The sequence below is a fragment of the Dama dama genome, chromosome 14 (genome assembly GCF_033118175.1).
Source record: "Dama dama isolate Ldn47 chromosome 14, ASM3311817v1, whole genome shotgun sequence".
Taxonomy (NCBI): domain Eukaryota; kingdom Metazoa; phylum Chordata; class Mammalia; order Artiodactyla; family Cervidae; genus Dama; species Dama dama.
In genome coordinates, this window is record NC_083694.1 from 25,658,795 (window position 1) to 25,716,575 (window position 57,781).

Genomic DNA, 57,781 nt, shown 5'->3' on the forward strand with positions numbered 1-57,781 from the left:
AACTCCACATAGTTATTGCCACCCAGCTGTGCATGCTTAGTGCTAAGTCATGTCTGACTCTTCGCAACTTACAGACTGTAGCCTGCCAGGTTCCTCTGTTCATGGGATTGTCCAGGCAAGAATACTGGAATGGGTTGCCATTTCCTTCTCCAGGGTATCTTCCTGACCCAGGGATGGAACTCGGCTCTCCTGCACTGCAGTCAGACTCTTTACCATCTTAGCTTGCCACCAAGATTACATGCAAAGATTATAATGTCATGGACAACAGCTGCCTGAGCTGACAAGATCCCATGCCCCTCCATGAGACACCACATGCCCCCACACTTAGCACCCCTCACCACTCTATCTGTAGCCAGCACACACTCTAGCATGTTCCTACCTGCAGATGAAGGTCTTTCCTTACCTAAATCAATCAATCATGTCTGGAAGAGGTGACTGCTTCTTCAAATCACAGATGCCTGTGGTAGGTTATTGAGTCATGAAGACTCAAGAAAATATAATGCCTCCAAAGGAGGCAAACAACAAATGAGTAACCAGTCCTCAAGAAATGAAGATTCATATGTTGCCTGACAAAGAATTTAGAATAATTATCCTAAAGAAGTCCACAGAGGACTTCCCTGGTTGTCTGATGGTTAAGACTCGCCACTTCCAATGCAGGGTTCAACTCCTGGTTGGGCAACTAAGATCCACATGCTGCATGGTACAGCCAAAAAAGAAGAAAAATAATAAAGAAGCTCAGAGAGCTATGAGAAAACATTTAGCAAAATCAGGAAAACAACACAAGAACTGAATGAAGAGTTTAAGATAGAAAATAAGAAAGAACCAAAGAGAAAGTATGACACTGAAGAATACAATGACTGAACTAAAAAAAAAAGAAAAAAAAAAAAGTAGTGGGAAATTTCAACTACAGAATTGATCAGGCAGAAGACAGTATCAATGAACTCTAGGACAGATCAAATGAAATCATTCAATCAGAAGAGAAAAAAGAATAAAAAGGAATGAAGAAAGCTTCTGAGACTTAGAGGATACCATCAGGTGAGACCATATTTGCATCCTGGGAGTCCCAGAAGAAGAAGAGAGAAAGGACAGAAAGCTATTTAAAGAAATGGTGGCTGAGAACTTCCCAAATCTGGGGAGAGACATGGACATCCAGGTTCATGAGGATCAAATTTCTCCAATCAGTTTTGACCCCCTGAAACTTCACTGAGGCATATTATAATAAAACTATCAACAATCAAAGAAAAACAGAGAATCTTGAAAGCAGCTGGAGAAAAGAAGTTCATCACACACAAGGGGGACTCCCATAAGGTCATCAGGGCACTTCTCAGCACAAACCTTGCAGGCCAGGAAAGTGGGTGGGATGATGTATTCGATGCTGAAAAAAAAATAATAACCTGTCTAGTTATATCTACAGTTCTGTTTCACTTTGTAAAGTTGTAAGTAAATAATCAAGCTCTATGAAAGATAAAAATTGTACTATTTCAGTCATTTTACTGAAGACTGCCTGTGAGCAATCTCATTTAATCTTCAGAAAGAACCCCATTATTATCCTCATTTATCCATATATTCAGAAGTGAGGTGTGGAGACTTTAAATAACTTACATGTGATCACAAGACTGTAATTATCTGAGACAGGATTAAACTCGGCAGCTTGACTCCAGAGGCCATGCATTCAGCCATTTAGAGCTGGTTTCAAACACAGGCCTGTCTGAGCCTGCAACCTTCAGTCCTACACTATCTAGATTTTTTTCTTGGGATGTGGAAAGAAGGGATCCTTTAGGCCTGAATGGGATTTTGGAGATAGTTTCAAAGCTTGATAATTTTGCTGGAGCCTTATTCTACATACCTTTTCTTGCTGGAAATTAAATAATTGATCTTAGGGCAAAATCATGACTTTTTCAGTAAAAACTTTGGCTACATCTTTAAGTCATACTTATTTGAAAGGGCCACAATGTAAGTTAATACCAGCATGAATACATTTTGAATGATTTGTTGCCAGAATCAGAGGACTGAGCTTCATTTGTTCATGTGTGCTCCAAGATGTGAACATAGCAGATTGATGATCACCAGGATCCTTTTACTGGAAGGATAAGAAACAGTATTGGAAAAAAATCAAGGATTTTCACAAATTTATGCTGGAATCTCAGAGAAGAAGTAAGGCTCAAAGAATAGTTTATATTGCATTAGCTATAAATCTCACTAGCAGGAATGAAATGTATACAGTGTTTATGATAAAACGCTTGTTGTTAGGAGCTGTCCTTTTGGGCACCTATTGGTGCAATCCAAACTTCTTGTGTCCATCAGTCCTGTGGACAGAATGACAGAGCAATACTTTATTCTGACAAGTTCTCTCTGTTCCTGCTCGTTACAGTATCTGAGGCAGAAACTTCAAATGTAGTTTGTATTGCTGCCTGACTTGGGTGCTAGAACACATTGTCAGATATTTCTCTGTTATCTTTTAGTTCCTGAAGAAAGATGCCTTCTTTTCTCCCTGATTCTTATCATTTATTTTTGTTTATTTATTTTTGTTGGCCATGTCATGAGGCATGTGTGATCTTAGTTCCCCATGCAGGGATTGAACTTGCACCGTCTGCATTGGAACGGTGGAGTCTTAGCCACTAGACCACCAGGGAAGTCCCAGAAAGATGCTTTATTTGAGACATCTATTTAAATGTTATTACTATTTTATTCTCCTTCAAGAATTCAGTCTATTTTTAAAAACATCAAACAACACCACCACCACCAAACAAAAACAGCCACCCGAGAATACTTTACCCAGAGAGTGACATCAGCAAGATGCCAAAGTAAGTAGTTTCTAACTTTGGTCCCCCTCACAGAAAGAGCAGTTAGTAACTATATACAGACAAGAAGGCTTTGTGAAGATCTCACAGCTCAGAGTGAGGCTAACTCACCCTATTGGGTCACAAAAAGGTCATTAGAAGGGCTTAAGAGCAGAAGTTTCACTTCGACTGCATAGCCCCTCCCTTGCTCCTGCTGCTGCTAAGTCACTTCAGTCGTGTCCGACTCTGTGTGACCCCATAGATGGCAGCCCACCAGGCTCCTCCATCCCTGGGATTCTCCAGGCAAGAACACTGGAGTGGGTTGCCATTTCCTTGTCCAATGCATGAAAGTGAAAAGTGAAAGTGAAGTCGCTCAGTCGTGTCTGACTCCTAGCAACCACATGGACTGCAGCCTACGGGGCTCCTCCAGCCATGGGATTTTCCAGGCAAGAGTACTGGAGTGGGGTGCCATTGCCTTCTCCCTTAGCCCACACTAAAAGAGTCTCCCAGGGTCTCCAGTTACTCCAGTGGGACAGTAAAGAGCCCAAAGTGACCATCCAGCTTCCCCAGAATTCCAGGACACTTCTTGGGGGGGCCCACTTAGTGCCCCAGGTATCGCTGGGGGGATCAGTTAGAAACAGAGAAGGGGAGGCAGGGCTCAGAGTGATGAATGTTTGGATCTTGGCAGACTGTTTCTGCTACCAGAAGCACCTGAGTAGGGATTCCCACCAGTGGTTAGGCTCACCTGCAAAGCCAAGCTGGGAGAGCTTAGCTGGCAGTCTGCTTGATTTGGGTCTCCAGCCAGCAGGCTGACCATCCCAGGGAGCCCATTCTGGAGCGCTGCCTGGATACGGAGGCAAGTCATCAACTTATCCCACCTGCTGAGATTAGCCTCCAGCCCTGCCAAATGAGGATGTCTGGCTAGTCAGTGGGCAACTGTGAAGCATATCGTACCAGGACAGGAAATAAGTCAGCAGCCCCAACCAGCTGCTGAGAAAGGCAGAAGGAGGGGACCAATTCCTCAAATGCACAGATGCCAACATAAGTATATAGTGATCACCAAGAATCAGGTAACCATGACACCATCGAAGTAGACGAATGTGATCTAATAACTGACCCTAAGGAAAGGAAGATATATGAACAGCCTGTTAATGAATTCAGAATAATCCTTTTAAAGAAATTCAGTGAATTACAAGAAAATACAGATAGACGACTAAGCTAGATTAGGAAAGCAATGCATACACAAAATGAAAAGTTCAACAAAGGAATAGAAACCTTTAAAGAAAACCCACAGAAATACTAGAGCTGAAAAATAGTGAAAGAACTGAAGAATTCAATAGGGATCTTTGTTAGCAGATGCAACCAGAAGAGGATTCCTGAGAAGAGGAATCAATGAACTTCATGGCAGATCATTTGAAATTATCCAGAGGAACAAAAAGAAAAAGGAAAAGGAAAAAGTGTGAGAAAACATACATGAATTATATGATAGTATCAATAAAAATAAATCTATGCATTATTTGAGTCACAGAAAGAGATGAGAGGGAGGTATCACCTCACACCTGTTAGAATTGCTATTATCAAAAAGACAAGATAGGTATTGCTGAGGAATCAGAGAAAACACTTGTGAATTCTTGGTGGGAATGCAAACTGGTACAGTCATTATGAACAATGGTATGGAGGTTCCTAAAAAATTAAAAGTATAGCTACCATATGATCTAGCAATCCCACTTCTTAGTTTATATCCAAAGAAAATAAGATCATATCCCAAAGACATATCTGCACCCTTCTGTTCACAGCAGCATTATTCATAGTAGCCAAGATGTGGAAGCAACCTATGTGTCTGTCAACAGATGAATGGATGAAGAAAACATCATATGTGTCACATTTTACATATATCACATTATACATATATATATACAATAAATATATGTGAATACACACAACGGAATATTATTTAGTCTTAAAAGAGGAAAGTCTGCCACTTATGATAGGGATGAACCTAGACGAAATTTTGCCAAGTAAAATAAGTCTGACACAGAAAGACAGATATCATACAATCTCACCATGATGTGGAATCTAAAAAGACTCAACCCATAGTGACAGAGAGTAGAATGGCAATTACTACAGTTTGGAGAGTGAGGGAAAAGGGAGATATTGATCAAAGGGTACAGACTTTTCAGTTATAAGGTAAACTTTTGCAGACCTAATGTATAGCATGGTGACTGATAAATAAAAATGTATGCTTGAAGTTTGCTTAGAGAGTAGATCTCAAGAGGTCTTACCAAACTAAAAAAAAAAAAAAAAAAAGATAACTGTGGTTGGTGATGACTACGGTAACAAGGCAGATTGTGGTAATCATTTCACAACATGTACAACGTGTCAAAATATCATGGTGTATACTTTATGCATTTATGTACAATTTGTCCAAAATAAATAAAAAACACTTTAAGTACTATTGAATTCAGGATGGAGTTTCCTGGGGTTTTGTTGTTGTTTTACTTTTTATCATTTCAACCAGCGGGATTACAGGTACATCTCTCTTTCGCTAGCAAAGAGGAAGAAACTAGCAAAGCCTGCTGTTGGTTAGCCTGCTGCCTGCTGCACTGGGAGCTGGATTCCTTTGCTGTGAGGACAGGTTCAGTGAGAGGAGAAAGGGAGGAACGATCTCTTGTCTTCTTCAAGTCAGGCACCGGATACGTTCATGTGTTACCTCATTTAATCTTCACAGCTCTGAGATAAACATTTCTAGATCTTCTCTAAAGATCTATGATTTTTATATTAGTGACCTGGAATATCAGAGAGGTTAACAACATTCTTATGGTTACACTGTTAGAATTGAGCTAGAACATAGGTTTTTTTCCCCCTTATTTTTAAACATGTTTTTTGGCAGGACAACGGTATAGCCAGAAAAGAAAGGAGTTTTATTAATGGGGAGGGCCTCACAGGCAAACTCAGACCAGAAAGTATTTATTATCTCACTTACTGTTGCAGAAAACTTCAAGCACTTTCCCACTACAGTAGTACCCAGGACATGGAAATTGAATTCACATCTCCTGCAGGGCCAGCATGGCACTGCTTTCTTCTATAGCAATTAGGTACTGCAACAAAAATAGCAAGGACAATGGCAACACAGTAGCTGAACTCTCAGTGGTTGGAGTAAAGTACCTCTGGAAGAAGAACACCAGGAAAAGTGGCAGCCTGGTTAACAGGGCAGGTCAGGACAAATGACTGGATCAGTATGGATACAAGTGACTTGTCCACATTGGCAATCCAGACAGGGACCCAGGCTGGAGAACTAGGCTGACAAAAGAAGTGGCTCCAGGCAATGGCAAAAATATCACTCCTGCTTCTCTTTTTAAAGGGCTCTGTAAGTCCATTTGCAAATGTATTTTCTAACTTTCAGAATATTATATATAAGTCACTTGCAAACAGTGATTTTGATTTCATACTTCTGTTATATTTAAGAGTATCCTCCACTTATTCTCAGGAAGATGTGACTGAATTTGAGTGGATCCAATTACACTGACAACTGCAATGTCATCTCTCACAAAACCGTGCCTTTTTGAGGTATTATTCTATCCTTCCCATTTCAGTGAGTCAATCTTTGCTTAGACACAATTTCTTGTGCAATGTGACTTGAGGTTAAATGACTTATTAGGTATGTCTTTTTAGTCCTTTGCTCAAACCGTTCCCTTTCATCTGTAATTTCCTAGCCCTTAAAATGTTTAATTTTCACCTTTAAAATCTACTGATACACACAATTATACAGATGCATCTTAAAAACATTATGCTAAGTGAAAGAAGCCTTACAGAAAAGAGTCCATACTCTATGACCCCATTTATGTGCAATTCCAGAGAAGGCAATGGCACCCCACTCCAGTACTCTTGCCTGGAAAATCCCAAGGATGGAGGAGCCTGGTGGGCTGCAGTCCATGGGGTTGCTAAGAGTCAGACATGACTGAGCAACTTCACTTTCACTTTCATGCGTTGGAGAAGGAAATGGCAACCCACTCCAGTGTTCTTGCCTGGAGAATCCCAGGGACGGGGAAGCCTGGTGGGCTGCTGTCTATGGGGTAGCACAGAGCTGGACACGACTGAAGTGACTTAGCAGCAGCAGCAGAGTAAGCAAAATTAATTTATGGTAGAAAAAATCTAAATCATTTGTCTCTGGGAGTGGGAACAGGGGTTTTGAAGGTGCATGAGGAAACTTTCTGAGGTGATGCTGATGTCATATCTTGATAAGGGTGTGGGTTACAAAGGAGTTTGCATTGTTTAAGACTTGGTGAGTGTGCCCTTTCAATGTATATAAATTTAATATATATAAATTTGCATAAGATACTGCAAATAAATGTTAGACTCTAGTTAATTATATACATGCTGAAGTATTTAAGGGGAAGTGTATTGATATCTTCACTTTACTTTGAAATACATTGAACAGTAAGACTGATAAAAAGGCTAGATAAAAGGAGGACTAGATAAAGAGGTATGTGAGGAAGCAAGTATGATAAATATTAATGGTAGTATTTAAATGATGAGATATATCAATGTTTGCTGCAAAATCCTTTTAATTTTGCTTTTTGTTTGAAATTTTTTCATACTAAAATATTGGAAGGAATCAAAGATAATTTAATCTTTGTGATTTAAAAATTGCACTTGATCTTCATTTGCAAAATCAAGATAAAAAAGATTTAAAAGGTACACACATCAGAATGGATTTCCCTGGTGGCTCAGATGGTAAAGAATCTGCCTACAATGTAGGAGACCCAGGTTTAGTCTCTGGGTCAGGAATATACCCTGGAGAAGGGGATGGCAACCCACTCCAGTATTCTTGACTGGAGAATTCCATGGACAGAGGAGCCTGGTGGGCTACAGTCCACGGGGTCATAAAGAGTCAGACATGACTGAGAGACTAAGCACAAGCACATACATCAGAGTATCATGAGACCTGAATTAAGAATCGCTCTTGTAGACGCAGAATTATATATCTTTATACTTTTCAATGAGCTTTCCAGGTGGCGCTAGTGGTAAAGAACCCACCAGCCAATGCAGGACCCGTAAGAGATGCAGGTTTGATCCCTGGGTCGGGAAGAGCCTCTGGAGTAGGGCATGGCAACCCACTCCAGGATTCTTAGCTGGAGAATCCCATGGGCCACGAAGCTTGGCAGGTTACAAGCCATGGGGTTGCAAAGAGTACAAAACAGCTGAAGCGACTTAGCATGCACCACAAGCACATCTTCCAATACTGAGCACTTTATTCCTAATTTTTAGAAAGCTAGTTTGATGGAGAAAAACAGAGCAGTGTATTACACATTCTCTAAGATAGTCCCCAGTAACCCTATCTCCTGGTATTCATATCCTGTGTGATCAATCTCCCTGCCTTGAGCGTGGGCTGGATTTACTGATTTGCTTCAACAAATAGAACAAGGTAGAGGTAGTTGAGATTATCCTGAGACTAGATTATAAAAAGACTGTGGTTTCCATCTTGGGCACTCTCTGGCTTTCTCTTTTTCAAGTCACCATGCCATGCTGTGGGAACACTCAGGCAGCTTATGGAGCGGCAGACCATGGCAAGGAAGAAAGGCATGTAGCAGCTATGTGAATAAGCCTGGAAGCAAATCTTCTGAGGCATTCCAGCAGCCATGCTACTGAGCTTGGAAGTGGATCCTCTGGCCCCAGTTGAGCCTTCAAAGGATCATAGCACCAGCTGACAGCTTAATGCAAGCTCAAGAGGAAACCTGGGTCATAACCATGCTTCTAAGCTGCTACCAAATCCTGACCCACAGAAACTGTATAAGATAATAAATATTTGTTGTTTGGGGCTTCCCGGGTAGTGCTAGGGTAAAGAACCTGCCTGCCAATGCAGGAGACAGATGCAGGTTCAATCCCTGGGTCGAAAAGATCCCCTGGCAAAGTGCATGACCACTACAGTAATCTTGCCTGGAGAATCCCACGGCAGAGGAGCTTGGAGGGCTACAGTTCATAGGATCTAAAAGAGTCAGACAGGACCGGAGTGACTTAGTGCACACCTACTGGTTGTTTTAAGCTGCTCACTTTGGGGTAATTTATTTTGCAGAAATAACTGTTTTCCTTTGCCCCTTCTCTTCTATCTCCTCTTCCTGCTCTTCTTCTATCTTTTCTGGGGGGCACCATGTCCTAAGCATTATTCTGGATGCATTTACCTATATTCACCCATTTCATTGTTACTAGACACCTTTGTGTTAGCATTATTCCTATATTAAAGGCAAAGAAGCTCAAGCTAAACAGCATGCTCAAAGGTAAGCACTTACTGTGACAGACTTTTAACCTGAGTCTTTATGATTTCAAAGCCCATGCCTTCTCCCTGGTGTCACAGAGCCCTCAGGCCCCACAGTCTGCCATCTGCATGGTTGCCCAGTACATGCCCAGTACCTGGCCGAGGGACTTCACTGGTGTGAGGACTACAGAACCTTCTTTCCTATTTAGCTCATCAGGCTGTTCAGATCTAGCTTTAAGGATTCCTATTTTTTTGAAAAGAGAGTGTTGAATGATATTCTATGCTCTATGAACAGAGCATACCAAAATACTGAAGAGGAAGAACTAGATGAATACAAAGGATAACACGCATTTATTCAGTTTCCTGCATTCCAGGAATTGTGATCATAAACATATTACAGAAAAGACTTCTTCTTTTCCAAATTCTGAGCTATCTGAAAGTTCAAATAATTGGACTTGTTTTTTCACTCTGCATGGGAAATAAAGACAGAGAAGCTTTTATTAGACTTCAGATACACATGTGCACATGCATTTTCTGTGACACATTTTCTTGGGGTCATCAAAATTCAGTCAACCTCTATCTTTCACAGTTTTAGGACAGGAAACTACAAGATTTTCTTAGTGCTTTTTGAATTACTGAAGACTTAAAACTCAGCATTCAAAAGACCAAGATCATGGCATCTGGTCCCATCACTTCATGGCAAATAGATTGGGAAAAAATGGAAACTGTGATAGGTCTTACTTTCTTGGGCTCCCAAATCTCTGCAGACAATGACTGCAACCATGAAATTAAAAGACGCTTGCTTCTTGGAAGAAAAGCTATGACCAACCTAGACAGCATATTAAAAAGCAGAGACATTACTTTGCTGACAAAGGTCTGCAGAGTCAAAGCTATGATTTTCCATTAGTCATGTATGGAAGTAAGAATTGGACCATAAAAAAGGCTGAGTGCAGAAGAATAAATGCTTTTGAACTGTGATGCTGGATAAGTTTTTTGAGAGTCCTTTGGACACCAAGGAGATCCAACCAGTCAATCCGAAAGGAAATCAGTCCTGAATATGCATTGGAAGGACTGATGCTGAAGCTGAAGCTCCAATACTTTGGCCACCTGATGTGAAAAGCTGACTCACTGGCAAATATCCTGATGCTGGAAAAGACTGACAGCAAGATGAGAAGGGGCAACAGAGGTTGGGATGGTTGGATGGTATCATCAACTCAATGGACATGAGTCTGAGCAAACTCCAGGAGATAGTGAAGGACCAGAAGCCTGGCGCTCTGTAGTCCATGGGATCGCGAAGAGTCAGACACTACTGAGCAACTGAACAAGAAAAATTAATTTTGGCATCAATCTAATGTTTTAATTTTATACACACATACATGCACACAAGCACATATATTAGAAAATGGACATATTTATATAGCTCTCAGACATGAAATCCCTCTGGAGATACAGGTTTACAATAAGAAGCATAAAATTTAGATCTTTCTTATGGTATTTGTCCCCAGGTCTGCTTTGGTTCAGACTCACTTGTAGTTTTTTTCTCTTTCATAAACTGAGCTTTTGAAGATTGATAACTATGTGTTACTCAGTTTTTGGGTTCTTCAAAAAATGTAACAACCCTCTGGAAATAAAAATAGAAGTAATACTAAAATACTTTGAAGTAGACATTTTCACCTTAGACAGGCTGAGTAAAGATAAGAAAGATATACACTTCTTACTAATGGGCTGAATGTAACATATTTAGTGTGTATATGAGGAATGAGGTCATAAAGCTTGTGAACTCTATAGTCAAACTGCCTGGGTTCAAACATGACTCCGGTATTCACCAGCTGTGGGATGCTGGTTAAGCTGTCTAACTTAGTGCTCCAGTTTTCTCAACTGTGAAATGGGAATAATTATGGAATCTACTACATTCGAGGATCAAGTAAGGTAATGCATGTAAAGTACCTCACCCTGTGCCCAGCACACAAGAACTCCACAAATGGAAGAATCATTGTAATTATTAAAATATAGAGAGAACTCAGGGAGGAGGGAATTTGTGAATGAATATCTGCTGAAGTTGAAACTTGAATATTTTGGCCACCTGATGCAGAGAGCTGTCACACTGGAAAAGATCCTGATGCTGGGAAAGATTGAGGTCAGGAGAAAAGGGCGGCAGGGGATGAGATGGTTGGATGGCATCACTGACTCAATGGACATGAGCAAACTCGGGGAGATAGTGGAGGACAGGGAGCAAGCCTGGCAGTGCTGCAGTCCATGGGGTCACAAGGAGTCAGATGTGACTTAGCAGCTGAATGACAACAATGACCATGTATCATTATTCTGTGGGGTCATCTTGGGCGTATTATCTTGGATTCTCTGACCCTCAGCTGCTTTATTTGTAAGATGAGGACAAGACTCATGAAGTAAGTACTAAATGAGTTAAAGCATGTAAAGCACTTAAAAAAGCACCTGACACATAGTCAATGTTTAATAAATTCATTCATTCACTCAACATGGACTTATTGGCGCTGAATACTCGATAGCACATGCCAGGCACTGTGCTGGGTTCTGGGGAATCCTGGAGTGAATGAAACAGTCCCTGCTCTCATTGAGGTTACAGTTAGCGAGGGGAGATGGAAGAACCCATTTAAGTGCAGGTTGTGATAAGGTCTATGGAAGTCATGAAGCAGGGTGAAGGGACAGAGAGTGAGAGCTGAGGCCACACTACTTTATAGAGAACGGTTACATTTGGGCAGAGACTGAAAGAAAAGAGGAAGTGAGCTATAAGCCTGCTTTGGGGAAAGGTGTTCTAGGCAGACGCAACAGCAACTGCAAAGGTCCTGGGGTGGGCCCTTGTTATGCACAAGAATAAGAAGGAATCAGGGGGCTGAGCCAAGAAGGTGGGGAGAGTGGTGGGAGACGTGGGCCAAGGAGTCACGGAGGCCAGATCATGCGGGACCTTGAAGGCCGCTGTTTGGAATTTGTGTTTGACTGTGAGTGAGAAAGAAAGCCATTGGAAGGTTTACAGCAGACTAGTGATTTGATCTGACTTAGGTTTGAAAAATACCACTTTATAATACAAATGAATGTGCATGCAAAACAGAAACAGACTCACAGATATAAAAAACAGTAAGTAGTAGGGGAGAACCATGGGGTAGCGAAGAGTAGGACATGACTGAGCGACTTCACTTTCACTTTCACTTTTGTGCATTGGAGAAGGAAATGGCAACCCACTCCAGTGTTCTTGCCTGGAGAATCCCAGGGATGGGGTCGCGCAGAGTCGGACATGACTGAAGTGACTTAGCAGCAGCAGCAGCAGCAGTAGGGGAAGGACAAACTAGCTGTATACGGGTATGGGATTAATGGATGCAAATTACTGTGTAGAAAACAGATAAGAAACAAAGGTAGATTGTACAGCACAGGGAAATATAGCCATTATTCAATAATAACTTTTAATGGAGTATAATCTGCAACTCTGGGAGTTGGTGATGAACAGGGAGGCCTGGTGTGCTGCAGTCCATGGGGTCTCAAAGAGTCGGACACAACTGAGCAACTGAACTGAACTGACTGCAAAAATACTAAGTCACTATGCTGTACTCCTGAAACTAACATGATATTATAAGTCAACTACATTCCAAAAAGTGTATCACTTTGAAGGGAGGCAGTTGATGGAATATAGGTTGCTCATTCTTTTTGTTATTATTATTTGTATCTCTCTTGCTAAGAGGAAGCAGGTGTCTCTCCCTCCTTCAGAATGGGTACCTGATGTCCAGATGTAAAAAATGTGACTAAACTCCCCAGAAATAGTGTTAAATGATGAGAGGGAGACCAGTATTTTTGAACTTTCTTATTTTCTTACAAAGTTGACTTTTCTTTAGAGCCTACTATAATTTTTTAGTTCTTGGTTAAGGTACTCAAGAAGAGTATGCATGGATTTTCTTTCTCAAAGAGTTGGTTCAGATTTAAATCACAGTCATCGTGTTCAGGGAAATCACTAATGGCCTTGTTGATTATGCAGTGTTTGTGGATGGCCTAACACCTACTGGTACAGAAAACTGAACTTAAATGGTACACACATGTGTGTGTGTGCCTGCAAGTGTGTGTATGCACATATGTGTGCAGATAAACATGTACACATATACACGTGTGTATTTGTGCGCATGTATTCAGATCCGGTGTCTATGTGTAAGTGCCCATGTGCATATGTATGGCTGGGTGTGTGCATGTGCTATACACATGTGCATACATGTGCTCATTGTAAGTGTGTGCATGTGTGTGCCTTGCATGGCTGGAGTGTTATACACATACTTATGCATAGTATGTTTGGTGCAAAAGAAAGAAGAGCTCATCACAATCTCAGTCCTTGATACATACGCAGTCCATTTGGGGAAATTCAATACCAAAGCGGCAGTGAAATAGCACAGACATCAACGGGCCACCTTTTATTTCACTCTACAAAATGTGTCATTATCACTGAAGGCTTGTGTTTATGAAGTCCTCAGATACTTTAAACATCATTCCAAGGATGCTGCCATAAAATATAATCTGTGTCTCCTCCACCCATAAAACCGAAGGGTGGAATTAAATCAGCTTTAAGATCTTTTCTGTCTAAAGTGCTGTAATTCAAACATACACTTTTGAAATTACAATCATCATTTAAAAATTTTTAAGAAAAACAGCTCCCAGGTGACTCAGTGGTAAAGAATCCACCTGCCAAAAAATGCGGGTTCGATCCCTGGGTGGGGAAGATCCCCCTGAGGGCATGGCAACCCTCTCCAGTATTCTTCCTTGGAAAAATTCCATGGGCAGAGAGGAGTCTGGCGGGCTATAGTTCATGAGGTCGCAAAAAGTCAGACATGACTGAGCACTCACGCTGTCATCATAGTATGAGAAAGTGGCCGTGTTGGATACCCTGGCTAGGTCTCCTCGGACCAAGCTCTATTTCAGCTTCCAAAGGGTTGTGAGGCTGCAGAGCAGAGGCGGGTGGCTCCTGAGAAGTGGCCAGAAGACTGCGAGAGGACCGAGTCTTCGGGCACTCAGCCAGCTGGGGCTTCTGCCAAGGTACATCTCCGTCATCGGCTTGCCTTCGCTCAATGACCTGCCTGCACTGCTCATTCTTTGATGCACTTGTTCATTCATTTTCTTTTCCCCCTCCATCCTATTCCCGATCCTTTCCCATTTCCTCCCTTTGCACTCACTGACTCTTTCCTCCTCCCTTTCTCTGCTGGAAGGCAGGCAAGATCAGATGCCAGATGTGCACTGGGCCTAGTAGGATAGGCACTTTCTCTGTGTGGAGCCACATCTTTCCTGTGATCTGTAACTCCTTGTTTCCACCTACAGATTACTCCTTTCTTTCCCCCCTAGTCTCTTGTTATAGATTCACAGATGCTTCATTTAACAAAAAGGAAACCTGGGCCCTGAAGGGGCTCAGTGACTCACCTAAAATCACACAGCTGCTTAAGGCATAACCACCATCCCTGAATAAAGCTTAAAAGTCACCACTTCATAGACTAAATGTCATCTTAAGGCTTCCTACCATCCAGTTAGGCAAACTCTGGAACTGCATTCAAAGTTTTCCTTGTAACTATGGAAAGAAGAAGTGAGAGGCCAGATCTAGCAATTTCTGAGCTATGGTCAGAGACCAAAATACTAGAATAATGTTGATGAATAGGCCTAATGTATTTTTATTTCAACATCTCTTTTCTTAACTATGCTAGACAATTGCAATTCTACTGGATTTCTTAGTTTCAGTCTTTAAAGTATTGATTTACCATCACTTTTAAAAGACATATTTAGTGTTTGAAGGTCTTTAGACCTTCTAACATAATAATATTCAGCAAAAATGGAAGTACCAAGGAAATTTATAAACGAAATAACTAGTAACAGTAACTTGCACAGTACTTAGTTCATTTTAAAAACTATATGAGTGATAACTGAATGAATACTCTGTTCTATGTGGATACATCTATACACATTTATGGATATTAATATGAAATTTAATTGTTAAATACACTGTTGAATCAAATTAATAACTAGTAATTGTGCATGGTGATTTTTCTGTTGGCACAGTAAGGCCCTAGTATTTCCTGCTTTCAGCTGACTAATTACAAGGCCCCACCCCCCACCACACCTCTTGCTGTCTGGCTCAGTGATTGAGCTGTTCACCAAAGGGATGTCACCTGTGAAAAGCAGATTTTGAGCCCATGTGCCCAGAGAAGACTGTGTTAATTTTAGGGTACCTGTTTATTGTTGGGAAAGGAGCAGTCATTTACTAAAAATGCTTGATCTGTTACAGAAAGAATCTGGTTTTCTGTGAGTTAGAAAAATAGTCCTAAGACAAATCCATAGCAAGCGTAGATTCAGGCAGGTCAAACAGAACAGCAGAAACCTAGCACAACAGCCATTTAGAAAGGAATGGGCTGCGAGCATTGGTTCTAAGTCTGTAACAAGGGTAATTACTTTGGCAAGTAGTTCATTTTCTGCCCCATAAAGGCCGCTGTAGATGGCTTATAAATAAATGATGGCTCATAATTCATTAAAAACAAGACAATAGGGAATGTTCTAAGGAAGTATGAGTTTTAAGGAGAACCTTCCAAATTCACGAAAGGTTACAGAGGACCAGACCAGCACAAGTCCCTCCCCAAATGTTGAAATAACCAAAAGGGGGCATTTTCCTTCACTAGGACTGAAGGAAAATTCTTTCAGTCCATCTGCTCTTGGCTTGGTGCTAGGCATTACCCTTCCTCTGCAGACATTCTTCCCCCTCAGACACAAGCAGGACACTGGACTTGGAATCAAAAGAATTAAATTCAGGTTACTCCTAGTAATCTTGGGCAAGTCACTTAACGTCCTTTGTTCTCAAACGCAAAGCTGGTAACAGTCGTATCTGAGTCACAGAGCGGTTGTAAATTCTTCTTGCCTTATTCACTCAACGAATACTTGATTGGTGATTAAAGTCCTGCCTTGTACCTGCTGCTGAGGAGGATACTAAGAATTGAACACCAAAGCCCCAATCCCTAAAGAATTCAAAGCACCCCTGTCCAGGGCCCACCTGGGTCCAAATATCTGGGAGTGCAGCCCAAGCACTGATATCATTTACAAAGTCCTCAGGTGAGCTTCGGGGCTTCCCAATGGCTGAGCAAGTGAAGAATCCGCCTGCAAGGTAGGAGAGGCAGGTTTGATCCCTGGGACAGGAAATTCTGGAGGAGGGCATGGCAACCACTCCAGTATTCTTGCCTGGGAAAACCCATGGACAGAGGATCCTGGAGGGCTATGATCCATGGGATTGCAAAGAGTTGGACATGACTGAAGTGGCTGAGCACGCACGCACAGGTGAGCTAAGGCTAAGGATTGCTGTTGTAGGCATGTTGAGAATTGTCCCAATGGAAGTAAACGGGAGGGACTTCATGGATGTGAGGTAGGTCTTGAAGGACAGGTTAAGAGTTTGCCAATAGAGGGAACCCAGTGAACAAAGGCAGGGGACATTTGGCCTTAAAGTTTGGAGTGGCTGAAGCCCAGAATGCATTTGCTCTGGTTCCGGAGATGAGATAGAGCATAAGTAAAGGCATGATGACAGAGGAATAGGAGTGCTGTGCTATCATGAAGGCAGTGGGGGACTTTCTGGGTTTTTTATATTTATATTAATGGGGTTCAGCCCATACTATCCCCAAATAGGGTTTCCCTAATAGCTCAGTGGTAAAGAACCTGCTTGCTAATGCAGTTTGATTCCTGGGTCAAGAAGATCCCCTGGAGAAGGAAATGGCAACCCACTCTAGTATTCTTGCTTGGAAAACCCCATGGACAGAGGAGCCTGGCAGGCTACAGTTCATGGTGTCGCAAAGAGTCAGACACGACTTAGTGAATTAACAACAACATCCCCAAATATGGCACCTTAGCATATTTAATATCTTAAGCTAAAGGGATATTTTTTTAATGGCAGAAGTAGGAAGGTCACTCAGACCTTTCCATCCCTCTTGCCCTTCTTTCTTAAATAGGTCATAAAACACCACAGGAGAGGTACTCTCCATGTACCAGGAGGTGAGATGACATTTTTATCACTGAGACAGGGAATTTGGGGCCAAGAAATCCATCCAAACAAGTGTTAATAAACCAACCCTTATCTTTCTAGTTACTTCACCATTTACTACCCCTAGCTTGGATCCATTTATGTTACTGATTCATTACAAAGTAATTGTTTCTGGGTCTAAAAAATATAAAAGCCTCTTGTTCTGGTCACATCTTAGATCATCATTTTCTTGTGAAAACTCCTCAGTTCAGTTCAGTTGCTCAGTTGTGTCTGACTTTTTGCAACCCCACGGACTGCAGCACACCAGGCCTCCCTGTCCATCACCAACTCCCAGAGTTTACTCAGGCTCATGTCCATTGAGTTGGTGATGCCATCCAACTATTTCATCCTCTGTCATCCCCTTCTTCCACCTTCAATCTTTCCCAGCATCAAGGTCTTTTCAAATGAGTCAGTTCTTCGCATCAGGTGGCCAAAGTATTGGACTTTCAGCTTCAGCTTCAGTCCTTCCAATGAATATTCAGGACTGATTTCCTTTAGGATGAACTGGTTGGATCCCTTTGCAGTCCAAGGGACTCTCAAGTGTCTTCTCCAACACCACAGTTCAAAAGCATCAATTCTTCAGTGCTCAGCTTTCTTTATAGTCCAACTCTCACATCCCTGCATGACTACTAGAAAACCATAGCTTTGACTCTGTGGACATTTGTTGGCAAAGTAATGTCTCTGCTTTTTAATAAGCTGTCCAGATTGGTCATGCTTTTCTTTCAAGGATCAAGTGTCTTTTAATTTCATGGCTGCAGTCACCATCTGCAATGATTTTGGAGCCCAAGAAAATAAAAACTTGCACTGTTTCCCCAATTATTTGCCATGAAGTGATGGGACCAGATGTCATGATCTTAGTTTTCTGAGTGTTGAGCTTCAGGCCAACTTTTTCACTCTCCTCTTTCACTTTCATCAAGAGACTCTTTAATTCTTCTTTGCTTTTTGCCATAAGTGAAGACTCCTATGTACATGTAAAAATTTTAAAAAATGTGTGTCCTTTTCTCCTGTAGATCTGTCTTTGTCAGTTTAATTTTCAAACCTAGACAGGGACTCTAAGAAGGTAAAGAAAAGAATTTTTGACAAAAAAGGAAAGCATTGATGAAAGCAAACATCCATTTACGATGAAAATGCTCAACTGGGATATAGAGGGAACATAGCTCAACATAAGAAAGACATTATATGACAAGCCCCACATATAGCATCATATTCAACAATGAAAGCCTGAAAGTCTTTCCTCTGAGATCAGAAACAAGACAAGGATGCCCACTCTTGGCCACTTATTCAGCATAGTACTGGAAATCTTAGCCACAGCAATCAGGCCTCAAGAAGAAATGAGACATGCAAATCACAAAGGAAGAAGTAAAAATAACTTCATTTATGGATGATGCAATTATATATATATATATATATATATATACACACACACACATATTTACACATATATTAAAATACTCAGTGAAACCACGAGGACTCCACAAAGAAACAGAACTGTTTAATTCAGTAAAGCTGGAAGATACAAGATCAATATACAAAAATTTAATGCTTCTGAGTTGGAAGAACTAATATTGCTAAAAGGTCCATGTCATTCAGAGCAATCTACAGAGTCAATGCCATCCCTATCAAAATTCCAATGGAATTTGTCACAGAAATAGAACAGAATTTTTTACAGAAGCAATTCTAAAATGTGTATGGAACCACACAATCAGTATACAAAATGAGTTACATTTCTATATGCTAACAATGAACTATCAGAATAGCCAAAGCAATCTTAGGAAATAATAAACTTGGAGGCATCATGCTCCCTGATTTCAAACTGTATTTCAAAGCTACAGTAATAAAAACACTACAAGATTAGCATAAAAGCAGACACATGGCAATGGAAAAAATAGAGAACCCAGAATTAAAACCATGTGGTCAATTAATCTATGACACAGGAATCAAGAATGTAAAAGGGGAAAGAATAATCTCTTCAATAAGTGGTATTTGGAAAACTGGACAGGACATGTAAAAGAAAGAAACTGGACCAGTATCTTAAAACACACACAAAAATGTATTAAATGGATAAAAGACTTGAATGTAAAATCCAAAGCCATAAAACTTCTAGAAGGAAGCATAGACATTATACTCTTGGGCACTCATCTTAGCAATACATACACACACACACACACACACATATATATATATATATATTTTAATCTTTCTCCTTAGGTAAGGGCAAAAAAGGCTAAAACAAATCAGTGAGACTACACCAAATTTTCCTTTGCATAGCAAAATAAACCAAAAACAAAAGGAAAAGACAAACTGTAGAATAGGAGAAAATATTTGCAAGTCATATATCTGATAAGGGGCTAACACCCACAATATTTGAAGAACTCATACCTCTCAACAGAAAAAAAGATCAAGTAAAAATGGACAGAGGAACTGGATAGACATTTTTCTAAAGAAAACATACAAATGACCAACACAGGTGCATGAAAAGGGGCTCAGCATCACTAATCATGAGGGAAATGCAAATCACAACCACAATGAGATATCACCTCACACCTGTCAGAATGGCTATTATCAAAAAGACAAGAAAGAGTAAGTGTTAGTGAAGATGTAAAGAAAAGGGAATCCTTGTGCACTGTTGGTGAGACTGTAAAATGACTGTGTGTGAAAATGAAAGTTGCTCACTTGTGTTTGACTCTCTGCGACACCATGGACTATATAGTCTATCTAATTCTTCAGGTAAGAATACTGGAGTGGGTAGTCTTTCCCTTCTCCAGGGGATCTTCCCAACCAAGGGATCGAACCCAGGTCTCCCACATTGCAGGCAGATTCTTTACCAGCTTAGTCACAAGGAAAGCCCATAAACTGGTGTAACCACTCTGAAAAACAGTATGAAAGGTCCTCAAAAATTTAAAATAGAACTACCATATGATCTAACCATTCTACACCTGTTTATTTATCTGAAGAAAACAAAATCACTATCAGGAAAAGAAATATACACTACTACATTCATTGCAGCATTGTATAAAATAGCCAAGACTTGAAAATCACCTAAGTGTTCATAGATGGATAAAGAAAATATAATAGAATATTATTCATCCATAAAAAGGAAGAAAACTTTGTCATTCGCAAAAACAAGTATGGGCATTGACAGTATTATGCTAAGTGAAATAAGTCAGACTGAGAAAGACAAATACTGTATAATATCACTTGTGTGTTGAGTATAAATAAAACCCTGGACTCAGATACAGAGAACAGATTTGTGATTGTCAAAGGTGAGAGGTGGCAGGTGGTGATTGTGAAAGGGGTGAAGGTAGTTAAAAGGTATGAGCTTCCAATTATAAGATAAATAAGTCCCAGGATGTAATATAGAGTATGGTGATTACAGTTAACAATACTGTATTGTATATCTGAAAGCTGCTAAGAAAGTAAATCCTAAAATTTCTCATGACAAAAAAAAAATTGTAACTATGTGTGGTGAAAGATGTTAATTAGACTCACTGTGGTAACCATTTCACAATGTGTGTGTGTGTGTATACATATATATATATGTGATATGATATATGTAATCATGGTTGTATGTGTGTTTGGGTTCTAAGCTGCTTCATTCATGTCTGACTCTGTGCAACCCGATGGACTATAGCCTGCCTGACTCTTCTGTCCATGGGATTTTCCAGGCAAGAATACTGGAGTGGGTTGCCTTGCCCTCCTCCAGGGCAAGGGATAGAACTTGTGTGTCTTATGTCTCTTGAACTGGCAGGCGGGTTCTTTACAACTAGCTCCACATGGGAATCCCCATTATATTGTGCACCTAAAATGAATACAATATTATTAATATAAATAAAAAAAAATTTCAGACACAGAGAACGTAAGCAGATCAAGGAAAATTTTTCCTCCTCCACAATATTTTTGGAAGGTTGATCAGACTCTAGAAAGGAGGCACAAAAGTAGAGAACCCTGTGGCAGTCATCTGGGTGATACGATATGCCAATCTGTAAATTGTCACTTGCCATCTACCTCCACTTCACAGCAAATAGATGGGGAAACAGTGGAAATAGTGACAGACTTCGTTTTTTGGGGCTCCAAAATCATGACCGATTGTGACTGAAGCCATGAAATTAAAAGACGCTTGCTCCTTGGAAGAAGGAGCAACCTAGACAGCATATTAAAAAGCAGAGACATTACTTTGCCAACAAAGGCCTGTCTAGTCAAAAGCTATGGTTTTTCCAGTAGTCATGTATGCTTGTGAGAGTTGGACTATAAAGAAAGCTGAGTGCCAAAGAATTGATGCTTTTGAACTGTGGTGTTGGATAAGACTCTTGAGAGTCCCTTGGACTGTGAGGAGATCCAACCAGTCCATCTTAAAGGAAATCAGTCCTGAATATTCATTGGAAGGACTGAAGTTGAAGCTGAAGCTGAAAGTCCAATACTTTGGCCACCTGATGCAAAGAACTGACTCATTTGAAAAGATTCTGATGCTGGGAAAGATTGAAGGCGGGAGAAGGGGATGACAGAGGATGAGATGGATGGGTGGCATCACTGACTAAATGGACATGAGTTTGAGTAAACTCTGGGAGCTGGTGATAGCCAGGGAGGCCTGGTGTGCTGCAGTCCATTGGGTTGCAAAGAGTCAGACAAAACTGAATGACTGAACTGAACTGAACTGATCTAACTCCACAAGGATTAAATCCTGTGCAGCTGCTGATTTTTAACACCTCCTGAAAGGAATTCAGGGTGGAGAGTAGAAATGAGGCACTTTTTGATCTGGGAAAACGAGCAAAACAGTTCTTCAGATGGCTAGATATTTTCAGGAGTTGATTTCATGAGCCCAATTCTTGGCTAGATATTTTCAGGAGTTGATTTCATGAGCCCAATTCTTATATTTCCTCATATCTAGAAAAGCACTAAAATCTTTCATAGTGATGACTACTCCCCATGACTAGCAGTAACCTTCATGAGATTAACCGAAGACTTCTGCAAAAAATATGTGCTTGCTTGTGCACATTCCTTGTTCAGCAAAATCACCTAATATACTGACCTTCCCACGTAGCTCTATGGAGCAGTTTCTCAGAGCTATCTGAAATGCTGTCTCCCAGGCTATAGTCATTTTGCCCCAATTATAACTTGAATCACAACTCTCACCCTGCACACTTTTTAAAAAAGTGGACCTGTATATGAAAGAGTCATATGAGTGTGAGGGATTTTTATCCCTGTTGGCCTTCCCCTGCTCTTTCCTTGTTGGGAAATACACAGAGCCCTTTGTGGGAGTGGGTCTGAAGACACAGCCATGACCCAAAGAAATCCTAAGAGTAGAAAGTTTGAGGTCACTTTGTAAGATCACAGTTAATCATTTGGCCAAAGCATCCAGCTCCAATGGCACACCTCAAGTTACTCAATAATTCCTCCATGACCTCTTGGTGTTTGTTGCCCCAAACAATCTAGCAGCAGGATTCTCTAGTCTGGAGGTTGAAGCAGATTGCCTAGATGGGGATGGACATAACAATCCTGTGTCATAGCAGCATGATTCAGATAAAGGGAGCTATTAATACTAGCTATAAAGCACTTAGAGTTATGCCTGACACATAGCTAGCACTGTGTTTTCTATTGTAGTTTTTCAAATATCAGTTCCTATATCCCTTTCTCTGTGAGCTTCATCAACACTCTGATGAATGGCCCTTCTACCGTTTACATTGCAATTATTTATCCATATGTGTCTCTCTGGAGGCTGTGAATTGCCCAAAGGCAGGACTGTTCTTATTTATTACTTGGCACTGTTCTAGGGTATGTACTCTCTGCCTGTTTATGTTATGACCATGATTTAGCTTTTATTAATTTAATAAAATAAAAACTACCAAAGCAAAAACATTTTAACATTCAGCAACAATGTCTGATTGTGTTTTAAACACTGAAATCTGCTTTTATTCATGTGTTGAAAGAGGACTTACAAAGACATTTCAACATCTTTGTTTTTTTGCTATTAAAACTTTGGCCTTAACTTATGGCTTTTTGTTGTTGTTGTTTTCAGCAAATCTTATAAAATACTTCATTTCCTAAGCACCTTGAAGTTTAATCCTTGTAAAGAACCATCTGTCTGAAAATGTCAGACATAATTTATTAATTCCTTTTTTTCGGGTATAGATAGTTACAGCTCTGCATGTCTCTTTGGGAACTGAATTGCAAATGCGATGGAGATATGGAAACAGACAAATTTCTTTCAAGGCAGAGTTAAAAGGAGTGTTTTGGAATCACTTGCAACTCTAGTAAGCGAGTGAATGCTTTGGGAGGTCTGGTACACAGTATACTTTCAGTTCACACAGACTTCAGCTGTTCCTTCTGCCTGAAAGCTCTCTTCCAGATGTCCGTCTGGCTAGCTCTCTTACTTCTTTCAAGCTGAAGGGGAGTATGTCACCCCAAATTATGCTTCACTGGCATAAGGATTATCCTGAGCTGGCAATTTTAAAGAAACAGCAGACATGGAAAAAGCTCTGAAAATTGAATAGAAGTCACATGTATAGGGGAAATGTCCATTGGTAAGTGTGTCCATCTCTGTAGCTAGAAGAGGAGAATTACTAAATCTCTAGCAATCCTTGTCAATGAAGAAGGCAGTGACTTAAATCTACAGAACAACCATATCCTTGATTACTGTGCTTTGCCTGATAACTGAGTTTCCCCATAACAGTCCCATCATCTTCTTTTGTGTTTAGCTGTAAGTGGTATTTAAGGTAATGGCTTGGGCTGTTTCAGAATTACTCAGTTTTCCTGGTTACCTACCATGTATCCAAGAGTTATACATGTTGTTAAGTTTTTGTTTTTTGTTTTTTTTTCCTCCTGTGAATTTGTCTTTTATTACAGGGAAGTATTAGTCAAGAATCTGGAAAGGTAAAGGGAAAATTATTTTTCTTTCCCTACAAAACTTTTGCTCAATCACATATTGCTTCATTCTACCTCCTTCTCCTCCTCCTCCTCTGCAGGCACTCTTAATCTTCTGTTATGACACCATGATACTTTATCACCTTCCATATTCTGTGTAATTCACCTGTCAACTGAAAGAAAAATGCTCAATGTGAAAGCTGTGAGTTAAGTTTTATTCATGGTCTTACTGAGGATTGTAGACTGGGAGACAGCCTCTCAGAGGGCTCTGATGAATTGCCCTGGAGGTAAGGGTGGTTTGCATGCAGTCAAGCATACATCTCTATAAAAATTACTGCTAATCACTAAGAACAAATATGTTGCAGAAGGGGGTCCCTCTCAGGGACGGAAAGTAGACTCTTGTCTTACACTTGGAAATGAACTGTCCAAGGAGACACATGTGCTGACAGAGCAAGAAACTTTATTGGAAAGGGGAGCCCAGGCAAAGAGCAGGAGGGTAAGGGAATCCAAGAGGACTGCTCTGCCATGTGACTCATAGTCGCAGGTTTTATGGTCATGGGATTAATTTCTAGGTTGTCTCTGGCCAATCATTCTGACTCAGAGTCCTTCCTGGTGGTGTACCCATTGTTAGTCAGATTCCAGTGAGGAGGATTCTGGGAGGACATGTAGACTAGCATCTCGTGTTTCCTTTTGACTTTTCTCAAATTCTTCCAGTTGGAGATGGCTTATTAGTTCTGTGTTCCTGACCAGGACTTCCTCTTGTAAGATAACTCATGCAAGTAGTTACTATCAGGCCTGGCCAGGGTGGGCAGTTTCAGTCAGGGTTTTCCCTAACAGAGATCTCTGGTTAGTGATTATTATGCTTTTCTATGTATGGGAAGATGCAAGAAGTGGGGTTCATTAAAATTCTTCCTGAAATGCATCTACCTGAAGACCTATTCGTCCTAAGCACAGAGCATCTTGTTATAGTCTTTGGTTTCCTCTCTCTGAAGTACTGAGTGCATTGTCAGTCAGGGACTGCAGCAGGTTAATCTTTGTAGACGTGGATGGTGAGAGAAATGCCCTTTGCTCTTCCTGTTTGCAGGTCTTGTTATGTTTGTTGTGTATCTCACTCTATTGGAATGCAAGCTCATGAGGGCTCGTCCTTTTATTAGTTTTGTTGACTGATGTAGCCCAAGTGCTTAGATCAGTTCCTGGCATATAGTAGATGCTTAATAAATATTGTGTGTATCAAATGCTGACTATACAACTATCATCAACACAACTCACTGATAAGACAAAGCTGAGTTTATTGTTTACTGCACTAAGGGAGAACACAGCCTTGACAGTAGGGTTTCTGAAGGGAAAAAAAGATTGGAATTTACCGAGGATTTGAAATTTGGTTTAAGGCAAGGCAGAGCTTCCCCTGGCTCAGCTGGTAATCCACCTGCAATGTGGGAGACCTGGGTTCTATCCCTGGGTTGGGAAGATCCCCTTGAGAAGGGAAAGGCTATCCACTCCAGTAGTCTGGCCTGGAGAATTCCCTGGACTGTATAGTACATGGGATTGCAAAGAGTCAGACACAACTGATCAACTTTCACTTTCAGTTCAGTTCAGTTCAGTCGCTCAGTCATGTCTGACTCTTTGTGACCCCATGGACTGCAGCACGCCAGGCCTCCCTGTCCATCACCAACTCTTGGAGTTTACCCAAACTTATGTCCATTGAGTCAGTGATGCCATCCAGCCATCTCATCCTCTGTCGTCCCCTTCTCCTCTTGCCCTCCATCTTTCCCAGCATCAGGGTCTTTTCAAATGAGTCAGCATCAGGTGGCCAAAGTATTGGAGTTTCAGCTTCAACATCAGTCCTTCCAATGAACACCCAGGACTGATCTCCTTTAGGATGGACTGGTTGGATCTCCTTGCAGTCCAAGGGACTCTCCAGAGTCTTTTCCAACACCACAATTCAAAAACACCAATTCTCCTGCGCTCAGCTTTCTTTATAGTCCAACTCTCACATCCACACTTGACTACCGGAAAAACCATAGCCTTGAATAGATCGACCTTTGTTGACAAAGTAATTTTAACTTTAACTTAAACTTTCACTTTAAGGCAAGGCAAGTCTTTCAACTTGGGGAAAGGGGGTCCTGATAAGTTTTAATATCTTTATCTATGTTATCCTGAAAGCATTAGGTGTCTGGATCAGGGATGATTGTTATTTGCTTACAGAAATACATTAGTTCCTCAGCCTTCATTCTTCCCTCTTCTGGGGTAAGGCAGAGACAACCAGATGGTTGGGCCTGTGTGTACAAAGGAGATTCTTACCCCACAGGAGAGGAATCCCAAACTCATAAATCTGGCTCTTTCCACAGGACAAATGCACAGCAACCTGACTCCCCTTCTGAGTGAGGGAGAGAAACTTAATCTTCCTCCTATACACAAAATCTCCCTGGGAGAAGAGGAAGTTCTCTCTTGGAATGTAAATGAAGGTCTCCAAGGGGATACATAGACAAGCCTCTTGGGGCTAACAACCCTGGAATGTCTCCAAGTCTGGGTTTTATCCTCCTTTGAAATGTAAACATGTGTCTCCAGAGAGGTAAGTCTTTCTGGAGTTCTCTGGCATTCAACTTCCCTTTAAATTCCAAGACTTGTCTTTTAACCCAGAATCCAGTAAAATTTGCTCAAAAATCCATAACTATGTAGAAATATGAAAATATTCACTTCCTGACATGGCCTTAATTAGGTTTGCATCACAAAGCAGCTTCCCAGGTGCCTCAGTAGTAAAAAATCCATCTACAAAGCGGGAGACCCGGGTTTGATCTCTGAGTCGGGAAGATCCCTCGGAGAAGAAAATGGCAACCCACTCCAGTATTCTTGCCTGGGAAATTTCAAGGACAGAGGAGCTTGTCAGTCTGCAGTCTATGGGGTCGCAAAGAGTTGGACAAGACTAAACAATGACAAAGGATCACAATATATTTTCACAGTTGTGAAAATAAATGTGTGCTCAGTCACTGAGTTGTGTCTGACTCTTTGCGACCCCATGGACTGTAGCCTGCCAGGCTCCTCTGTCTATGAGATTTTCCAGGCAAGAATGCTGGTGCAGGTTGCCATTTCCTTCTCCAGGGGACCTTCCAGACCCAGGAGTGGAACCCATGTCTCTTGTTTCTCCTGCATTGGCAGATGGGTTCTTTACCAGCTGAGCCACTGGGGAAGCCTGTGGAAATCAATGAAGATCATCCAAATGAGAAGAGGCAAAGAGTGTTTATTCAGAGCAAGGGAGCATGCCATCATCACTTATATTTGGCATAGGAGGAGAGGTCAAACTTCATAGCAGAAAAGAGGGAATGTATGTATCTCCTCATGGGGGCTATTGACATGCAGAAGTTATATGCAGGCAGACTGGATGCAAGGTATCCTATATGACTGTGTGATACATATTTGGGTTCTTGTTCAGTTAGTCCCAAGTTGGAAGTGGGCACAGAAATTTGAAAGTTGGCAATTATCAATCAAGTTCTGGCTGCTTGAGGCCAATTGTTGCAGGAGTTATTGTTTGGATGCCTGGACTGTTTGCTAGAAATAGTGATCCGACTTTTTATAAGTCTGATTTGTACATAGTAGGTTGGCCTCCTGGGTTGATTATTGTTGAAAATGAGTTGGTTTCCTGGGCTGGCTGCTACAGATTATGGGTCAGAATTGTGTTTTTATATGAGATCTGGCCATTCTCCATTTGTATATTGAGTCTCTCATGGTTTAGCATTGGTGGAAATAGCAAGGCGAAGATATTGAAGCCAGGAAATCTTAGGCCACAAACCATCTGCTGATGCTTTCTATTGAAGAACTGAGGAGCCTCTTGGGAAGTTCCTATAACAAACAATCAGGTTATTTGCTTGGGCAAGAATATCCTGGAAGAGTAAACTTGTGCTAATCAAAGTAATACAAGAGTAAAGTTATGTTAATGTAACCTGGAGGAGGGCACAGCAACCCACTACAGTATTCTTGCCTGGAGAATTCCACGGACCAAGGGGACCGGCAGGCTGCAGTCCAAGGGGTCGCAAAGAGTCGGACACAACTTAAGTGACTTAGCACACACACATGTTAATGGAGACAGTACCAAGAGAGGGGGAGATGGGTAGTTTTGGTTTTCAGTTGAATGAATTGAAGGGAAGGGATGGAAAGGAACCAAGATTCATCTAATATCACAGATGTTCCTCAGTTTTAGTTCTTTCTCCACTCCTCCCAGCCATGCAAGGTGCTGTGAGAAAAGTGAGAATATTCCTATTTTACAGAAAATGGAGATTCTGAGTTTAAATGAGTTGTTCAAAGTCACACTTAGATTGCAGTAAAGGCAGAATTCAAAGCCAGTTCTGTAGGACTCCAAAACCTCAGGCTCTTTCTAGAGCATCATGCTGCTTTCCATAAATTTAAACATTACACAAATCACCTTTTCATTGCCAAGCATATGTATGAAAGTGTAATAAGTATATCCATATGTATATTTTGGGGGAGAAAGAAAGACAGAGGGATAGACTTTAGAGGGGCACAAAGTAAGTTATTTTTGAGTATAGCTTTGGAGTGAATTTTTTAAGAGCAAGCCCAGAATCTACCTTTCATTTCAAACATTCTCTGTACTGATAGAAGGCCCTTTTAGCTACTGCATTATAATCACACATTTCTCCTTAATACATGCTTTTTCTATTTTTTTTTCCCCTTAAAAATAATTGGAAAAGTAGCCAGAGTTAACTTCAAATAATTAAATGTATGTGATTCTTGGGAATAATTTCAGATTTTGCAAAAGCTATGCAGTTTTCAAGAACTATGAAAATAAAACTTCTGGCTGTTCCTAGATTTACAGTCTTCACAGTTTGTATTCTATGCTGCTGGCATTTTTACTGAGCTGGAACACTCTCCAGAGAACATTATTTTATCTTTTAAAAGCAATTACAATTATAATTAGTGTTGTTATTACTTTCTTAGCCACGGCAGGAGAATGCAGTGATCCCAGCCCCCAGTTCATCAGTGTAAAATGCTGGGAGTACAGTAATGCTAGGCTTCCAGGAGCGGCTTCGTGTTGCCTTCTTCTGAGCTAAGCTCCAAAACTGTGGGTAGGAAAAACCTCAGTTGGAGGCAGGCGCTCGCTGAGGCAGGAGGAGGGCTTCTGGGCCCGCGGCCTGACAGGGACTTATCCCGCAGAGATCGACCCCACGCCGCGATCCCACACCCACCCACTCATCCACCTACCCACTCCCTGCGCCGCCTCCTCCCACCCTGAGCAGAGCCGCCGAGGATGATAAACACCCAGGACAGTAGTATTTTGCCTTTGAGTAACTGTCCCCAGCTCCAGTGCTGCAGGCACATTGTTCCGGGGCCTCTGTGGTGCTCCTGATGCCCCTCACCCACTGTTGAAGATCCCCGGTGGGCGAGGGGGCGGCAGGGATCCTTCTCTCTCAGCTCTAATATATAAGGACGAGAAGCTCACTGTGACCCAGGACCTCCCTGTGAATGATGGAAAGCCTCACATCGTCCACTTCCAGCATGAGGTCACCGAGGTGAAGGTCTCTTCCTGGGATGCAGTCCTGTCCAGCCAGAGCCTGTTTGTAGAAATTCCAGATGGATTATTAGCTGATGGGAGCAAAGAAGGATTGTTAGCACTGCTAGAGTTTGCTGAAGAGAAGATGAAAGTGAACTACATCTTCATCTGCTTCAGGAAGGGCCGGGAAGACAGAGCTCCACTCCTGAAGACCTTCAGCTTCTTGGGCTTTGAGATTGTGCGTCCAGGCCATCCCTGTGTCCCCTCTCGACCAGATGTGATGTTCATGGTTTACCCCCTGGACCAGAACTTGTCCGAGGAGGACTAGTGGTCAAAGAGGATGCTTTGCCCAAGAGCCACAGTGGGGGAAGCGGGGAAGTTAGGCAGCCCTGAGACAGAGGAGGGGGCTTCTTGCTGTCCAGGGAAGGACACTGAGGGGCTCAGGGTGAGGGTTGCCTGTCGTGTTCTCAGAGTTGACTCGTTGAAATTGTTTTCCATAAAGAACAGTATAAACATATTATTCACATGTAATCACCAATAGTAAATGAAGATGTTTATGAACTGGCACTAGAAGCTTTTTAAACTGCAAAAAAAAAAAAAAAAAAGAAAAACCTCAGGAAGAACTCTGTGTTTGAGAGGAACCCTTCCAAAGGAAATGCCCCCTAGAGCCCACAGTGTATTGTAATTTTATTCTCTTCTTCATTGAGAGGGGCTACCAACCATACTGATTGCTTTCACACCCTGCTGCACTTTGGAATTGCCTGGGGAGCTCTGAAAGCTCTTGATGCTCAGGATGCACACTAGAGCAATTAAATCAGAATATTTGGAGATGGGAAATAGGCATTACTATTTTTGGGATTCCAACTTGCAGAGGATTCTAAGTTGGAGAACCAGTGAATAATAGCATGTTGCAGATGGGTTTCCGAAACTCCCTGAGAATCTCTGAGGGCAACTCCAGGTAATGTCCTAGACCTGGGTGGACGATAGGGAGACAATCACGGTGGTCCTGTGCTATGAGGTGTCAGCTGCTGGTACCAGTCCTGACTCAGTGCATGCAGGGCTGGCTTGTGCCCTGGGATGTGGCTCTGCATGTGAACTGGACAAGCTGATTGACCTTGACAGTCACTCTAGACACCAGAATTTGGGGTCTAAGGACTGGTGGGGACCAGCCTATCCTGGAGGAACTGCTTCTTAGGAGCTGGTGGAGCAGTGGGCCAGCCTGAGCACTGCTTTGTAGGAGTGGGCATTACTTTGCCTCCTCGAAATCCATATGGACCAGCTTAATTGCTGAGTTGGCCCTAAGCACCATCGTCACCTCCCCCAGAACTTCTGAGCAGCCCTAGCCAGTTTCTACAGCTGGATGTCTGCAGCCTCCATGGCCATGTTCAGGAAGGGAGAACAGACAGCTCAAAGCTGAATTTTCACAACAATCTACTTAGGAGCTAGGATACACAACCACATAGTTTGCAAGGCAGCTATTTATCAGAAGCTATGCACTTCCTCAGCTGGCACACCTAGACACCTAGAACCAAGTTATACTGGCTTCCAGAGATGATTTAGAAGCACCAGCACCCCTGAACACATAAGTAGGACAGGGGGAGCCTTGTCAGAGTAGCCTGGACTTTTAGAACTCCTCTTTTATTATGGCGAATGAGAAAAATCAAGTATTTGCCTATTAGTCATATTAGGCATATTAGTCATATCCAATCTGAATAAAACAATTATTTTTAATCTTTACTGTAACAGGACGTTAAATTAAGACTTTTCCTAGTTTGTTAGTTTCAGCAGAGGCCACAAAGGTTAAGAAACAAAACAACGGGGGAAAAGTATCGCATATCCTAAGATATGATGTAACTGTTCAATCTATTGGTGAAGAACCATTTACTCCACTGTGGATAGATACTATTGGAAATTACAAAATCATGCTCTTGGATATTGCAACAATGTCAGATTGCCAAAAATGTTTCTAACACTCTCAATTTCCTCACTTAGATCTTCATAGATTTGTGGTAGTTTTAGGTAGCACTGCTGTAGACCACTTTTACAGGTCAGGGTAAGTGCCTGTGAAAATCGTTCTGTCAATCTTAGCCCACATCCCAGCCTAACGAGGTAGGAGAAAGTTGAAGAGCCTGGAGAGTAATGATTTCTTTAGAAAAGTGACGGAAGCTATAAAGGATCACTTAGAGAGCTCAGTCATGTCCCCTGGAGTATGCGGGGACTTTTATGTGATTCGTACCTAGAAAAAATATAAAGATGAGAGGTTACAGCTAGAGAGAACAGAACCATGCAGGGTGAGCTGCACTTTCCTACTGGAGAGGCAAAGATGGATGGTTCTCAGGGAAACTGGCCGTGAGCCTTCTATATCTTTGACAAAGGAGGCAAGGATATACAATGGAAAAAAGACAACCTCTTTAACAAGTGGTGCTGGGAAAACTGGTCAACCACTTGTAAAAGAATGAAACTAGAACACTTTCTAACACCATACACAAAAATAAACTCAAAATGGATTAAAGATCTAAATGTAAGACCAGAAACTATAAAACTCCTAGAGGAGAACATAGGCAAAACACTCTCTGACATAAATCAAAGCAAGATCCTCTATGACCCACCTCCCAGAATATTGGAAATAAAAGCAAAACTAAACAAATGGGACCTAATGAAACTTAAAAGCTTTTGCACTACAAAGGAAACTATAAGTAAGGTGAAAAGACAGCCCTCAGATTGGGAGAAAATAATAGCAAATGAAGAAACAGACAAAGGATTAATCTCAAAAATATACAAGCAACTCCTGCAGCTCAATTCCAGAAAAATAAATGACCCAATCAAAAAATGGGCCAAAGAACTAAACAGACACTTCTCCAAAGAAGACATACAGATGGCTAACAAACACATGAAAAGATGCTCAACATCACTCATTATTAGAGAAATGCAAATCAAAACCACAATGAGGTACCATTACACGCCAGCCAGGATGGCTGCTATCCAAAAGTCTACAAGCAATAAATGCTGGAGAGGGTGTGGAGAAAAGGGAACCCTCTTACACTGTTGGTGGGAATGCAAACTAGTACAGCCGCTATGGAAAACAGTGTGGAGATTTCTTAAAAAACTGGAAATAGAACTGCCATATGACCCAGCAATCCCACTTCTGGGCATACACACTGAGGAAACCAGATCTGAAAGAGACACGTGCACCCCAATGTTCATCGCAGCACTGTTTATAATAGCCAGGACATGGAAGCAACCTAGATGCCCATCAGCAGATGAATGGATAAGGAAGCTGTGGTACATATACACCATGGAATATTACTCAGCCATTAAAAAGAATTCATTTGAACCAGTCCTAATGAGATGGATGAAGCTGGAGCCCATTATACAGAGTGAAGTAAGCCAGAAAGATAAAGAACATTACAGCATACTGACACATGTATATGGAATTTAGAAAGGTGATAACGATAACCCTATATTCAGAACAGAAAAAGAGACACAGAAATACAGAACAGACTTTTGAACTTTGTGGGAGAATGTGAGGGTGGGATATTTCAAAAGAACAGCATGTATACTATCTATGGTGAAACAGATCACCAGCCCAGGAGGGATGCACGAGACAAGTGCTCCGGCCTGGTGCACTGGGAAGACCCAGAGGAATCGGGTGGAGAGGGAGGTGGGAGGGGGGATCGGGATTGGGAATACATGTAAATCCATGGCTGATTCATATCAATGTATGACAAAACCCACTGGAAAAAAATAATAATAATAATAAAAAAAAAAAAATTAAAAAAAAAAAAAAAAAAAAAAAGAACCAGGCCCAAGAGAGTATCCTGCTAGGTGTTAGGATTTCTCAGTGGAGAAAAGCTAGAGCTATGCCAAAGAATATAGAAACCAGAGCTGGTGGGGGCAACAATGAGTAGCTGAGGGAGCAGGCTTCAGCTGCACCAGGAGATTGCAGTTGGAGGCTCCCAGTGTCCAGTGAGCGAGTGTGTGGGGGCGGGAGGGGTGGATGGGAGAGGGGTTGGCAAGGAAGCAAATCTCATGAGACAGTGACGGGCCCCCAGTCACACAAAAGGCCCCAGCCCCAGATTACAGTACCGATAAGAAAGCACCGCATCTGTCCTCGCCACCTTGTCTCCATCCCTCCCATTCCTACCCTTCAGCAGACCTTGTGCTTGAGGTTGGACCAAACTTGGAAATGGAGAAAATACAAACCGAGTGAGTGTGGAGTCTTGATATTATCCTGGCTTAGATGTTTCAATACTAAGAAAGAGTAACTGTTTATTACTGGGAATAACCAAAATACCAATCCATTTGCTTCAGGCTGCATCTAGAGGGAAACACAGCTTAAGGCCTTGTGTGGAAGTGTATTGCGACCTCCTGATTTGGCCTCTCGTCATCCAAAAGTGGTAGCATGACCATAGAAAATGATTGGAGATCAGAGTCTGAGTGAGATTTCTGGGTTTGTGTGCTTATTCATCATTTACTAGTGAGGGGGTTCAGGTCATGCTACCCCCAAATAGGGCACCATGGCATACTCATAACTTAAGCTGAAGGAGCTTGAGAGGGTGGTAGAAGCAGGAAGGTCTCTCTGATCTCCCCCATCCTTCTTCCCTGCAGCAGGTCATGAAACCCTCATGTGAGAGGTGTCCTCCCTATGCCTGGAGGAAAGGAGTATTTATCTTGAAGATGGAGGAACACTAAGAAGAAGCCAAAAAGCTTGCTCTTCCCCCCAGTTTACCATTCTTAGCTCATACTTCTTGCTTGACTGTATCTTTCCACAACTTTTCTACTCTGTAGAAAATCTACCATAAACCCCCTCAATTTTAACTGCTTCTTGGGTCTTCACTTCCTTCTGAAGCATCCTGGGCCATGTAAAATATGCGTGATAGTTGTTTGCTTTTCTCCTATCAATCTGTCTTTCAGTTTAATGCTCAGATCTAGTTAGGGACCCTCAGAGGGTTGACAGAAACAAATTTTTCCTCCCCTATGTGAGCCTTGTGAGCCTGGCCAAGAGAAACTATGCCTCAGTTTCCCATCTGTGAAGTGGAGATAACTTGACCATCTAGAGTTGCTATGAGGATTACAGGAATCATGAATATAAAGTATTTGAAACAATCTGGGAACATCGCAATAAACATTATAATAGTCTAAAAATCACTTGCTAGAATCAGAATGCTAGAAGTGTTGATTCTGAGGCCTTTAAGCCTCACCCACCAGTGGGGAGACAAAAGCTTTGGGACACCCCAAACTGACCACTCAGCCAGATGTGTCAGGAATCAGGGCCATCCACCAGTGATCCAGTGACCCACCACCAGCTCTGGGACTCCTGGGCCTGACAATCAGACCCTAGGATCTGGCTGTTACCACCAGTGGGCTGGCAGTAGCCCCAGAACCTCTTTTTACCCACTGGTGGGTGGGCACCGGCTTCAGGATCACCAGGATCCCAACTTTGCCCACCAGTGAGCCAGGACTAGCTTCAGAGATTCCCAGCGTTCTGCAGTCAGCTGCCTGATGATCCTATCTTGCCAACCAGTGGCTGATAACCTCCACTGGACAGGACCTGGCAAGCAACTGGACAGAGGGCCAACCAAGTTAACCAGACCACCTGCAGTAGTCAGCCATTATAACAGAAGGACCCATGCAGCCTACATAGGGGGCACCCCCAAAGAGGAGTACACTGAAGTGATGCATAGGATGCCTCCTACATAGATAAACTGAACAGAATAGAGAGTCCAGAAATAAACCCACAGGTTTATGGTCAATCAATCTTGACAAAGGAGCCAAGAGTATGCAATGGAGAAAAGGTGGTCTCTTTAATAAGCAGTGCTGGGAAAACTATACAGCTGCATGTAAAAGAATAAAATTAAAACAATTTATAAACACCATACGCATAGGTAACCTCAAAGTGGATTAAAGAGCTAAATGTGAGGCCATAAACCATAAAACTCCAAGAAGAAAATACAGGCAGAACACTCTTTGACATAAATAGTGGCAATATTTTTTTTGCATCTATCTCCTAAGGTAAAGGAAACAGAAGCAAAATATACAAATGGGACCTGGTTAAACTTAAAGGTTTTTATAGCAAAGGAAATCATTGGCAAAATGGAAGGATAACCTACTGAGTGGGAGAAAATATTTGCAAACAATATAACTAATAATTTAATTTTTAGTTAATTTTCAAAATATATAAACAACTTATATAACTCAGTATGAAGAAAATAAAGAAACTGATTTAACAAATGGGCAGAACACTTGAATAGATATTTTCCCAAAGAAGACATACGGATGGCCAACTGGCACATAAAAAGATGCTCAACATCATCAATCATCAGAGAAATGAATACCAAAACTGCAATGAGATATCACCTGTTAAAATGGCTATCATCTAAAAGAATACAAATAACAAATGCTGGTGAGGATATGCAGAAATGGGAACCCCTGAACACTGTTGGTGGGTATGTAAATTGGTACAGCCACAGTGGAAAACAGTATGGAGGTTCCTTAGAAAAACTAAAAATAGAACAGTTGTATGATACAACAATTACACTCCTGGGTACATATCCAAAGTGGTTACCAGTGGGGCAAGGGAAGGGGGGGGTGGCAAGACAGAGATGGGGGATTAGGAGGTACAAATTATTACTAAATTGTACTAATAGTGCTAAAATAAGCTACAAGGGCGCATTTTACAACACAGGGAATATAACCAATGTTTTAACAATCATAACTGGTATATAATCTTTAAAAGTGGTAAGCTCTTGAAACATAAAGTAGTGTAAATCAATTATACCTCAATAAAAAGTAACAAGCAAAAATGCTCCAGTGAGCACTTCATAAACTAGTTAATGATGGAGAAAGGCAAAACTACAAGAACTATTTGATTAGTTTGTAACTTGGATGAATATTATCTGATAGTAGAGATGCTCTGAAAGCAAAAAAGCCTCTACTCCAATAAACATAATTTAAATGAGATGATTTTCATCTATAATTCTACCAAGTATTCTTCCTTGGTAGACCAGTATTGAGATTAGTTGATGGAAAACTCAGGTTTAGAATACTCCATGTGGCTGGCCTTATCACAATTACACTGAAGTACTTTTGTGACCTAATGGACTTTTGACCTAATGGGACCTAATGGGACCTAATGGACCTAATGACCTAATGGGACCTAATCCCACCAGGCTCCTCTGTCCATGGAATTTTTCAAGCGAGAATACTGGAGGGGGTTGCTGTTTCCTCCTCCAGGGGATCTTCCTGATCCAGGGATTGAAAGTCTCCTGCCTTGCAAGTGGATTCTTTATCTGCTGAGCCTTCAAGGAAGCCCCTTACTCTCTCATATTCCTTTTAAAATTCCCAGTCATTTTTGGACACATTAGAATAGAGTTCAGTTCCTTCCCAGACTGAGAGTAGTTATTGAATAAAATCTGTTTTTCACCACCTTAACCAATGTCCAGCATTGTCTGTCTTTGATAGCCTTGCATAGGCTATGTTTGATGAATATTTGACAACTCTATTGTGGAATGTGAGAATATGTTGGCAAAGGCCAATTTGGAATATCAGAATGTAAGGGTGTGTGCAGCATGCACGCATTCATTCACTTGTTTGTTTATTCATTTATTAAACATGTCCCAGGTGATGCAGGGGCCTGGTGGGCTGCCATCTATGGGGTCGCACAGAGTCTGACATGACTGAAGCGACTTAGCAGCAGCAGAAGCAGAAGCAAGTGATGCAGTGAGCCATAGCTCTTACAGAGCCACATGTCTTACAGAAACTTCACAAAGGGTTTGAAGATGAAAGAGTCCTAGAAACAAATCGTCTCCACCATAGTGTCAACATTGTTGTGTATGGAGGGGTTGATGGAAATTGGACTGGTTGACAGATTAAATTGCAAAGGTGTTTTATGGCATTAGAAAATTTAATATATTCTTAAAAGTTCGATGAAAGGTTGTAAAAACCTCATTTTAAAAATTAGTTCATGAAATAGATACCAAGTGAGAAGAGATTTTTTTTTTGCACATGATTTCTAGTTTTACAGTTTCAGAAGATTTTTTTTGTAGGGGGGGAGTTGGTTTAGTATCTGCTATTTAATGTTGTGTTGAAAACAGACTCAAGAGAACCCCATTTTTACTTTGCAGAATGAGTTGCAGATGTTTTCCTTATTTCCTTGCCCAAATATCAAGTTTCAAGAATCCCAGCCTTGTAATTATCTGCCAATACTACAGGAGGTGCTGATTATCTGCATTTGATTCACTAATTATATTGTCTCTCCTCCTTCCTCACCTAAAGGTTACATTTACATAAAAGATATTCAAGGATAATACTTTATATCTAAGTGGCTTCTGCCCTTAGCATTTAAATTATAAGCTGTAATAAAGAAGGACCAAACTGAGACATCTCAGTGATCCTGGATACAGGCTTTGATACTGTCATGAAATCATTTTTATTATGTAGCTGTAAAATTCTAATGTCTCAATTACTACATAGTATAAACCTCCACTCCCACACTTTCTGTCTTTCCACCCTGCCTTTTGTAATCCCCCTCCTTTAACGGTGAGAGATGCAAGAATTATACTCAACTTCTGTGCAGTTCCCGAACTGGACTGTGCATCAAAATCACCTGAAGGATTTACATGCACACACACATACACACACACACAACACCCTCACAGAGAGATGAATTTTGTAATTAAAAGTAAAGGCCCAGAAATTTATATTTTTAAAGCTTCTCAGGTATTTTTAAATGCAATCTACTATTGGAAAACAATAGCCTACTTAACAGTGAGGCAAGTTATGCAGCAACTATACCAAAGTGAAAGTGAAAGTTGCTCAGTTGTGTCCGACTGTTTGCGACCCCATGGACTATACAGTGCATGGGATTCTCCAGGCCAGAATACTGGACTGGGTAGCCGTTCCCTTCTCCAGGGGATCTTCACAACCCAGGGATCAAACCCAGGTCTCCCACATTGCTGGTGGATTGGGAAGTTCAAACACTGAGGCAAGTTATGCAGCAACTATTATCAGAGGAGAGGTTTAATAATTATACACAAATTGTATTCCAGAATTCAAAGACTCCTGAAAAGACAAGGTGGCTTTTTTCTTTTCAGTATGATTTATGCTACAAACTGTTGCACACACCAAGAGATATAAATACAGTGTTAAAGAAAGACACCATTTCCTAGATAGAGCGACAGTCATCATTTTAGCAAGATTTTATGTTGAACTTTCAGTTTCATTATGGGTACATCACTGCATAATTACCACTGTAGGTAACTCAATCAGTCCTACCAGGGGCCAGCTAAGGAGCTGTGTAGATGTACCTCAAGAGTATACCATTAAAGGACTACATAGTTGGATTTTTATCTACTGGCAGGAGGCTCAGGCTGACTGAGGGATGCCTCTGAAGGCATTAAATCCTAGTCCTTAGGGGAATGCCCTGAACCAGGCAGTTTATGGGGGTGCCTGAGGAAGCCTCCACAGAGAAATAGAGGTTTGGTCAGAGGGAATATGGAGAAGTGCATCTAACATCTGTGACAGTATTCACAGCCTGACTTTTTAAATTAAAACATAGTTGGTGTACACTATTACATTAGTATCAGGTAAACAACACAGTGATCCAACATTGAAATACATTCCCCAAGGACTACAGGACTACAGGACTGTAGCCTACAGGACTCCTCTGTCCATGGAATTCTCCTGGCAAGAGTACTGGAGTGGATAACCATTCCCTTCTCCAGGGGTCTTCCTGACCCAAGGATTGAATCCAGCCTCCTGCATTGCAGGCAAATTCTTTACCATCTTAGCCACCAGGGAAACCCTACATTAGAGATAATTACCATCTAATGTCACCGTGCAAAATCACTAGAATGTGACCATATTCCTTATGCTTTATATTAATCTCTGTAACATATTTATTTTATACCTTAAATATTGTACTTATCTCCTTCATCTATTCACTCAACCCTCAAACTCCTCTCATCTGGTAACCACTTTGTTCTCTATCAGTCTGTATTTGTTCTGTTTGTTTTGTTCTGAATATTCCGGTATTCATCTTTCTCTGTATGACCTATTTCATTCAGCATAATTCCTTGTAGATCTACCCATGTTGTCACAAATGGCAAGGTTTCCTTCTTTTAGATGGCTACTAATATTCCATTACATATAGATATCTGTCTCACATCTTCTTTATCCATTCATTTACTGAAAAACACTTAGGTTGCTTCCAAGACTTTGCTATATGAAAAAGGCTGCAATGAATGTAGAGATGCATGCATCTTTTCTAATTACTGTTTTTGTTTTCTTTAGGTAAATACCCAGAAGTGGAATTGCTGAACTATATGGTGGTGCAGTGGGGAAGAATCTGCCTGCCAATGTGGGAGATGCTGGAGATGTGGGTAGGATCCCTGTGTCAGGACAATCTCCTAGAGTAGGAAATTGGAACCCACTCCAGTATTTTTGCCTGGAAAATTCCAAGGACAGAGGAGCCTGGTGGGCTACAGTCCATGGGGTTGCAAAGAGTTGGACACGACTGAATGACTGAGCACACAGCACACATGGTACTCTTATTTTTAACTTTTTTTGATGAATCTCCATACTGCTTTCCATCATGGCGGCATCAATTTACATTTCCACCAAGAGTGCACAAGTGTTCTCTTTTCTCCACATCCTCACCAACACTTGCTATCTTTTGTCTTTTAGATGAAAGCCATTCTGACAAATATGGAATTGATCTCTCTCTGTGATTTTATTTGCAGTGATGTTTAGCGATATTGAGTATCTTTTCAGGTGTCTGTTGGAAATTTGCATGACTTCTTTGGAAAAATGCGTGTTTAGGTCCTCTGTCCATTTTTAAATTGGATTGTTTGCAGTTTTTTAACACTGAGTTATAATGAGCTTTTAATATATTTTTGCATAGTAATCTGTTATTGGATATAGCATTTGCAAATATCTTCTCCCATTCAGCTGGCTGCCTTTTCATTTTCTTGAAGTTTCCCTTTATCGTGCAAAGGCTTTTTAGTTTAATGTGATCTCATTTGTTTATTTTTGCTTTCATTGCCCTTGCCTAGGAGACAGATCCAAAATGTATTATGAAGATCAACATCAAAGAGTTTACTGTTTAGATTTTCTTAAATGGATTTTCTTTTAATCCATACTGACTCTGTTTGTATATATGGTGATTTAAAGTGGTCCAGTTTAATTCTCTTGATTGAAACAGTCCAGTTTTCCCAACACCACTTTTTAGAGACTGTTCTTTCCCCATTGTGTAGTCTTGTCTCCTTTGTCATAGATTAATTGACTGTACGTGTGTGGGTTCATTTCTGGGCTCTCTATTCTGTTCAGTGATCTATGTGTGTATCTTTGTCCTAGTATCATACATCTTTGACTACTATAGCTTGGTAGTATAGTTTTAAATCAAGAAGGATATTACTTAAATTAGGATTAAAGACCTAAATGTGATATCAGATACTAAAACACTTCTAGAGGAAAACAGGCAGACCATTCTTTGACATAAATCACAGCAATTTTTTGGATTGGTCTCCTACAGTATCAGAAATAAAACCAAAAATAGGCAAAAGGGACCCCAATCAAACATAAAAACTTTTGTACAGCAAATGAAACCATAAACACAACAAAAAGACAACTTACAGGCTGACAGAAAATATTTGCAGATGATGTGAATTACAAGGGATTAATTTCCAAAACATACAGTTTATAAAGCTCAATTAAAAAAAAACAATAAAAAAATAGGCAGAAGGTCTAAAGAGACATTTCTCCAAACATGACACATAGATGGCCAATAGGCACATGAAAAGATGCTCAACATAACTATTATTGGAGAAATGCAAATCAAAACTATAATGAAGTATCACCTCATACTAGTCAGAATGGACATCAGCAAAAACTCTAAAACAATAAATGCTAGAGATGGCGTGTAGAAAACGGAACCCTCCTACACTGTTGGTGGGACTGAAAATTGATACAGACACTATGGAGAACAGTATGGAGGTTCCTTAAAAAACTAAAAAGAGACTTACCATATGAACTAGTAACCTCACTCCTGGACATAAATATGGAAAAGAGAAAACCTCTAATTAAAAAAAAAATACATGCACTTCAATCTTCATTGCAGAACTATTTATAATAGCCAAGATATGAAAGCAACCTAAATGTCCATCAACAGATGAATGGATAAAGAAGATGTGGTGCACACACACACACACACACACACACACACACACACACACACACCCCACAGTGGAATACTACTCAGCCACAAAAAAGAATGAAATAATACCATTTGTAGCAACATGGACTGACTCAAAAGTATCATACTAGTGAAGTAAGTTAGAGAAAAACAAATATCATATGATATCACTTATATGTGGACTCTAAAAAATGGTGCAAATGAACTTATTTACAAAACAGAAATAGACTAACAGACAGAAAATAAACTTATGATTACCAAAGGGGAAAGGAGGGGTAGAGGGATAAGTTAGGAGTTGGGATTAACAGATGAACACTACTATATATAAAATAGTTAAACAACAAAGACCTATTAGATAGCCCAGGGAATTATACTTAACATCTTGTAATAACCCATAATGGAAAAAAGCCTGAAAAAGAATATATACATATTCTGAAACTAACAGAACATTATAAAATCAACTATACTTTAATTAGAAAAAAAGCATAGTTCTACCATTTCCATACTGACCTTCTGTCTGGGTTATCTGTCCACTGATGAAAGTAAGAATATTGCAGTCTCCAATATGATTTAATTACTGTCTATTTTTTCCATTAGTCTATTAATATTTGCTTCATCCATTTATGTGTTCCAATTTGGGGTTCATAATATTTACAAATGTTCATATAACTATTTTTATTAGTGACTGAGGTATGTGACTGAGGTATTAGTGACTATGTATATCAAAAAACTAAGATCATGGTATCTGGTCCCATTACTTCATGGCAAATAGATGCAGAAACAATGGGAACAATGACAGACTATTTTGTTGGGCTCCAAAATCTCTGCAGATGGTGACTGCAGCCATGAGATTAAAAGACACTTGCTCGTTGAAAGAAAAGCTATGACAAACCTAGACAGCATATTAAAAAGCAGAGACATTACTTTGCCAACAGAAGTCCATATAGTCCAAGCTATGGTCTTTCCAATAGTCATGTATGGATGTGAGAGTTGGACCATAAAGAAGGTTGAGTGCTGAAGAATTGATGCTCTCATCCACCCCACCTTGAGTTATCTCATTATCATAAACTATCAAGTTTTTCCCAGGGGCCCACCATAAATGAAAAGACACTCATTAGGAAATTCCAAGTGATAGCGGTTACTTCCCAGGACCCCGCTATCTCTGGAAAAGGCCAAATACCCTATTACACAGCACCAAGTATGGTAGCCACTCTGTTTTAACATTCTTAATGAGCAAAGCACTGTAGTTAGAGTTTGTGTTTGTCACTCAGTTGTGTCCAGCACTTTTCAACCCCATGGACTGTAAACCATCAGGCTCCTCTCTCCATGAAATTCTCCAGGCAAGAATACTGGAGTGGATTGCCATGCCCTTCTCTAGGGGACCTTCCTGACCCAGGGATCGAACCTGGGTCTCCTGCATTGCAGGCAGATTCTTTACCATCTAACCCACCAGGGAAGCCAAAGCACTATAAGATGAGCTCTAATTTGGGGTGGAGGGGTTTGAGAGCTGTGCCCTGAGGCATGCAGAATCTCAGTTCCCAGACCAGAGATAGAACCTGTGCCCCTCCACAGTGAAAGCCAGGAGTCTTAACCACTGGACCACCAGGGAAGTACCCTGGTGGAAGTGGGCTCTAATTTTAATGGAAAGCTATTTGTTTTCTGCTCTGTGGTGACCATAGAGAGAAGAGTCAGAGGCCTGGTACAGCAGAGACTTGGCACCATATTCATAATAATGTGTCCAAGATGGCTGAAGAGGATGGGAGTGTAGCAGCATGCAGGTAGCTAGATCTGAGCAGAGAAATGTGGGCTGGGGCCAGGTGGCAAGAAGCCATGCATCTTTAAACAGTGGATGTCCTTGGGAGGAAAAAGAAAAGCAGGAGCCTCCAGACTGACAAGAAACTGCACCTTTCGGGTGATAAGTGTCAAGGAAGCGGACAAAGAAAAGTGAGAAAAGGCGGGAACTTCCTGTGTCTGAATGTAACCTGTTGCTCATTATATCTCATTACAATAAAATTAGTCTTGCAGATAAAAAGTACCCATCATGCAATGAAAACATGACACCTCTTATCTAAGCTAAATAAGGACAAAAATCTTTCCTCCCCTCTAGAAGATGGAACTGAGATGAAAATCAAGGAATATGACCCCCAAATTCCTCCTTCCCCTGTGAAGATTCCACCCCTTCATCTGTATGCCCCACATAACCATTTTCACTTTCATAACCAGCTTGTCAAAGAAACCCAGAGTAGCAGGTCCTCACCTGTCTGTCTGCTCTCCCTCTGAAAGTGTATTCTTGCTGAAATAAATTCTCACTGTACTTTCTTAACCTTCCCGGTTAGTCTCTGAATTCTTTCTTGTGATGAAGTAAGAACCTCAAATGCACCGAGAACAGTGGTACTTGAAATGCTAAAAGGTAGATGAGGTAATATGACTCCATTGACTAGAACTTGTTCTGAGTCCTTCAGATTAAGTAACGTTGGGCTTCCAAATTTCTCCCCCTTCCCTATATTCTCTCCCCATGGGGTATGCTGGGGCCTCATAGCTGGTTTCCCAAGGCAGTGGCCCAAACTGCAACATTATGGCTTGTTATTTTCCACAACTTGCTTCACTCATATACTTCCACACCCATAATCAAAACTGGTTAGCTTTCAGGGGGTATTGTAATTGTAATCAGACAAACTAATGCATTATTCAAATTTAATCATATATGTCCTTTGGAAATCCACTTCTGATCTCTTTACAGGTAAAGACAGTCAAAATAATAATTCATGGCAAGTTATACTCAGGGACTACGTTTTGAAAGTTGTTGAAAGCAGGAAGGTTAATCTGTTATCTTAAGTAACTTGATGCAAATTAGCAACACTGGCTCAAAGAACAGAAAATTAAGCAGCATAAGTGAATCAGTTTGAGAGGAAATTATCTCTAATTGGAAAGAGACTACAGTAGGATTTTTTAAGAACTCAAGTCACCTAAGCTCCTGCCTACCTGTTTCCAGTGGGGTAGCAAAACGATTATTTTAGCTAAAACATAGATCAGAGACCAGAGCCATTTAAATTCCCTAAGGCAAGATCAATGTAATGAGTCTGAGAAGAAACTTTTTCAAATTCTGCCCTTTTCTCTTGGTTCTTCTGAATTTGAATATATTGCCTACTTGCGTACTGTCAAGAAGGATTTATGTTGCCCAATGAGACTAAAGTGTATAAATGAAGTGTGTGAAAGAAAAGAATCACTAATACAGATGGATTTGAGCATCACATGAGCCTTGAATATACAAGCCAGTGTAAAAAGAGTGAAGTTGCAAAACTGGAGAAACAGAGATGAGCCCCTACTGTAGACTGTGAAATGGAAATCTTGAGATGGCTCCCAGGGTTTAGTTCCTCAAAAGGCTTTCCCCAGATTCAATTTCCAAGTCTATGAGATTCATGGTTGAGCAGGTCACTCTGGGAACTGTTTATGAACTCAATTCAGAGGAGAATCTGTCTGGTAACTTGAGAGGACATTCTTACACAGGTAGATACAAATTCAAACTTTGGGGACATTGTGGACTTGGATGAATAATCTAGGGGTGATCTCTGTTACCAATATCAGTAGCATGTTACCAGCTCTTTATTTTGTTAACATTAACTTTTAATATGGCTTAGAGAAATAATTTCTTCTATTTTTTCTCAAATAAATACGGATTTTTAGAACTCAATTTAATTTAGGAATTAAAGGTTTCTGATGAAAGTTGATATGTTTTTGAATCCAAATTATTGCATGTGTCTACTGAATATACTAGTCATCTTATATACTTAGAAAGTATTGCTTTGGATGGTTATGCTAATTGCTGTAATTTTCTTCTGTCATTTTGAACCAATTTTTCTTTGTGAAAACAAACTGTTGCAAATCACATTCTGCATTAGAGTTTAGTAGTGAGTTATAGTATATTGATGTAAAATGTTTCAATTATAACATAGAATGGAGAAAATCATCAAAATTTTCTATCCAAATGAAAATGGCTTAATATTCACTACTTTATAAACATTCAGCTTAAAACAAGTAGCAATAATACATGAATTTTGTTTCTGTTTATAAAGACAATAGTTCTCTTCACCTGTGCTTTATTTAATATTCTGAATGGAATCCAATGTTCTTTTTGTGACAGCTGGATAAATTTAGGTATTATTACCCTGGACTGTGTTTTAAATTAAATATGCTTAATAAATATTGATAGAGTGCCAGCAGTTAGTAGGTACTGCAGAAGACATAAAGAAAATAAATATGACTTTTATCCTTAAATATTTAGGTTCACAAAGAGAAATAAAGATTCAGTTTCAGGGGTCATTTTCTACATAGTTTCACGTATTTTCGTTCTTATTTGCATAACCCAATACAAATTTAAGGTAGAGAAACTAGGTAGATGTAAGATATACTATAAGGTAGATATAAAACTGAGACCCAGGGGTTGAGACTTGTTAGACTCACACAGATAAGTGAAAGGACCTAGGTTTGAAACCTGTTCTTTCAGTGAAATTCTAGCATTCTTACCATATTCAAGACAGAATACAGCAAATGCCACAGTGAAAAGAAAGTGCTCTGGGAGTTTGGAGGAGACCATATAATAATAATTCCCCCAAATTTTTCAATGAATAATAGATGTGTCTCAATGTCTTCTTAGTAGAATCTCTGCTGAGTACTTCTGATCCCATCATTTTTGTTATTTCCTTAGGAAGACTTTTTGTAGGCTTGCCTTCAGTTCTTTGAGTTGGATTTCTGACATGTTCTCTCTCATTTTCACCTTTTTCCTCTGCATTCCTGAAGACCGGTTTGAGTTAGACTGTCAAATCAGTTTGTTTTCTGCAGTAGTAATTTTGCTTTTTACTGCCTATAGTGTCTACTTTTTATGGTTCACCGTTCCTAGTTCAGAAAGGCTTATGTTTTCTTGTTTCCTTGAGAAACTCAAGTAGAAGTTTTCTAAAATTTTCTTCTATATCCTACATAAAATATTAAGAGAACATTTGCTTCTGAGTGTTCAGATTAAAAATTAATTTTTTAACATTAAAATTAAAACCTCAGTTGCTGTGTGAGTTGTCTAATCTCACAAACTTTCTTCATTTGAAAAATAAGGTTAGTAATAATATTCCATGCACAAGATTGTTACAAAAAGTAAGCGAGTTGATAGATGTAAAGTACTTGAAGTGATCTGGGTCCATTCAGGAGATAGAGATCACACAGTATGCTAAACTGGCCAAGTTGATATAAAATGTATTAACCATGATCAAAGAGTAATCTATGATGTCAGGAAAATCTGCATGGCTCCCTAGGGCTGATGGAGGCAGGAAGGACAAATGTGGAAAGGGCTCAGATCCCCACTGGAGATGTGAGTTAGCCCACTGAGTAGCAGAGAAGTTCACTAGGTTGGCCAGACTGGAGCTGATGGGCAAGCAATAGGCACCCTCGGGAATGCAAGCTGGCTACCAACAGCCAGTGACGTGGGCATGCAACGGGAGTGTGGACCTCAGCAGGGAGAGGAGCCTTTCAGAGCTCCTGGGCTCTGGGGATCCATGGTTTCCCTGTTGAAGGGGCTGTGAAAAGGCTTTGCTTAACTGAGGTTGTAAAGTCACAGAGGGACCAGTTTAGGCCCTGTGGTTGGAAAAGGGTCTGTTGAATGAACTCATACCTGTACCACTGTCCCCAGTTTCTGTAACAAAGAGCAGGAAATCCCTTTGCTTCAGCGGCAATTCTCGAGCGCTCTCTACGGAGAAAACTGAATATCGTGTTCAATATAAAAGAGAAATATTCAGAGGAATTCTTGTTTATCCCAGAACATATGTTGAAAAGGTGATTCAGAGCTAGAGATGATATATTGATAACTGACACAGAACTCAAAACTGTGCCTGGCTCAGTAAATATGCCATTGCTGGAGATAGCATATGCTATTATTATTGTCTTCTTTTCTTTGCCTGTGTGTGTGCTCAGTCACCCAGTACTGTCCCACCCAGTCTTTGGGACCCTTTGGACTGTAGCCCACCAGGCTCCTGTGTCCATGGGATTTAGGCAAGAGTACTGGAGTGGGTTACCATTTCCTCGAGTTTCCTGCATCTCCTGCGTTACAGGCAGATTCTTTACCAATGAGCCATTGGGGAAGCTTTCTTTGCTTAGTAATCTTTGAATAAGGAAACATTTAACCAGCTTGCTGTGGGTTGAGAGATCAGTTATACTGAATGTCTTTAGCTCTTCTCAGCTTTAATTTGAGAGCTAACAGATACTCATATGTAGGATCAGTATTAAGGTTAATATAGAGAGCCCTTAGCCCAATTTTTGTCTTTATAGGCATTTATCTAATGGGACCTCCCCTGCTCTTATAGCTGACTTCCCTGGTTACCACAGGCTGATGCTTTGTGTAGGATTTTGGGGGATACAAAATCAAAGAGACCCCTTTCTCACATGCCTTGCTGCCAGGATCCATCCCTTCATGGCCCTGCCCACCGTGCTTCTAGGGTGTAATATACCACAGTACATCCTTTTCTATGCTTGACACTGCTAGTTCTGTGGTATTATAGCAGTGACAGTCTCTGAATGGAAATGTGGGGACAGGGAAAGAGGGCATCATTCTACCTGAAGCAGGAAAACATTCTGGTGCAGTAAATGCATAAATGGTTTTCCAGTCAGTGCAATGCTAGAGAATGAGTCTTTTCCTACCTTCTTTGTGGAATTATATTTGCTTTCTGTTTTAGAAGATGGGATATGTAGAGTCAGTAATGTATTTCCAGCCAATTGCCATACATTCCATTGCTGGTAAGACATCCCAATAGACTCTTTCAGTCCCAGAGTTGCAGTTACTCTTTGTTGTTTTATGTATCTTTTCAATATTTTACTGGGAAGTTGAGAGAAGGAATATTAGGGGCAACTAATCATGCCATATTATTATTAAATTGTGAATCTATAATCTGGCATCTTTCTATCATTTCTTCAAAGTATAATTAATAGTAATACTTATAGTAACAACAAAAATAGTAGCTATCATTTAATAAGTGCTTGCCGTATGGAAATTACTACTCATTTCTCATTCACTTTTAATAAAATGCTATAAGATGCAGTATTGTATTATTTTGCAATTTCATAAATTTTTCTTTTATTTTTCTTGGGAAGAGTATATAAGCTTTGGGGGTAGATTCAGTAAACCAGACGAGAGAGGGAGTGTCTTTTCTTGTATAGTGGATAAAGGAAGATTTTGAAGGAAAGGTTAGGAAAAGCAAATCGTGACAATTAGCAAATCAGTTCAGTTCAATTGCTCTGTTGTGTCCAACTCTCTGAGACCCCATGGACTGCAGCATGCCAGGCCTCTTTGCCCTGAAGTGATGGGACCAGATGCCATGATCTTAGTTTTCTGAATGTTGAGCTTTAAGCCAACTTTTTCACTCTCCTCTTTCACTTTCATCAAGAGGCTCTTTAGGTCTTCTTCACTTTCTGCCAATAAGGGTGGTGTCATCTGCATATCTGAGGTTATTGATATTTCTCCTGGCAATCTTGATTCCAGCTTGTGCTTCCTCCAGCCCAGAGTTTCTAGTGATGTACTCTGCATATAAGTTAAATAAGCAGGGTGACAATATACAACCTTGACATCCTCCTTTCCCTATTTGGAACCAGTCTGTTGTTCCGTGTCCAGTTCTAACTGTTGCTTCCTGACCTGCATACAGATTTCTCAAGAGGCAGGTCAGGTGACAAAACGTGGTCCACTGGAGAAGGGAATGGCAAACCACTTCAGTGTTTTTGCCTTGAGGACAATTAGCAAAGGGTATATATAAACCTTGGAGAAGGAAATGGCAACTCACTCCAGTATCTTGCCTAGAGAATCCCATGGACAGAGGAGCTTGGTGGGCTGCTGTCCTAGGGTCACACAGAGTCAGACACAACTGAAGCGACTTAGCATGCATGCATGCATATATAAAACTGAGCTTTCCAGGTGGCGCTAGTGGTAAGGAACCCGCCTGTCAATGCAAGAAACTTGAGAGACACAGGGTTCAACGCCTGGGGAAGATCCCCTGGAGGAAGGCATGGCAACCTACTCCAGTGTTCTTGCCTGGAGAATCCTATGGACAGAGGAGACTGGCAGGCTACAGTCCATAGGGTCACACAGAGTCGGACACAACTGGAGCAACTTAGCATGCACCCATCGTATATAAAGCTCTGGATCTATAAATGGATTCCTTTAAAACCATCACCACCGTCACACTTCTGAAAGTCTGTGCTTCCTCTGGAGGTACTGGTTTGTAGGAACACTTCTTTCAATGACTAATTAAAGCATCTATAAGGGCTGAAAGGTCAGGTGAGCAGTTGCTCAAGGGCTCCAGTGCTCAGCATGTGCAGGGTAGCAGGCCATGGACACCATGTACAAGGGTGTGCTGGGTAAGGATTCCGCCAAGTACACTGGCCCCTCTAGGCCCACCAGTCTCAGTCTGGGCCCATAAGCCTGCAGCTCCTGCTATTTTCATGTCTTTCAATAATATTTTTTGTCAAACTATGAATCTGTGGATTTAGCTCATTGAATCCCAATGAAAATTCTGTCAGGTGCATAACTAGCACTGCCAAATCAATTAACTAAACTATGACTTTTGATCATAAAATTTGACTTAATTTTTCAGTTCAAATAAATTCATTAATAAACATTTCAAAAGCTATTACAGAAAGCTCTGGAAAGATGAATGCATTTTAAACAGATTAATAAAACCAGTCAAATCACAATTAAATAATGTAGATATAATTTATTCATTTTAATAGATTAAACAAATAAGAATAAACCTATATACATTTCTCATCATTTAAATTGTAATGATGCAACGTAATATGTAGTTAAAATATAACTATATATTAAAATAGGGGCTTCCCAGCTGGAGCTAGTGGTAAAGAACCTGCCTGCTAGTGCAGGAGATGTGAGGGATGTGGCCTCAGTCTTTAGGTTAGGAAGATCTCCTAGAGGAGGTATGGCAACCCACTCTAGTATTCTTACCTGGAAAATCCCATAGATGGAGGAGCTTGGTGGGCTACAGTCCATAGGGTCGTAGAGTTGGACACAACTGAAATGACTTAGTGTGCATGCATGCATATTACAAAATAATGAAGGAAGAGTAACTAAAAGTAATTAAAAGCATGATATTTCCTTGGTATTGAAAACTGGTCATCAGCTTTTGCTATAAAGTAAAAAATCATAGACACTGCTTCAGAAATAACTGTTAATGTCATATATATCATAATCAAAATATCCCTATATTTAATGAGAGAGAACAGAGTATGAAGCTAAAAAATCTATTTGGCCAAGCATCTAGGAAGTAAATTCTTTATAGCGGATAGAAAATATTACATATAACATGAAACAAAGTAAGATGATGATCGAATGTAATTGGAATATATAGTTTGTGATATAATAAAATTATATGTTTTAACTTACTGCATACCAAAGTGTATATGTATAGGTATATAACACATATATAGCAGAATGAATTTAAAAGAAATCACTTTACCTTTCAGTCCCCTAGTTTCACCCAGTGTGTTTCGAAGAATCTAATGCTCTGTAAAATATTCTAGTTATTTTAAAAGAATTAGAACACTCTTTGGCATAAATCACAGCAAGATCCTCTATAGGCCACCTCCTAAAGTAATGGAAATAAAAACAAAAATAAACAGATGGGACCTAATTAAACTTAAAAGCTTTTGCACAGTGAAGGTGACTATAAATAAGGTGAAAAGACAACCCTCAGAATGGGAGAAAATAATAGCAAATGAAACAACTGACAAAGGATTAATCTCCAAAATCTAGAATCAGGTCATTTAGCTCAATACCAAAAAAACAAAAAACTCAATCAAAAAGTGAGCAGAAGGCCTAACCAGATATTTCTCCAAAGAAGACACACAGGTGGCTAATAAACATATGAAAAGATGCTAGCACAACATCGCTCATTATCAGAGAAATGTAAATCAAAACTATCAAGGTATCACCTCACACCAGTCAGAATGACCATCATCAAAAAATCTACAAACAATAAACGCTGGAGAGGATGTGGAGACAAGGGAACCCTCTTCCCCGTTGATGGGAATGCAAACTGACATAGTCACTGTGAACAATATGGAGATTCCTCAAAAAACTAGGAATAAAACTACCATATGAGGCAACAATCACACTATCGGGTATATACCCTGAGGAAGCCAAAATTGAAAAATACACATGTACCCCCCAATGTTCATTGCAGCACTATTTACAACAGCTAGGACACGGAAGGAACCTAGATGCCCATCAACAGATGAATGGATAAAGAAGTTGTGGTACATACACACAATGGACTGTTACTAAGCCATAAAAAGGAATGTGTTGGACTCAGTTCTAATAAGGTGGATGAACCTAGAGCCTATTATACAGAGTGAAGTAAGTCAGAAAGAGAAAAACAAATACCATACATTATCACATAAATGTGGGCTTCCCTGGTGGCTCAGAGGGTAAAGAATCCGCCTGCAATGCGGGAGACTGGGTTCAATCCCTGGGTTGGGAAGATCCCCTGGAGGAGGGCATGGCAACTCACTCCAGTATTCTTGCCTGGAGAATCCCCACAGACAGAGGAGTCTGGCGGGCTACAGTCCATGGGGTCACAAAGAGTCAGACACGACTGAATGACTAAGCATCCGATGCAGAAATATGGAATCTAGAAAGATGGTACTGATGAACCTATTTGCATGGCAGTAATGGAGACACAGACATAGAGAATAGACTTATGGACACAGTGGAGGAAGAAGAGGGTGGGGCAAATGGAGAGAGTAGCATTGAAACATATACATTACCATACGTAAAATTAGATAGTCAGTGGAAATTTGCTATATAATGCAGGGAGCTCAAATTCAGTGCTCTGGGATAACCTAGAGGGGTGGGACGGGATGGGAGGTGGGAGGGAAGTTCAAGAGGGAGGGAATATACATATATCTATGGCTGATTCATGTTGATATATGGTAGAAACTAACACAATAGTTTTAAGCAATTATCCCCCAATTAGAAATAAATTTTTAAAAAAGAAAAGAAAAAAAAAAGGAATTAGTGTCACTACACTAAGCAGTACTGCTTCACTCTTTGACGATGCTTTATTTCCAGCTAATAAAATCTGATGGAAGTGTTAGTCGCTCAGTCATGTCTAACTCTTTTTGGAGAGGGTTCAGGGCATGTTAGGATGGGGGCCCGGAGAAGTGAGGCTGCAGGAAAAGGCAGGTGTGAGCTGACCCCCGCCACCTCCTCAGGTCACAGTCTGTAAGCTTTTCATCTTCTCTGGGTTCCACCTCCTTTCTCCAGGAGTCTACTCCCTATGGGGGCCTCCCACCTTTGAGTCTGTGGAGGAGGAGTGGGTGACCCCTGATTGCCTGGGGGTTACGACCTCTCCAGAGTTGGGCCCAGGGGTGGGGTGGGTGATCTGTCCAAGGTTACTCAGAGGGTCGGTGGCAGGACTGGGACTCACACCAGGCCTCCTGGGTCCCTTTAGGAGCCACATTCCCAGCACCTGAGTCCCCAGGGCCCCTATCTCACAAAGTTGGTCAGGGAGCTACAGCATACTCCTCCTTGACAGGCATTGGGAAGCGGGCACTCAGGAGGCTGGCAGAGCTGGGGCACAGGTCCTCAAATGGTCGCACAGCTGGAGTGTGGGGTCACATCATGGGCTGGCAGGGATGGCTGTGGGGGTGCTGCTGCTGCTGTTGCTTCTTCTGGTTCACTTTGTGCTCCTTTGCCTGCCAATTTTGGAGCCAGATCTTCACGTGACTTTCAGTAAGCCCCCGTTAGCAGCCAGCTCTGATTTTCCCTGGATGGTGATGTAACGACTGTATAGGAATTCCTTCTCCAGCTCCAGGCACTGGTGATCTGTGTAGCTGTTTTGTTGTTTTAGTCCCTAAGTTGTGTCTGACCCTTTTGCAATCTCATGGACTATAGCCCGTCAGGCTCCTCTGTCCATGGGATTTCTCAGGCAAGAATACTGGAGTGGGTTGCCATTTCCTTCTCCAAGCCATCTTCCAGACTCAGGGATCGAACCCGTGTCTCTTGCATTGGCAGGCAGATTCTTTAATATGAGCCATCAGGGAAGCCAGTTTGGTGTAGACTACATAGCTTTGTCTTTGGTCCTGGTCTTACCCCTGCCATTGCCACCTTCAGCTGCCAGGCTACACCACATCCACTCACAGGAAATCTGGCTTTGCCCTCCGGGTGAGGACGGAATGCCTGGGCTGCAGAGGGACTGCACCAGGAGGCCAGGGCCAGGCCCCGGGGATGTGGGCGCCACGCACTAAAGCTCCGTGTGTGTGTTGGTCGCTCAGTCATGGTCGACCGTTGGCAACCCCATGGGCTACAGCCTGCCAGGGCCCTTTGTCCATGGGATTCTCCAGGCAAGAATACTGGAGTGGGTTGCCATTCCCTTCTCCAGGGGAATCTTCCTGACCCAGAAATCAAAGCCTGGTCTCCCACATTGGAGGCATATTCTTTACCTTCTGAGCCACCAGGGAAGCCTATAAAGCTCAGAGGAGGCCTAAAAGCCAGGGGGGGTGGACTGGCGGTGGGAGCCCATTTGCCCCTTGGTGCAGAGAAGGGTGCATCTGAGTAGCTGGTGAAGTCTGGGTACTGCAGAAGCCTGGGGGTCGAGGTCAGATTTGGGGTGTGGGGACTGTAGGCTTGTGGGCCCAGGCTGAGACGTGGGCCTGGCGGGTCCAGGTTCCCAGGGGAATCCATGTCCAGCACACAGCCCACCAAGCACATAGGCCACGTCAGGTACATGGTTTACACACCTTTCCCCGCTGTGTCTGCTGGGCCCTGCAGGCTTGGAGCAACTATTCACTTGGACTCCTGGCCTTTATAGATGCTTTTCAATTGACCATTGAAAGAAGTGCTCCTTCCTTTAAATTTTTTTCTTTTTCTTTTCTGCATTGGCTCTATGGTATCCTTGAGTTTCTTACACCTGGAAAGCACCATAGTGGAATTCCAGACAGGAGAGGGCTGGTCTTTTCTTATAAAGTGTGTGAAGGAAGATTTTGAAAGGAAGGCTAGGAAAGGCAAATCTTTATGACAATTAGCAAAGATTATAGCTATAATTAAGCTATAATAAAGTATAATTATAGCTATATTATTAGCTATATATAAAGATCTGGATATATGAACAGATTCCTTTAACATCATCACTAACCTCATGCTCCTGAAAGTCAGTATTTCATCCGCAGGTACTGGCTTGAAGACCATTTCTTGGCCTACCACCAAAACAGTAGAGGTGGAATGAAATGATAGACAAGATACAGTTCGGGGGTAGAATCCTCAGAACTTGATAATAAATTGAATTGGGGTAGAGAGTAAAGGAGAAGTGAGTGTCAAGGAAGACTCCACAGTAGAGCTGCTATTTGTTGAGACAGAGAAGACAAGGGAAGAAGATGGCTTCATAGTTTTTTTATCTTGTTTTGTTTTAGACAATTTATTGATTGATATTTTATTAAGTTATAACTTTAATGTTTTGGCTAAGTTCATTAAATAGAAATGATTATTGGCACATAAGGTAACATTATTTCCAAAATGATTTCCTCTTTTAAAATATCTTTCCTCACCCTCAACATTCAAATTCTTAGCAGCTTCTCAGACTTAAATTCATATTCAAATTTTATTGTGACGAGCTGAATGATTACATATTCAAGCTTAATTGATATGAATAGTGGGAAGTTTATTCTAACACAGTTTTAGCTATAGTAGAATGCAGCAAAACTCTATACTGCTTTTCTTCTGTGGCCCCTACCAAGAAATACCAAGAAGGGACCCGTGCATCCTGTGTGCCTAGCTCAGTGCCTGGTACATAGTAAGTGCTCAGTAAATAGTTGAGTCACATACAGGATATTCACCTACTAAATTTTTTATAAGACATTTAAAAAGAAATGGGGCATTTTTACATAGACACATAAACACACAATTCAACTATTTCTTAGGATTCCTTTAGCTTGCCAACTAAACAATTTAGCTCACCACCCAGTTCTATAAGAATGAAGTCCTTAGCCACTGCAGTCGCTGATCTTCAACACACCCTGAAAAGAATTCCAGACAGAGAGCAGGAATGAGGTGCTCTGTGCTCTAGGGAAATTTGGTAGAACAGGCCTTCAGGTAGTTAGATCTTTTCAGAAGACTTCATGAGCCTGATTTTTTTTAGTTATCTTCTCACATCTAGAACAGCACTAAAATCATTAACAGAGACATCTGCTCCTTATGACTATCAGCAACCTTCTCTGCACTAGCAGCAAACCTCTGCCAAAAGGTATGTTTGACTGCACGTATTCCCCTTCATCAAAATCACATATATACTGACCTCTGCCAGACTCCCACCTCTGGCAAGCAGATCCTCAGAGCCATGAGAGGCTGTGTCCTGGGCTATAGTCCTCATAATCACCTCCACTCCAACAAAACTTAACTCACAGCTCTCAGTTTGGGTATCTATTTTCAGTCCACACACTCTTACACTCATATTATATTCCCATATATAACCTTTTAGTAGTAACTGAGGCTTTTAAAAGGTAAGTTTATGCCCACATGAGGGCTTCCCTGATGACTCAGAGGTTAAAGTATATGCCTGCAATGCAGGAAACCCCTGGGTCGGGAATATCTCCTGAAAAAGGAAATGGCAACCCACTCTAATATTCTTGCCTGGAGAATCCCATGGATGGAGGAGCCTGGTGGGCTAAGAGTCGCAAAGAGTCAAGGGGTTGCAAAGAGTCGGACACGACTGAGCGACTTCATTTCACTCACTTATGCCCACATGAACTTAATTTTAAAAACTTATTTAATAAACAAAGTTTATTAATTCAATACGCTTATTATTTAATAAGCTTGTTAAATATTAATATGTTCACAACATAAACGTTTTGAAAATATTAAAAAGCCATTCTTTTCAAAGGTCCCTGCTGCTGCTGCTGCTGCTGCTAAGTCGTTTCAGTCGTGTCCGACTCTGTGCGACCCCATAGACGCAGCCCACCAGGCTCCCCCCTCCCTGGGATTCTCCCTCCAGGCAAGAACACTGGAGTGGGTTGCCATTTCCTTCTTCAATGCATGAAAGTGAAAAGTGAAAGTGAAGTCGCTCAGTCGTGTCCGACTCTTAGCGACCCCATTGACTGTAGCCCACCAGGCTCCTCCATCCATGGGATTTTCCAGGCAAGAGTACTGGAGTGGGGTGCCATCGCCTTCTCCATCAAAGTCCCAGAGAGGCCCATTCTTCAATGTCTTCATTTTTCTTGTGGAAGTGGTCGATATGTTAGACTGGGGTCTTTAACTTGTGCAAAATATCACATCTGTTTTTGTGCACACGTCTGCCCCCACCCTCTTCCTGCTCGGCCAGTGTCGTGATGCCCTTTGCTGCTGTGACATCGCTGGCGTGGGAACCGAGAAACACTGGCCACTTCATCGGCCGCTTCAGTGCCTGCTCTGATCCTGCCCCATGACCCCAGCATGCATTGCGCTGGCCTTGAGGCCCCGCCCCTGAAACCGCCAGCCCCGGCGCCCTGGGTTTTGCAGGTGGGTCTCCAGGCGGTCCGCCTCGGTTCTTCAAGGGCATCCTCGCTTGGCGCTTTCCTTTCCGGCGTGTGCGGGCCGAACCTGCACCATTCAGCCCTAAAATGGGCCCAGGCGGCCACTGGGCCACAGAGCAGCGGGTAAGGGCCTCGGGGACCGTGTTCCATAACGGCTAGGATGAGGGGCCTCGGGGGGCCGGTGACCGTTGGTTTGCGGGGCTGCCTGAAAACGGAAGGCCCCAACGTTCCCAGCTCCTGCCTCCGGGTACCACCAACAGTATTCACGCCACAGTCGTTGCGCACCGCCCTGCGCCAGGCGCCAGACAACCATCCCTGCCCTCGAGGGGCTTGTCTTCCTGGCGCAGGGCTTGTCGGTTTCTGTTTATCAGGCTGAGTGAGCTCTCTTCTATTCCTACCTCAATGTGAACTTGGTGTTTATATCCCCAATAAGTGAGTAATGAACTCTTAAAAAATTTGCCGCCATTTATTGCGTAGTATATACTTACACATATGTGTGTACACGTGATACGAATATAGATGAATATGTGTGTGATTTTATGTCGGTAAATAGACTTCAAAGAATTAAATGTTTTTTATTACATTAATAACATTCATAGATGTACTT

General features: G+C 41.3%; 2 pseudogenes; one reads left to right on the forward strand and one right to left on the reverse strand.

Moving 5' to 3' along the window:
- The first annotated feature begins 29,044 nt into the window (after window positions 1-29,044).
- LOC133069591 (ornithine decarboxylase antizyme 2-like) lies at window positions 29,045-30,002 on the forward strand (annotated as a pseudogene).
- Window positions 30,003-53,175: 23,173 nt separating this feature from the next.
- LOC133068821 (homeobox protein CDX-1-like) lies at window positions 53,176-57,200 on the reverse strand (annotated as a pseudogene).
- Window positions 57,201-57,781: the final 581 nt, after the last annotated feature.